Genomic DNA, 54,521 nt, shown 5'->3' on the forward strand with positions numbered 1-54,521 from the left:
ATATATTGTTGATTTTGGATTCAGTGAAATAACAACTAGGTAACAAATAAGGTCATAAATATCAGTAATTAAAAATATAACAACATCCAAAAAAATCTTTTCACCTAGACATAAAACGTAGCATTTAATAGTTAAAAAAAATAGTAAAAAATTAAAGTTAGAAGGTATAGAAAAAATCAATCCTGCATGTCTTATTGTTGATCAAGTTAGGAGTCAAAATGTTACCTGAACCTGAATTCAAGTGCCATTATTAGCCTCTAATATAAGACTAGGTGGAGGATAGATATTATTCAAGTTATTTATTACAGCTATTTATTTTAGTTTTTAAATATTCTCACACAGAAAATTTGAGTTAGCCTTGAGGGCATATAATCTGCTCTAAATAATATTCTGTACATTATTTAAATTCATAATGCCAGTCAAGCGCCAGCTTCAATACATTGTCACAGAGCCCATCAGTAAGAGAAAGAGTCATTTGGACTAGAAAAGTGATGGAAGGAGAAGAAAGCACAAACTGACAATCTTCCAGGAAAGAAAATCAGGATTCCCTAGAATAACTGTCAATATCAAGAGAAAATATTTTTATATAATTATTGGAAAGTTTAAAGGCAGAGATAACAAGAAATATTCACAAGACATCAAAGAAAGCAGAATGTAAGCTGAGTCCTATGTATTGGAAACAAAAAAAAATTACGGCACTCAAGCCACTTATGCTAGCTAACTGAATAGTTTTGAGTGGCTCTAAAACTATAAGATGCTTTTAAATATATCATTTGATTAGAAAAATTCTTAGCAAACTGATTAGAAAACCACCAACACATCTTTCTTATTTTAAAAATTCCATGGGGAGGGATAAGATGAAATATTAACCAATGGGTGGTTCAGACAAATGTTTATGAGATATGATAAAAATAGAAATAAAAGAAATAAAAAACAAACTTTGATGAATATAGTTAAATCAATCTCTGTTTTAATGCTATTAGGAGTCACAAGAAAACATTCCAGTCCAATGCAATTCTTGCCATCAGTTCAATGATAACCTGGTACAAGGAAAATTACATAGGATTCAGAATCTAAAAGTTTGTGCTCCTCACTCAGCTCCATGATTAAAAGTCTCATATGAGATTAGACTTTCCCTCCAAAGCTTACTCCTCTTTCAAATAGCAACAAATTTAAATTACAAAGCAGACACAATAAGGCACCGCCAGGCAGATTAATTAAATATGTGAAACAATGAATATTTAAAGCAGTTTCCTTTAAATATGTCAATTTTTGGTATAAATTTAAGATGCCCATATAATTGAACTTTCCTCATAGCATGTATTTATTTTTAAAAATTGTCAAGTATTGGACCACAACACTAACGTTGTAACTAAATCATTGAAAAACGTAGTTGACTAGAGCCTTGAGCTAGGTATCTCATTCTTTAGCTACATGTAATAAATATTTTGTCATTATTTATTTCACTTAAACATTTTTCTATCAGATTAAATCCAATGAGTTATACTGTGATTATGATTTTTCCTCTGTGAAGTATCTGGATTACAGAACAAAGGAGTTTTGGAAATTGTATAATCTGTTAATAAAAAACAAAACAAAAATAAACACAGAGATCACCACAATCCCATTTGCCACACTGCAGTGGGATTAATTTTGCTTTGGATAAACAAGATAATGAAAAATTACAATGTTACATACTTCAGTTAACTTCCTCTTAAACTGTCATTTCTGTTAGATGGGCATGACTAAATCCATATTAGTACATATTGAAGGGACTCAGAGTTATAAAGACAAAATTGATGTGGATTAAGGCTGCCCCAGCTAGAGAAGCCCAAGGTGACCTGGCCTACATGCCAAACTATATGACCCAGTGGACTTTTTTTATGGTATGAATTAGGACTGCCCCAGGGAGAGAATCCCAGGGCATCCTCACCTACATGCTGATCTATATGGCCAGATTCGTATCTAAAGTTATATGACCGCACAAAAACCAGACCCCATCTGCACTGAAATCATTTAATGACTTTTTACATCATCTTTTCTTTTCTCCAGTAAAAATAAGTCACGTACCCGTGCCTTATAAAATTAGCCCTAACCCTCAACTGGGGGCAGCAGCAGGAGCTCTGACCGCCCGTGGGTCCTGTCCCCACGCACCAGCTCTGCCTGCCCATGGGCCGTGTCCCCATGCTATTCCACACTATTCTCTAAATAAAAGAACACTACTGCCAGATCTTGAAAGTCTAAGAAATCTTTCTTTCGACTCCTTGGCTCACCGACCCCACATCAAAAATGACTATGATTCTTGAAGAATTTAATAATGACAAATAAAAATGGCAAGCAATAGGATATGTTGGAGTATGTGAGGAAGACATTTGGTGTAAACCTAATTTGGCCTCACCTTGTTTTTCCAAAAGGGCCTGACCTCCAAAATGGCCTGACCTTGGCCGTTGATCATGCGTTGTATATCTGCTTTAGATATTCCCTACGGCAAGAACAAAGGCCCTTGAGATAAAGGTGCAACTTCCCTCCCCCTCCCAACATTGGCATTTCCTTAAGGATTAAGCATCTTTTCTTAGGCTAGGAACACATTGCTGAGCTCACCTGTGACCACCCAGCTCAAGACAATAGACTTGCCTCCTGCTGTGCCCTCAAGATAGCAGACCCACTACCTGCTGTGTTGATCAAGCCCTGTGCCTACAGGGCAATCTTGTGACTATTGTGGGAGGGACATTTCAATCATAGGTGAAATATCCTGTTTGGGGGTATATAACCACACTGTATTCCTCACTTCTTTGGTGCCCTTTCTTCCTTCAGGAAGAAAGGCCCCAGGCCATGGTCCTCACATTTTAGCTCAGAATAAACACCCAAATTTTCATTTATAGATTGGTTATGGATTATTTTCATTGACAATAATATAGAATTATCTTTTATAATTAACTTAAAGCCACCTCCAAAATTATAACTTTAATTGTAGGGAGAATACTCCAAATATTTGGGGCTAAATATTGAAACAATAAGTTTGCAAAGGAGGAGAGAAATGACAGCCACTTATGGAGCTATAGGAATAGCTTTTGCATACATTTTCTTTTTCACCTTTTAGTGTCTATCACAGCTCGTAAGTGCCAGCGCCAGAATTCAGTCCTAGGTCTCCCTCACGGTGCATGCACTTTTCACCATTTTGTGCTGCCTCTTATTATACGAAGGCTCCACTCCACAACTGACTTTCCCCCTTACCTCCCCAATGAAATCAAACAAAACATGACCTTTGATGTATGTGGATATTTTTTAAGCCATTAAAATTAGAGAAGCATTGTGAAATAAGTAGTAATCTGACGTGACTTCCACATTGTATAGCTAGCAAAATAAACTTGAAAGCATTACTGATGATTTTTCTCACTGTATCAAAATATAAGCCCCCAGATAGTTGAACTGGTCAAATGTTTTCTGGCCCTCTATTGATAAATTTCCTGATTATTTTACTTTGAGCTGGTCTGTATTCTTTCATCAGGAAAAATGAAAACATGCACTCTATTTGGAGCATTCTTATTACTTCTACAAATATAAAATCAATATTTTCTATTTTTTTTGTTTTATTCCAGGAGGTATTGTTTTTCAGTTCTTAGAGGCTGCATAAATCAGGTTGTGATGAATACTTCTATTCACCTACACAATAAGCAACAACTAAAGGGGTGAGTACTGAAGATTTTATAACACATTTGACATTGATATTTAGATCTCGCCTCTTAAAATATTCTGCAAATGATCTGAAATTTTCTGTTACCTCGGAACCGCAAAAGCAGGTTTAGATATACTATGAATATGATTAATTTAAATTGTTTATATCCACTTACTCACCTATTGATAAAACCCACAGGAGGTGTCCCAAAGGGAATATGCCTTAATTATCTTCTGGTTCAAAACAGTAACATGACAATTTACTCAATAATAGAAAAGTAAATGGTACTGGAATAATGTACTACATGTTGATATTTATAAAATGAATAAAGTTTTTGGGTCTCTGGTTTAAAATTATGCCTTAAGAAAAAAAATATATGTTTTGAGAATAAATAAGGAATCTTTTTTTTTTGTTTTAGGAAGATTAGCCCTGAGCTAACATCTGCCACCAATCCTCCTCTTTTTTGCTGTGGAAGACTGGCCCTGGGCTAACATCTGTGCCCATCTTCCTCTAATTTATATGTGGGGTGCCTGTCACAGCATGGCTTGACAAGCAGTGCATAGGTCCACACCTGGGATCCAAACTGGTGAACCCTGGGCCACCGAAGTGGAATGTGCAAACTTAACCACTGTTCCACTGGGCTGGTCTCTAGATAAGAAATCTTAACAAATGAGACATACTTTTATAGCATAGCTCTGACTCTGGGTTAGCACTAACTTCTCTGAAAGCAAAAGTCCTCATCCTGACAATATAAACCATTTTATATTGCAACAAGTCAGTAAATATGAAAACTATAATATAAAAACAGAATAACTCTTTTGCAGAATCTAGCAGATGGATTTATAGTCAATCAAATTCATTACATTTTTACTCTGTTCAAATGATAAAGTGTGTGGTTTAAATGGATAAAGTATACATTTGGAGCTTATTGAGTTTATTATTCAAGGTAATGAGAAAAGTCCAAAAAAGTCATAGAAATGTGGTGTAGACATCATAAATTTAAAGTTCTGTAGGACTTTCTAAGTCATGTAATTTTGTGAATTCTGAATACAATTGAGGTGACTCAGATTAAATAAAAAATGTCTATCAATCATTTGATAGAGATACACAAAATAAACACATACATACTCCTAGGACCAAAAAAGAGAAATTTAACATTAGTAGAAAAGAGTGGCCCAGTAGAATTTTAACTTTTCTTCAATTTTCAGATGTTCCCACGCCCACCCAAACTCAATAAGAATGTCACAGGGACTATGAGAGACTGAAATGGTGCTATGTCCCTGAGGACCTCAGAAATATGCAGCACATAGTCCCTTTGAAAAACAGGGCTTCACTTGGGGGAAGAAAATGCAGAGAAGAATGTCAAATTTGTAGGCCAGATACACTAGAAAGGAAAGTTTCAACAGAGAGGGAGCTTCTGGAAGATGTAGATCTCAGAACTCCTGTTATAGAAACATATAGTATCTAAGTGCAGAGTACTCTTTTGGAAGGCAGGATCTGTTTAGACACTAGAAACAGCAGGTAGAAAGTACTCTTGAATCAAACTTAGCTCGTTAAAGAGTTAAAGTAGCTGTACAATCATATTTTAAGGCCATCATAAAAACATGAGAGTGGTTTCTTGAGCACGAACCTGGAAAAGTAACCTTGATGTATCTCCACCTTCATCTGTACTTCCTTCTGATAGTCAAAATGTCCATCATATTTGCACATGGAAGGGACAAAAGGATTACTATTGAACTCCATATAATGATATTTAAGTTGCAAAAGGATAAAAATAACCAACTAGTGTTCCAAATATTACTAAAATCAGAGCATAAAATCAGGCCATAAAGCACTCAAATGCATACTGTGTTAAATATATCTTAAAATAATATAAAACAAAAGGTTTAAAAATGACTAAAGCGTCAAGAAAACAAATATGTCAGAAATGAAATGACTAGAAGCAAGGAGAATGAGAAAAGATTCAGAGAGCTCAAAATAATAAAACAAAAAATAGAAATGACAAAATTCAGAAATTAAGAGTAATTTAGTAAAATACAAGAGTGAGTATTCACTATAGAAGGGATACTTAAGGAAAGAGAAGCTAGAGAGATATGGAAACAATCAATTTTAAGTAAAGAAAGAAAATTGAGATTTGATGGAAACTTTCACAATTAAATGTACTAAGTTACAATTTAAAAATGATAAAAACATGACCCTTACAAATATGAAATTAACACATAGCAATAATGTATAACCATCTCATTAATGGGCCTATCGGTATAATGATAAACTGATAAAAAGGACATTGAAGTAACAGAGATTTATAGAGTATATTAGAAAAGCTGCAACAAAATAAAATTTTGATTTCTTTTTAATTTCATTGAATAAAATATACATAGAGAAAAGTACGGACATTGCAAGTGTACATCTTGATGAATTTTTAAACTGAACAGAACCCTGTAAACAAGACCAAGATGAAGAGGTAGAACCTTGGCTTCACCCAGAGCCTCCCTTGTTCTATCTTCTCATCACTCTCTCTCCTGTAAAGATCACCCTATTCTGAAGCAAAGATTAATATAGGTAATAGTTTTCTTAAAGTCAGGGCTATTGAGTTTGAATATAAATACAGAAATTCTACCATTTATAGGTATCTGTTATATAAATTTTAATAGACACATACAACTGTGTAAGATCAAGCATGTTATAGAATATTTCCATCACCCTAAAAAATGTCCCCTCTCATCAGTTTTTAGTCAGTCAACTCCCTTTATGCCTCAGTTTTGACACTGGCACATGTGTCAGAGCGTTCTCCACTGTTACAACTTTGCCGTGTCAAGAATGTGACATAGGTGGAATCACATTGTATGCAAACTTTTGAGTTTGACTTTCTTCACTTAGCAGCATATATTTGAGATCCATCCTTGTGCTTGAATATATCAGTATTTGTTCCTTCTAATTTATGAGTAGTATTCCATTATAAAGATATATCATGGTTAATTTATCTACTGAGTTGATGGACATTTGGATTTTTCCAATTTTAGAACATAGTGAATAGAGCTGTTATAAATATTGGCATACAAGACTTGGCATAGATATATGCATTCTTTTACCTGGGTAAATAACAATGAGATTGTGAAGTCGGCTGCACCATTCTGCTTTCCTACCAGCAATGGATGAAAACTCCAGCTGTTCTGCATTGTTGTTAGCACTTTGTAGTGTACTTTTAGTACTTTTAAGATTCTAGTCATTCGGATAGGTGTATGGAATCGCGTTGTGGTTTTCAGTTGTATGTCCCTAACTGCAAATGGTGTTGAGCAGTGTTTTTATGTGCTTAGTTGCCATCTGTTTATCTTCTCTAGTGAAATATCTGTTCAAGTTTATGCACATTTTTTATTGTTTATCCTTTTTTTTATATTATTGAGTTTTTAGAGTTCTTTATATATTCTGGATTCATATACTTTATTGCAGAGCTGTTTAGCAAATATTATGTATAAGTCTGTGGGTTATATGGTCATTCTCTCAACAGTGTCTTTCACAAAGCAGATTTTAAATGTGATGAAGCACAATTTATCATTTTTTGCTTCTATGGCTCATGCACTTTGTGCTTTATACAGAAATTTGTGGAGAACCCACAGTTACACATAAATTGTCCTATTTTTTCCCCAGTAATTTTATAGCATTAGGTTTTATATTAATATCTAAGATTCATTTTGTGGTAACTCTTAAATATGATGTAAAGAATGAATCACTGTCTCTTTTTTTGTGACATAAAGCTAATTCTACACATTAAATGTCATTAAAAAAATAAAGTCTATCTTTCCTGCATAAATTTTCCTTAGCAACTTTGTCAAAATTCGATTAACTATGTCATTTGAATCTATTGCTTAAGACTCTGTTCTCTTTAATTGATCCAGATATGTATCTTTTCACCAATGGCAGACTCTCAATTATTTTAGCTTTGTGGTAAATATTGAGTTCAGATTATGTGAGACCTACTTTATACTTCATTTTCAAAATTGATTTGGCTACCTTAATTTCTTTGCCATTGTTATAAATTGTACAATTACCTTGTCAATTTCTGCAAAAATGCTGGTTTAATTTTAATTAGAATTGCCTCAAATATATAGATCATTAAAGATTGCATTTAATTAATAGATCCTTTATTCACAATTGTACTGCCTATGGGTATCATCTTTCTTACTTTCCTTCATTTCTTCTTTCTTTCTTTTAAAATTCAGATTCCATGATCAACTTTCCCTGGTTACTGCTTTAGAATCTCTGGCATTAGAGCTTAAACATCTATGTATTTTTCACAGCTTTTGAAGACTTTCTTTAAGTGCATAGCCTAGTACTAGTCTATAGTTTAGTATTTGGGTCCCTAAGACAGGACAAGACCCTGTACAACTCAAAGTTTGACTTTTATCTTTGCCAGATTTCTAATATCTAATGTTCCATTTACCTAGAATATTAGAGTTATCTGCATACTGTCTCATCTCTGCTGTCAATATTTCCTATTCATGTATTATCTTATTTCCTCTATTAAATAGTCAAAGAGCTTAAATATATCTCCCATATCACTTAGAAGTATAGCACATTAAAAGATAAATAAGTATAGCAAACTTTATTAAATGATTGTGAATTTTGTCATAGCTTATACTTTCATATTATTTCATCATGTACATGTTTACAGGATTTTGAGAAGAGTAAACAGGTTATTTTCCTACGGAGCGGTAACTGGATTTCAGAGAATTTAAGTCTTCAACCCAATGATACACAGCTATTTAACATCAGAGCTAATCCTATGTCCTGTATTATTAAATCTTTTTCCAATCCTCTGATATTCTTTTTCCACTGAGGGATAATTTTATACCAGAGGCCAAAGTGCATTCATAATAATCACTTCTTATCATGCAATTCATTGTTCCAGAACTATTCACTTGTTTACTATGGAAAAAGACAGAATCATTTTGTTACTTTTCTGTCCCAGAAGAGAATTATTGTGTTTTCTCCCTGCAGCATCCCTGTGGACTTGAAGAAGAGCTCAAGAACATGAGATAAGACTCCAAATACTTAGTATTCATAGTGCACCTTAACTGAGTGAGCAGTTCATTTCCAAGGGTAAGAGGAAAGGTTTTGCATTACTTACAAAATATTTCATAAGTTATCACCTTGAATCTCAAACTAAATTACACATTTTAACATTTAAATCTGAGATCGAAGTTTCTGGATAACTCACAATTGAATTAAAAATTGAGAGGATTCCAGAGAACATAACAGGAATAGTAAGAAAGACTTTTCACAGATTTAGGTCAATAGAATTGTAAGTCAAAAATTTGATTTAGTATCCTTGATGGAAGATAGAAGGAAGGTTGTAGAAATAAGTGGCTATATTCCAAATTTAGGAAAACTATTAAATGGAGAGAAAATTAACTATTAACCAACCACTGAGTATTTGCCATTTTGAGATCTTAATTTTTATCATTTTCTTAGAGGGATATAAATGAATTTTAGATTATTTTACTAGTTAGCTAGTTGATTTAGAAGCCATTTTAGTTTTATTTATTTATTTATTTTTAATATAATGGTCTGCTTAAGCATATGAGTTTATAAAATAATTCAAATACATGAGGATGTTATTTTGTGTTGTTTCTAGGGGATAACATTTCCAGAATTACCGCATCTCACCATGAGTCTGCAATATGGTCAAGTGGAAATTGCTTCAAGTTTGAAGAGAGAGAAGCCTACATTTGAATCCTGGCTCTACTAGTAACTAACCGTGTGATCTTGATCAAGTTATAGTTCAGGCTGGTTCTCAGTTTTATCATCTACCAATAGAAGCTGCATGATTCAGCTTTCAGCTTGCTGTGTAGATTACATAAAAGAACGTACACAACACTGATATCCTCTAGTAGTCCATCTGGATCATGTTTTGCTAAAAATTCAACATCTATATTCCTGTCTTTCTAACCTCTATCTCTTAAAGCGAAATCAGCTACACATAAATACAATCAGTTCTAATTTTCTTAATAATAGGTGACAGAAATGCCCACTTGAAGAACATCTTGGAAAAAGTAGATACACTTCATACTAGTTTGTCTATCCTTCCTCAATTTTCTACAGTGAATGGAATAATCACTCTAATAGGGCATGATTGGGAATAAAATATACCTTCATTCATAAACCACCTTCTTATATTACATATAAAATCAGAGAAATCAAGAGTTATGAGAAAATTATCAGGGACAAAATTATCAGGAGAATTTAAGCAAACATGCTTTTATTTTCCTGTCATCCTCAAAGTCAGAATGCAGTGACAGAGATGTATTTTTAAGATGCCTGATACCATAGAATATTGGGATTCACTGGGTTAATCTCATGAGAAAGGGATTTTAATGTCTTAAGTGTCATTTAAGAATCATATATATAACTAAAAGAAGAAATGCATAGGGGGCCAGCCCAGTGGCTCAGTGGTTAAGTTCCCACAATCCACTTCCCGGGGTTCACCGGTTGGGATCCCGGGTGCGGACATGGCACCGCTTGGCACGCCATGCTGTGGTAGGCATCCCACATATAAAGTAGAGGAAGATGGGCACGGATGTTAGCTCAGGGTCAGGCTTCCTCCGCAAAAATCAGGAGGACTGGCAGTAGTTAGCTCAGGGCCAATTTTCCTCAAAAGAAAAAAAGAAGAAGAAATACTTAGCTTCGGGTTTGGTGCTCATTCATTGCTGAGTGCTTTGAGGAAAGACTGATTTTAAAACTCCCTATTAATATTTTGTAGTTAAAATTTGGAAATCATATTTCTTATGTATGCATGCTTCACATACAATTAATGCATTTTAATTTTATAAAACATACTTTAATACATCTCATAAATAAGTATTCTACACACACCTTGTTCATGTAGTTGAACAAGATATGCCTGAAAATTTGGTCAGTCTTAGTTATTCTTTGGTTTGGAAGGATAAAGTTACTTTTCGAAAGTTACCCTGTCACTAGGTGCTATATCTGAGATTTTAATACAGTGGTTTAGATTCCAACGATAATGCTCTTAATCTTCCACAATTTCATTACCTCAGACACACCAGTTAAGTAAAGGTGAGAATTGTAATATCATTGGAATTTCTCCTGTATGACAGTCAACATGGATTTCATAATAGATTCTTTTAATAGACCGTGTATTGGTATATGTTTCATAATTTGCTTGCATATTCTGCTTTGTGTTGTTTTCATTGTATTTCTTCTTATCTGCCTAATCCTTATTTTGTCCCTCTCTTTCATTAATATTTTTGTATATAATCCATGGATTATAGAGAAAGAGAGAGAGAGAAATGGAGGGACAAAGAGAATGAGGAATTTTTTAAACAGAAATGAATTTTTTGTGATGCTCAAACAATACATTAATACCTATTTATATTATTAATTGATAATTTGGAGTTATTTTAGTAATGTGACCATTCAAACTAAATTAGAAATTATTAAAAGACATTTGTGTGTGTGTGTTCTCAAGCGTACTGTGTGAGTTGTCTGTATTTACATGGAAGTCAAAATTTAGATTAATTATTTTTTTTAGTCTAGAATTCTCTAAGGATAAAATGAACAATTTTTGGGGGGGTGTTGGTATCCCCACATTTAAAAAGCTATTTATTCTCTGTATTAAAAAAATCTTCCACATGGATCTGGGAAGACATTTCTGGGAAAATAAAAACCTGTAGCTTTCTTCTTCTTCTAAGAATAGTTTTAAGCTAACTTTCTCACTCCCTCTTGATATCTGGACAGCTCTATCTGACAAAAATGTGATGTGTTTCATATCATGAATATAAATCATTTGTATGTTCCTGGCCACGTACACTGCAGATTTTTTTCACTCCTTTAAATACAATTTAGTCTATGATACACTGAAGGAAAAACAAGAATCCCAGTGCTGAAGTCTTGCTCCTAAACATGGTAGATACAATATTTAGTTTTGTTTCAACCATGAAGCCTTCAGTCCACATGCATGTGACTCTTTAGCTTTTTTTTTTCTTTTATGAATTTTTTTTCCTGAGGAAGATTTGCCCTGAGCTAACATCCATGCCAATCTTCCTCTAGTTTTTAGTATGTGGGCCTCCAGGACAGCATGGCTGCTAACAGAGTGGTGTAGTTCTGCACCCTGGGACTGAAACAAGGCCACCAAATGGAACCCACTGAGTTTAACTACAGACCATTGGGGCTGGCCTGTACTTTTCTTTTTTCATATTCCACTGACTGAGAAATGGTCTAAAGGCAAAATATAGCGGAAATAAAACACTACTTTGTGGTTTATGTAGTGAATGCATTGTTTTAGCAATAATATCTATACAATTTATGATCTTGTATTGGGAGGTTTTTCTTTCATAATAATTTTAGAGACTCACTAAGAAGCTATAATATATTAAAAGAATGGCCATGATTTATATTTGACAGAAATTTATCTGAAAAATACACTAAAGGACTTTGCAAGGATAATGAATATGTGAATAGAAAAATATCTTATATTGATATTAAGTTAAATTTTGAAAAGACATTGAGAGTATCATAAACTGTGGAGGCCTAAATGGAGAGTTTAATGATATGTGTATTAAGAATGAAAACCAAAAACAAAACCAATGCTCTGTTACTGTTTGCTTGCAGGTGCCTCTTCCCCTAGAATAACACCTGCCATCTGTTCTAGTGTTCCAGAAGTGTTAATAGAATGGGATCACAGACAAAAAAGAAGATATACAATGTTTTGGTGAGAAAAGGGTACCCCATATGACAAATTAAAAGGTAAGTCTAACTTTTTCCATTTTCTTGTCATCTGGGAACATTTAAAATAATTTTTACGCTGTTCTTCTCATTTAAATACAATCAATTTTCTGATATAATTATGGTTCCTCTCATTTAAAAAATTTTGGACGTTAAAGAAAGGCATTTGATACACACTGTAGAAAGTCTAGGATTTGTACTCAGATGCATACTTTCTTATATAATATTTTTGCATTTAAAAATTCTTATATTCATTCACCTTTGCGAATTTTAATTCAAAAAGAATTCAGTATGAAACCAAATGATAGTAAATTTGAAAGAAAATAAACTGGAAATTAAACAACATAAATTAGCATGTTTTTAACATGGCAAATTTAGCCAATCACTTAGTAAAATAATCTGTTTAATTTAACGGGGTAATGCATTCACTTTACCTGACTGCAGTCACAAGACCCAACTGCTTCGTCATCACCTATTCCTTCACTGCCAAGGATTCTAATATGCCCTTCTAAGAAACAAACAAGACGATAAAACAGAGTGGGTTCTATTTTCAAAAATATTGCTCTAAAACCTATAAATAAAAGCTGAAATGTCGGAGTTGACACCAGATTTAGATTTATACAGGATTCAGATGAAAAATGTGACTGAAGTCACCATGTTTATATTGGTGGGCTTCACAGATGATTTTGAGGTACAAGTCTCCCTATTTTGGCTCTTTCTAGCAATCTATCTTTTCACTGTGGTAGGAAATTTGGGACTGGTTGCATTGGTAATTGGGGACTCCCAGCTCCACAACCCTATGTACTGTTTTCTGAGTATTTTATCATTCTTGGATGCCTGCTATTCTTCAGCTGTGACCCCCAAAATGTTGGTCAATTTCCTGTCAGATAATAGAGCCATTTCATTCCTTGGATGTGCAGCACAGATGTTTCTCTTTGTTACATTTGGGACCACAGAATGCTTTCTCCTGGCTTCAATGGCATATGATCGCTATGTAGCAATCTACAACCCTCTGCTGTATTCAGCTATCATGTCAACCAGGGTCTACTTGCCGCTTATCATTGCTTCTTATTTTGGTGGCATTTTACATGCTTCTTTACATACCGGAGCCACATTTAGTCTATCTTTCTGTGCATCCAATGAAATTAGACATGTCTTTTGTGATATTCCTCCTCTCCTTGCTATTTCTTGTTCTGACACTCACACAAACCAGCTTCTACTCTTCTACTTTGTGGGCTCTATTGAGATAGTCACTATCCTGATTGTCCTGGTCTCCTACGGTTTCATTCTTGTGGCAATTCTGAAGATTCATTCTGTTGAAGGGAGACAAAAAGCCTTTTCTACATGTGGCTCTCACCTCACTGGAGTGTCAATTTATCATGGAACAATCCTTTTCATGTATGTGAGACCAAGTTCCAGCTATACTTTCGACCATGACATGATAGTGTCAATATTTTACACCATTGTGATTCCCATGCTGAATCCCATCATCTACAGTTTAAGAAACAGAGATGTAAAAGATGCAATGAAGAGAGCGTTTGGTAAAAACGGATGTATCAATAAAGTATATTTTTCACACTAACCATTAAATTGAAACAAATTAAGAATAATGTTCATTGTCTCAATATCAAAATGATAAAAATGTTTTGTTTAGTGTATTAGCATCTTTCAATCTTTCTAGACATATTTACATAAAGATAATAGTCATACCTCAACCTGTGCAGTTTTCATACATGCAGGAAAACTGTCATCCATTTATTTCTTACTTAATTCACTCTCAGATATATACACACATACATACATATACAACCATATGTACATATGTACCTGTATGCGGATACTGATTGTGTTATTTTGTTAGGGCTGCCATATAACAAACTACCAGAGACTGGTGATTTAAACAACAGAAATGTGTTTCTCACTGTTCTGGAATCTAGAAGTCTGAGGTCAAGGTGAAGGCAAGGTTGGTTTCTTCTGAGGCCTTTCTCCTTCCCTTGTAGATGGCTGTCTTCACATCATCATTCTTCCATGTGTTTCTTGTCCTAATTCCTCTTCTTATATGGACTCCAGTCATATTGGATTAGGGTCCACTCTAAAAGGACTTCATTTTAAGTTAATTATCTCCAAAAAGTCCCTATTGCCAAATACATTCACCTTCTGAGGTAGAGATGAGGTTAATATGTCACCATATGATATTTGAATATATTAGATGGATATTTACACACACACACAGATCACATAGGCACACAGTATTTACTTTAAAATGTACAGTATTAACTTTCATCTTATATGACAAATTGAATAGGTTTCAATAGTTGAAAATATTAGTAACTTTGTAATTATACCTGACTAGTTTAAACAAATACCACCTAATTAATAGCAAAACCATGGCTCACATATTAGCATACCCCTTTCCATGGAATCATTGGTTTGGATTCCAGTTCACTGCACTCTGCTCCATCCTTAGGTCAATGCATTGGCGGCAATCTAATCATGTCTGCTGGTTCAGAGACTATAGAGAATGTGTTCAAATTCCTGGTGTCGTTACCATGCTGTTCCTGAGGGTGAATTTCTCCGTCACAGAATACAGAGAGTAGACATTAGAATTTATGAAGATGATACTTAAACTCAAAAATGACAAAAAACACAGGCACAATTAACTGACTGGCAGATTGGGCTCTTTCCAAACTAAACTCCAGCCGTCTTGGGGGATTTACCTACAGGTCTGGTCCTGACTCAGCTTGGGCTGTTTTCCTTTGACTCCTACCCCTCTGTGATTCCCTTGCAGAAGCCACCTTTCCTCTGCATCCAGGCCCAATTAACAAAGTACAGAGAAGACAGTCTGTACTATGCTTATGTTTAGCCCTGCTTCAAGGAGACCTCATTTTCAGTACAAACATTTGTCTCCTTCAAAGTTAACTATATGTGATTGTGTTTTTCCTTTCTTCCTTTTGTTATCCTTAATATTTTTTAATGTAAAATCCTTTGGGGCTGGCCCCATGGCCGAGTGGTTAAGTTCACACGCTCACTGCAGGTGGTCCAGTGTTTCATTGGTTCGAATCCTGGGCACAGACATGGCACTGCTCCTCAAACCATGTTGAGGCAGCGTCCCACGTGCCACGACTAGAAGGACCCACAACAAAGAATATACAACTATGTATTGGGGGGCTTTGGGGAGAAAAAGGAAAAAAATAAAATCTTTAAAAAAAAATCCTTTTAGTTACAATAAGACAATCTCTCAAAACATAACCTAAGGACTTTTCCCTAAAGTGGGGTTATTATATTTAAATAAGACCTCAACAAAACAAATAAAGAGTATCTCTTACACAATATATTACCTTCACAATTTTTCTGAAATTATTTTTCCTATTTGGAAGGCTGTCTACACTGCTATTCATGTCATTCCTTCCATTTAATGTCTCTTCCTAGTGATGATCTCTTTGACTGTATTGTGATAATTGCAATGCACCTACTTTGCATCTCTCCTATTTCTTTTTTCTTGAATGCATCCATTGCACGTATCATTATTTCAGGTAATATGCATTTCAATTTATATTTGATTTATTGTCTAACCTATTTTCCAAAGTGTAGTATAATATCTGACATATATTAGTTACTCAATAAATATTCTCTAAATTAATGAATGTTATAGGTAGGAAATCATCAAAAGCCATTTAATTCAATTAAGAGACACATGAAACAAATAGAACATTTTTTATTTAAATATTAGTTATTGTTTAGATTTTCTAGTTTAATTTTTTCCCTTTTAAATTTTTCCTCTTCTTTCTATTGGTCTATTTACTGTTCTTTTCTAGCTTTCTGAATTGGATATGGTTTTCCCAATGAACACTGCGTCAATGTCAACTCACAAATTTTATGTCATACTTCCATTATCAATATTTCTGATGTTTTTCCTTATTTCTCTTTGACCCAGTAGTAGTTTAATAAGTTATTTTTAAATGTCTAAATGGAATAGTTTGAGAGTTTTTAAAAATGTATTATTTGTTGCTAAACAAAATGCAATTTTTAAATTATCTTTATTCAGATATAGTTTTCACTAACAAGGAAGTTTTCATAAATGCTGCACATACACTTGAAAAGATAATTTTATTTGTGGTCAAATTTTAATACTTAGTTATAAAAATAATACTGAATGTACAGTTTAATATTTTTATGCTAATTAACGTTTTCTTGGCTGAAATTGTTTCATAGATGTGTGCTAGATTGTTCTGTTTGAATGCTTCTATTTCTATCTTTGCTTCTCTATGAAAAGCTTCCTGCTTTGAGATATTTGTTGATTGCTATCATTACTATTTGCATAAATAACAATCATTGCCAAGTATCCATTGTGAATTAAAATCTATTATTATAAAGTATCCTTTTATTTTGATGCTTTTCCTGCATTTTATATTTCCTAATATTAAAATTACAACTAATGGTCTTTTTTCATGTATATTGCCTAAATGTATATGTGCCGATTCTTTTATTTTCACCTGTCTGAAATACTTTGTACTATATTTGACTTTCGTGAAATAATGCTTAAAGTCTTTTCTCTTTAAAGCTATGTAGGTACGTTTAAAATTATTGCTCATCACATATTTAGTCTTGCCTTTGTCATGATGTTTGTGTTAGAAATATGTGTCACACACACAGATTTTACAGTCATACACACACACACACACAGACATATGTGGAGTCTTTCCCTTTGTGGTCTGTCTTCATTACCCTCTGTGCCATTATTATTTTAGAATATTTTTGGTTTTTAGGAATGTATTGAGTTTTATAAATTGCCCTTATATTATCCCTCTTGTCCCTTCCTTTTTAGATACAGTCTCTTGGTTTCCAAATATGAGAAATATTGATGTTAACAATGAACAGTTCAACTTCATTTGCCTACTTTTTTGTTTGTTTTTTGAGGAAGATTAGCCCTGAGCTAACATCTGCAACCAATCCTCTTTTTGCTGAGGAAGACTGGCCCTAAGCTAACATCTGTGCCCATCTTCCTTTACTTTATATGTGGGACGCCTGCCACAGCATGACTTGACAAGCAGTGTGCAGGTCTGCACCTGGAATCTGAACTGGCAAACCCCAGGCTGCCGAATTGGAACATGCGAACCCAAGCACTGTGCCACCAGGCTGGCCCCTTCATTTGCCTACTTTTAATTCTGTATTTATATTTGTCTTTGTTGAGTTCCCTCATTCCTATTTTATCTTGGCGGATATATTGCTATTGAAAAATGTGATGTTAACCTCTTTTGGTAGCCCTTAAAAGTAACAAGATCTTTTAGTCTGAATTCAGTATGGGAAACATTAACTTTAATATATGTATATATAATTTAGTGCTGATCATTTCTTGGTAACTTATCTGGAAAGCACTGTATCTTTTCAGTTGTAAGTTTCAAACCTTTCATTTAAGGAAAAATAATCCTGATTATAGCTTTTGGTGTTTGCTTCTGTATCTTTGACTTCATTTTCTTTTTTGGCTTCTCAAATTGTGTGCCTGTTCTATCTTCTTTGCCTATATATTTTTCCTATTTTTTATTCTCTCACTCTATTTTTATGGCATCTATTCACTTTTATTTTTTTGAACAAAAGATACAGTGTGATTAATGATCCCACTGGATGGGATCTTTGCTTGGGACACACTGCAAGCAGGAATTTGGTTCTCCAAGATCTGAATGCTGGTTGCTGTAAGCCCCACCTCTCTTCTCTATCTGATCCCCAGCGGTTGAGCTATGCGGGTTCACACAGTGATTCCCATGAGGTGAGACCTGAGTGGGTCTTCTGGGAAGTGTCCTGCAAAGCTGAAGAAACTGGATGTCCACCTTGGGTTCTCTTTTTCTTACTGGAGAAACTCTAGGCCCAAGGAGGCCCTCTCAGTGCAGCACTGTGTTGCTTAGGGGGAGGGAAGATGCACTCAGAGTTAACCTGCTCATCTCATGGTTCTGAAGAGGTCTTTCTTGGTCTCTGCTGTCCAGGGAGGGATGTTTCAGCCTCACCTTTGGGTTCTGAGATTTACACAATGGTGTCTTGTCTATGGATAATTTCTAGCTGGTCTTCTTGTGAGGGGGATTAAAGTTGGGAAGAACTTATGTCATCTATTGGGAATTTTGAAAGGCCATTTCATTTAAAATGTCCAAAACGGAATTCTGATTATTCCCTGCTATTTTTGTTCTCCCACAGTCATTCATACCTCAGTAAATAGTAACTTGGCCTGATTGTTCAAGTCTATTATATATATTTTTTTAACTGAGGTATAATTGACATAGCATTATGTTAGTTTAGTTTCGGGTGTACAATGTAATGATTTGATATTTGTATATTTTGCAAAATGATCACCACGATAAGTACAGTTATCATCTGTCACCATACATAATTGTAAAAATGTTTTTCTTGTGATGAGAACTTTCAAGATCCACTCTCATAATTGCTTTCAAATATACAACACAGTACTATTAACTGCAGTCACCATTCTGTACATTACATCTCCATGACTTATTTCATAACTGGAAATTTGTATCTTTTGACGCCCTTCATCCAACCCCAACCCCCACCTCAGGCAACCACTAATCTGTTTTCTATATATACATGAGCATGGTTGTTGTTTTATTTTGTTTTAGATTCCACATATACGTTTAATCACATATTACATATCTTTTTGTGTCTGACTTTTCACTTTGATTATTCAAGTCTAAAACCTTGGTTATATCCTTGATTCCTCTCTTTCTGTCTTCTCCATCAAAACATCAGCAAATCTTGTTAGTTGTACCTTCAAAATTCATCCAGAGTCTGACCACTTCCTAAAATCTTCACTACTGCCATCCTGGCTCAAATCACAATCATCTCTTGACTGGATGTTATGATGGTTTCTCAACTGATTTTCTTATATTCCTCTCTTCTTTTTTCGAGATAGCAGAGAAAGATCTTGACAAGAGATGGCCTTTCTTATCTACTCTTATAAATAATATGCAGCAGTGTTCACTATCACCCTTAATCTATTTTATGTTTCTTCATAGGACTTATTGCTGTCTGACCTACATATAAAGCTTTATTTGCTTATTGTTTGTCTCCACCTCCATTATGTCCTGGTGGCGATATGAAGGATGTAACCTCCATGAGTCTAGGGGGTTTGTATTTTCTCATCCAAATCTCCAGCACCTAAAACAGTACTTGGCACAAAAAGACCCAATACTATTGGTCAAATGAATATGTGAATGAATGAATGGATGAATGATATCTCTTTCTGAGGAAGTTCTCACTAGATTCCATTATTATCACTACTGTTAATATTGATGGAGAGGATAAGGCACTGGGAGACTAAGTGACTTATACATGAATCCATGAGCGTTAGATGGAAGGTACAATGGAGATAGTCAGGCCCAATTCTGTCATTTTATATAGAAGTGGAAACAGGAGAGGGTGAGAAGAGGAGAATTGAAATTACATAGCTAAAGTCAGATGGTCAATCAGTTACTGAACCAGAGCTAGTGGGCAGGTATCCTGACTCCCTGTCCAATCCTTGTCTTCTTCTCTATTTTTGCTCCTTTTCAGTCTTATTAGTCCAGTCTGGAAAAAGTTCCTTTTATGTCTTTCCCTCCAATTTCTTCCTTTACTATCTCATTATTGAATGCAAAAACTTTCTGGAAATCTCATCAAACTAATTGAAACATATTTTGGATCTTTCCTTAAGTCATAGCTTATCTGTCAAAGTTTCACCTTAGAGAAAGGAAATTCCATGGGGAAGTTGTTCCCTTGATTATAGTGTGTGGCTTAATTTATTTTAAATGGTTCAAGGAGCTAAGCAGTTAATCATAACCCTTGCACTTTCAGTGGATGGATAGCTTTTCTACATGAAAATCAGGATCTTAAAATCCCTTATTTTTCTGCTTTCTCTGGCATTTGTTTATTTCTTAGGTAATCTAAATCAAATATCAAGCCATATCCAGATGCCTTGAATTTTCTTTTATTTTTTATTTATCTTAGACATCATCTCCTTTGTTTTCTCTTTTCTTTTTGTGAGGAAGATTCACCTTGCATTAACACTCGTTGCCAATCCTCCTCTACGTTGTTTTTGGGGTTCCTCCACATCACGGCCAATGAATGGAGCAGGTCCACACCTGGGATCCGAACTCACAACCCTAGGCAGTCAAAGCAAAGCATGTGGAGCTTTAGCCACTTGGCCAAGGGGTCAGTCCTACTTTGTTTTCCTAAAGCTTCCAGGAATATTTGTGATTTGTTGTTGGGGATTCAAGGTCTGATCCTTGAATCCAGTAGCAACTGCCATCCAGTACCATCAGAAGGCAGCCTAGTGTTGTTGAAAGATGACTGATTTCTGAGTTATTAACATGGCAGATGACTAGCGTGAGGCTTTGGGAATCCAATTACCCTCTCAGCCTCTATCACTTTATCTATAAATAAAGGAGATTAGCGCACAAGGTCTCGAAATCTTTTCAGCACCACTCTTAGATGAGTGTGACCTGGGCTTTGCTCATTGGAGGCCTTCAGTGAAAAATCAGCCAGGTGGGTAATATTAGCCAAAGCATCTTGCTTGTCCAGGGACCAGGGTTCCTAGAAAGAAACCCAATGCTCCATCCCATCCCAGTTTTCCCAGACTGGATCATCTCCTTGAGTAATCATCTATTCCAGCAGAGTGGTTAACTTCATGCTGAATTGGAGGCACTTGAGTGCATTTTAGATTCTGATTCAATTCCTTATTCTAAGGCAGAATAAAACTACACCATATGTTCTCACCTAAAGATAGATGACATGGCTAGAAGTAAGGTGCAAAGTCTCTAAGCAGCAATAGGACATTGGGCAAGTCAGTTCCTGTCTTTGAACCACAAGGATTCATTTGCAAAATCAGCTGTATGGGTTTGAAGATTTTTTTTTTGGAGTATTGAATTTGATTTATATATTTTTTATTGTGATAACATTATGCCAAACACAAAATTTGATGAATTTAAATTCCTTTACAATTTTGGGATTTTATGAGATACCATTTGAGAATTACAAAGTGAGAGCACATGATTGGGAATGACATTCCATTACTTCACACTGAAATCAATCACTTTGGCATCTCAAGCTCTCACATATTATCTGATCATTGTCTGCAGTCTATCATTATGCTCTGGTCCAGGGTCCAGCAGGTTACCTGATGTAGAGTCCCTGTGCTCAAATGTTGATTTAGGGCTTTTACATACTAGTCAAATTTCCTTTCCATGATTCTCAATGAGGCTGCATTGTGGGAAGAGAGGAGGTATTTCTTACCAGCTCATTGGGAGAGATAGTGAGAATGGGTGAGGGGTGGGATAGCAAAGAGAGGAATAAATACAGAAAGGCAGAGATGACAGAAATGGAAAAGGTGGTCTTCAAAGAGGTAGGCTATCAGGTATTCTTTCTCTTAGGGATGAAGGCTAGAAAAACTGGACTGTACATGATTCCTCTCTTATCTCTGAGTGATCTCTCAGATTGATCCTAAGACATTTCCCTTAGTTTCTTTAATGGATAAAAAAAGAATGAGTTCATATTGATATAAAAACATTCATCTTTGTCAGTGAATAAATACACTTAGGACTTCTAACAAAAGGGCATATTTAATTGTAACCCTTCACTTTTTTGTTACATACCTAGAAATTGTATAGAATAATAGGTGAAGAGCATAGCATCTGTGGTTAGGCTGCTTTGATTGAAATCCTGGCTCCACTGCTGTGCAGCCTTAGGCTCAGTAATTCACTTATCTGTGCTTCTCCTTCTTCATATTTAAATAAAGGAATGATAATAATGGTGCCCATATCACGGATTTGTTCTGAGAATTGAGTAAATTAATGTACATAGAACACTTGTAAAGTCTATGGCACATGGTATTGTTGAAATACTAGCTGTTATTATCAACCAAAATGCAATTATTAATAAATATTTGAGAAAAATATTAAAGGAATAATTTTGGATGCTGGGATAGTATATTTTTTAGTAGAAGATATAGACAGTCTTACAATTATAAAGAATCTGTTAATTGCAGTAAAAGAAGTATGATAAAATACTACAGAAGCATAAAGGAGAGAATACATTATTCCTATACTAGTCAGGTTCTTCATGCAATCTAGAAGGAAAGAATACTAAACACAGAGAAGATAGAAAGGATGGCTTGGGTTAGGAAACAGCTGTATAATGTTCACTTGGGGAATGACAATAAGAGTGCAAAGATAGGCAAAGTCCAGTTCAAGAAGGATCTGGAATTCATGCCAAGAATATTGGAATTTATGCTGTAGGTGATGGAGAGATGTTGATAGGTTTTATACAGAGAAGGGACATGATCAGATTTACATTTAAGGATAATCACCAATGTATTTACAATGCTCAGAGAAGAGAGGATTCATATGTGTTGGAGTATTAAAGACAAGCTTCGTTGAACACACAATACTTAAATTGGGTTTGGAAGATGGGTAGAGTTGAAGGGGAGAGGACATTTCCAGTGAAGGGAGGCTCAATAGTGGGAATGAGCAGGGCAGGCTTGGGGGATGTGGAGATGACCCTGAGTTAAATAGAGGTGAGGCGAAGTTTAGTGGATAGAAGGGTGATTGTGGAGGAGGCTCTGTCTGGGAAGGTCTTTAAAAATGAGTCAAAGGAGTTCCTATTTGCCCTGGTTAGCCCAAGCAGAGGAGGGTCATAGGAAAGAAGGGCCAGGAAACAATTTTCTGGCTGCAGGTGCAGCATGAATGTGACAGGAACATCTGGAGACTAAGGTGCTTTTGTAATTTAGGCATCAGCTGACAGTATGTGAAGAAGCTGGTGGCAGCAAGAATGGTGAGAAAATGCCCACAGGAGAGAAGGTTTAAAGATAAAATTAATGGGATGGGGTGATGACTGGGTATGGGAAAAAGGGAATGTGGGTCATATATGACATCAAGGTTACAGCCTGGGCAGCTTGGACAGTGATTGTGGCATCGCAGGATCTTCCAGGTCACACTTGCCTGTAGGTCTCCTTCTACTCCATAGCTTTGTCTCATCAGCTGCCACCCTAATCTCTGTCTGAATCTTTTCCTTTGGCTCCTGAGTGAGGATGTGATTCTTGAGTCTCAGAACCTTTTTTAATCATTCAGCTACTTGATTTTCCAAGGTGCTGAGATTGTTCCAGATATTCCTAGTGATTCTGCTTTCCTGGCATCCACAACACTGATCCTATAAGAAAGGGAACCACACTGATGAATTTAGGAATTTTGCTTGTTTTAGGTCATAGGTATCAATAATTTCTCTCCTGCACCCACTTTCTTGGAAACTTTAACTCTTAGGTAGACAATTTCTTTCTGTTTCTATGAAAGGCTGATCCCTTTTTCTTCTGCAAATGGCCATCTCTCTTCTTTTTTGTCCCATAGCAGAGAATTTATGTCCCAATAAATTAAATTGCTATCCTATTTGGGTAGACAGTCCTACAACAGCTTTGATGGATATTCAGGTTGTTATAGTTTTTTTTTTTCCTCTTATAAACCCATTGCAGGATCCACCATTTTGGGGTTTGAGTAAACTTAATAGATATATCATTTCCCTATATGAATGCTTGACTAATTCAGAATCAAGGCATAAGAATAAAGCATTTAGATGGGGGAAAAATATTACCTTTGTAACTGGAAAAGATGATAATGTAGATTGAGGTCTATAATCTGGTGCAAGTGGCCTTCTTTAAACTGAACTCCAGAATTAGGCAAAGGTACCCACCCGGTCATGGCAGCATTGGACCTACCTCACAGATTACCCTGGTCCATATCTTATAGAGATGGAGGTAGCTCCTGGGAAAGTACAGAAATTGTGCTCCCTTCAGCATCTCACTCCAAAAAAATGAGGAGAGAAGAAACGTCCATTTTTGCATTCCTAATTTCTCCTTCCAAATTCACTTTACCTCCCTTGTGACAGGATGGGGCTAGGAGTGTTATGTTGCTGTAGCTTCCTCCACATGAGAGGAAACATCAGGAGTGGGGAAGTAATGCTCTCTTCTTAGCCTCTAAGTGGTAGTGTGCTGGTAAATGTTTAACAACTGGGTCTCCTGAAAAAAAAGCCCTGATTTGTAGTATTTTCTGATTTCCAACGTGCTTCCAGCAAAGCTGATTTCAAACTACCAATGTGACATAACTGAACATGGACATGAGAATAATGGGTTCAGCAGGTTCTCCTAAGCCAATCTGAGCTGGCTCCAACACGGCACTGCCTCCAAGTCTTATGTACTTAACCAGTGCCTCCTTGGAATATTTATCTGAGGCAGAACGCTGTATATATTTGATAGATTTTTTCAATATTCATCAGTCTGCTCTGCAGAATAGTTATGCTGATCTCCACTCCCATAACTGAATGTTAAGACTGTTTGTATTCTCACTTTTGCCAACTCTGCAAGTATCAATCTTTTACTTATAGTTAAAAGTAGTATTTTTTATGTTTTATGAGCACTTATTTAATTATTAGTGAGATAAAGTCCATTCATATGTATATTGATCTTTTTACTTATTCTTTTGTGAATTGCCTGTTTATATTCTTTGTCCACTTTCTATTTGGATACATATATATTTCTTAGAGATTTAGAAGAGTATTTTTATGTTGAGTTTAAGCCTTTTCATGTATATTTTAAGTATTTTTCCCACAGCTCCATTTGTGTAACAACTTTGTTTATGCCTTTTCGTTGTTCAAAAGTTTTAGATTCTTTGTGTAGTCAAATTCTAGCATTTATGAAGGACTTCTAATGGCCTATCTCCAAATTATGATCATTTTCACTAATTTTCTTTCTAGTTTTTTAATGGTTTTAATTTTTACTTCTAGATGCTTAAGAACTTATTTTGATGTAAGAAACAAGTTGGGCATCAAATTTAATTGGTTCCAAATGGTGAACCAATTGTCTTAACATCATCTTTTGAATAATCTACCTTATTTCTACTTTTATATGATAAATTGTCATGTATAATTATGTCAGTTTCTGAGATTTATATAATTATCTATTCCTGAACCAATATCAAAGTGCTTTAACTATAACCACCTAAACATCTGTGTCTGAAGGACAAATTTGCATCGCTAACCTTCCTTTAGTATGTTTACACGTGTTTTAGAAAATTTTCTTGAAGATGAACTTCAGAATAGCTATGTTAAATTATAAAGAAAAATTCCACTGGATTTTCATTGAGGATGCACTCAATTTGTAGATAAATTTAGGGATAGTTGAAATCTTTATTATGTAGCATAATGCTACTTAAAAACATTACTTTGTAACATATTTTGTGGTGACTATAAGAATGCATTTCCATTTATACATAGATTCCTTTATGTTCTCTGGTAGGGTTTTTATCTGTATATTTATTTGTATAAAATATTTATCTGTATAAATATTTCATCTTTGATTATTCTTTAAAATTTTTTTTTGAGGAATATTAACCCTGAGCTAGCATCTGCTGCCAATCTTCCTCTTTTTACTGAGGAAGACTGGCCCTGAGCTAACATCCTTGCCCATCTTCCTCTACTTTATGTGTGGGACGCCTACCACAGCATGGCTTTCCAAGTGGTGCCATGTCTGCACCCAGGATCTGTCCCGGCGAACCCCAGGCCGCTGAAGTGGAACGTGCACGCTTAACTGCTGCGCCACTGGGCCAGCCACGAATTGTAAATTTTTCTTTTTTTGTGACAAAGATTTGCCCTGAGTGAACATATGTTGTCAATCTTCCTCTTTTTGCTTGAGGAAGATTGTCACTGAGGTAACGTCTGTGGCATTCTTCCTCTATTTTATATGTGGGATGGTGTCACAGCATGGCTTGATGAGTGGTGTGTAGGGCTGTGCCCAGGATCTAAACCTGCAAATCCGAGGCCACTGAAGCAAACCATGTGAACTTAACCACTATGCCATCAGGCTGGCCCCAATATTTCACATGTTAAAGCTTTTAATTTAAAAAAGTCTTGGTTTTATAAATGCAATATTTTCTAACTAGTAGTTGTATTTTGAACTTCTTGTTGTTTTTAGTGATTTTCAGTTCCACTTTTGCTTTTCCTTAAGTTGACATCGTAAGGAATTTTGCTTACAAGAAACAGAAACCTATTCAAACTAACTTAGGGAAAAAGGAGCATTTATGTGAGGAATAAGAGACTTTCTCTGGTCTCCAATTACGCTGGCTAGGAATTAGAAAGTGAAGGATCAAGGATACTCTCTGTATCTGAGGGGCCATGACCTCTTTATCTACAATTTTCTTGCTCCAGAAGACCAGTTTCTTAATTTTTAAAGGTTCAATGACTATTTATTTCCCAAATTCTTCATATGTCCTTACCTGAGGAATTCTGATACACACTGGGTTTTTTTCCATCTATCCACACAACTGGCTGTTATTTTTTCTGTAAATTCTGGTCCTTGCAGTTCATGTGCATCTTTACTTTTTTAAAATTATTTTTCTTGAAAATTTCAGTATGATATTAAAGATAAACAGAAAAGCAATGAAGATAAAATTTATAGCAGACAATCAAAGTGTTCATACTTTTTCTTCATTATTTCTCATAGAATATGTATGATGAAAAAAAATTATTAATTGGCACCTTAACATAGAAAATATTGTTTTGAATCACATGACATTGTTAGCTTGAGTGTGTGTTGTGGTCTGTATTTCTTCTCTATAGCGGAGGGGGCATATAGATGTATAAGAGGTGCTCATTAAGTATCTGTTCCAGGGGAGTAACCTATAGAGAAATCCTCACTCTTGTTATCTTATACTTTGCTGCTGACTACCAACCTGGAACCCAAACAAGCAGGCTTACCAGCCACATCAATACTCTAGCGAACAAGCTCTGTGAGTTCAGCATTGCTCAGTAGTTCTATTTGTGGGGCAAGAGGTATATATGTAATAGTGAAATGATGGGGGCAAACTTTTAAATTGAATTCTCTCCAAAGTGTTTCAATATTTGTCATATAAACATAGTTATTGAAGCTGCAGGACTAGTGAAGGAAACTGACATAAGTTGAGAGCTGATATTACCAAGTGAAGAAAACAGTGCAGAAGACATTTTGGAAAGGGAAGAATTGTCAGTGGGAAGATGATCCCCTGAGGCAGAGATGAAGGAAAGAAGGAATTTTTTTGAGGAAGATTGGCCCTAAGCTAACATCCACTGCCAATCCTGCTCTTTTTTGCTGAGGAAGATTGTCCCTGAGCTAACATCTGTGCCAATCTTCTTCAATTTTATATGTGAGGAACCTGTGACAGCATGGTTTGATAAGCAGTGCATAGGTCTGCACCCAGGATCTGAACCAGTGAACCTTGGGCCATGGAAGTGGAGCACATGAACTTAACTGCTACACCACTGGGCTGGCCCCAGAAAGAAGAAATTTAGGAGCAGAAGCATGTCATGGGGATTCCCAAATAAGAGAGAGTATTACAAATGCCATGAAGATAATAAAAATGTGTGTCATGAACTTGATTGGCCTTCAAATTCAGAATATTTTGTGCTGAATTAGAAAGAACCCTGGAGTGAAGTGAGAAATTCTGGTTCTGAGTTCAAGAATCCACTACTTTCTGTGGGATCCTGGATAAATAATCATTCCTTGGAGTCTTCATTTTCTAATATGAGACTCTTGTTAGATTGCTAATATTTAATGCTGAGTGAGTACATATTGGCTAAATGAATGAGTTCATGATAAGTTTGTATGTAAATGGGTTTACACTGTCTAATGTGATATAAATGAAGCAAATTGCTTACAATTGGTGTTTTTCCTCTAAGATCAGGAACAAGACAAGGATGTCCACTCTTGCCATTTTTATTCAACATAGTATTGGAAGTCCTAGCCAGAGTAATTAGACAAGAAAAATAAATAAATGTCATCCAAATTGGAAAGGGAGAAGTAAAATTGTCCCTATGTACAGATAACATGATATTATATATAGAAAACTCTAAAGACTACATCAAAAGACTGTTGGAACTAATAAAAAATTCAGTACAGTTGCAGGATACAAAATTGATATAAAAATCTGTTGCATTTCTGTACACCAATAACAAACTGTCTGAAAGAGAAATTAAGAAAACAGTCTCATTTATAATTTCAGAAAAAGGACTGAAATACCTTGAAATAAATTTAACCAAGTAGGTGAAGAACTGTACATTGAGAACTATAGCCCATTGTTGAAAAAAGTTGAAGAAAACAGATAAATGGTAAGATAGTCCATGTTTATGAATTGGGACAATTAATATTGTTCAAATGTCTATACTACCAAAGCAATCTATAGATTCAATATAATCTCTATCAAAATTACAAGAGCATTCTTCAAAAATGTAGAGCAAACAATCCTAAAATTTTTGTGGAGCCACAAATGATTCAGAATAGCCAAAGCAATCTGGAGAAAGATAAGCAAAGCTGGAGGAATCTCCCTCCCTGATTTCAAACTATATTACCAGGCTGAAGTAATCAAAACAGCATGGTTTTGGCATAAAAACAGACACACATATCATGGAAGAGAATATAAAGCTCAGAAATAAACACAAGCATATAGGGTCAACTGATTTACAACAAAAGAGTCAAAAATATACAATGGAGAAAGGACAATCTCTTCAATAAATGGTTTGGGAAATCTGGACAGCAACAGGCAAAATAGTGAAACTAGACCACACTTTTACACCATACACAAAAGTTATCTCAAAATGGAGTAAACATTTGAATGTAAGATCTGAAACCATAAAACTCCTAGAAGATAAGATACGGAAAATTTCCTTGACATCAGTCTTGGTGAACATTTTTTGGATTTTACGTCAAAAGAAAGGTAACAAAAGCAAAAATAAACAAGTAGGTCTATCTCAAACTAAAAAGCTTCTGCACAGCAAAGAAACCATCAACAAAATAAATAGAAACCTACCAAATGGGATAAAATATTTGCAAATCATATATCTGATAAGGGATCAATATCCAAAATATATAAAGAACTCATGTAACTCAAAACCCTGCAAAAAAATCTGATTAAAAAAAGGACAGATGATCTGAACAGACATTTTTCCAAAGAAAGCATACAGATGGCCAACAGGTACTTGAAAAGGGGCTCAACATCACTAATCATCAGTGAAATACAAATCAAAACCACCATGAGATATCACTTTACAGCTGTTAACATGGCTATTATCAAAAAGACAAGAAATACAAATATTGGAGGATGTTGAGAAAAGGGAACCCTCATGCACTGTTGGTTACAATGTAAATTGGTACAGCCACTATAGAAAACAGTATGAAATTCCCTCAAAAAGTTAAAAATAGAACTACCATATGATCCAGAAATTACACTTCTAAGTATTTTTCTAAAGGAAACAAAAACTAACTTGAAAAGATATCTGTGCGCCCAAGTTCATTGCAGTATTATTTATAATAGCCAAGACAAGTAAGCAACCTAAGTGTCTATCAATGATAAATGGAAAAGAAAATATAGTGTGTGTGTATATATATATACATACATACATATACAGTGAGATATTATTCATCCATAGCAAAGAAGGAAATCTTGTCATTTGTGACAATAAAGATGGACCTAGAGGGCATTAGCGAAATGTCAGACAAAGACAAATACTGTATGATCTCACTTAAATGTGGATTTCTTTGTTTTTGGTGAGAAAGATTCACCCGGAGCTAACATCCTTTGCCAATCTTCCTCTTTCTTTCTTTCTTTGCCTGAGGAAGATTAGCCCTGAGCTAACATGTGTGCCAATCTTCCTCTGTTTTGTGTGTGATTTGCCACTTCAGCATGGCTGATGAGTGGTGTAGGTCCACATCCAGGATCTGAACCCATGACCCTGGGCCACTGAAGCAGAGAACCTTAGTCCCTAAGGAAATCTCATTGAGTATCATGTCTTTAAATAACATTCATGTGTTTACGACATCAAATTTATAGCTCCAGTCCCTGAACTTTGATTAATATATTCAACTTCATGTCAACATCTCTATTAGTATTTTGAAAAGCAACTGTATTTAAAGTGTCAAAAACTGTACTCCTAATCTTTCCTCCTTCCCTTCTTCTCCGATAGTAATTCCAATCTCATAATGACAACTCTATTTTCATTATTTAAGTATACCTTGGAGGTATCCTTGATTTCTCTGTTTCTCTCACTTCTCTCAATCAAAATACCAGCAAATCTTGTTAATTCTAACTTCAAATTTATCCATAATCTGACCACTTCTTAAAATCTTCACTGCTACCATCCTGGCTCAAATCACAAACATCTCTTGACTGGATTATGGTGATGGTCTCCTAAAAGTTCCCCCTCCCCTTCCTTATTCTCAAGAGACAGACAGAGATCCTGACAAGAGGTGACCTTTCCTTACTGCCCTAACAAAATAATATCCAGCAGCATTCACTATCATCCTTAGCCTGTTTTATTTTTCTTCGATAGACTTACTACTGTCTGACATACATACCAGGTTTATTTTCTTATTGTCTTCTTCTACCTCCATTATCTTGTTGGGAATATGAAGAATATCAATACCATCTTGACCCTAGGGACTTTGTGTTTTTCACTGCCAAATATCCAGCACCCAGAACAGAGCTTGAGACATAATAGAATTCAATCCTGTTTGTTGAATGAATATATCAATAAATGAATGGATGCATGACATTTTCTGAGGAAGTTCTCACTAGATTGCATGATTATTACCTCTATCATCATTGATGGAGAGTCTAGGCACTGGTAGACTAAATGACTTACACATGAATCCATGAGTGTTATTTGTTTGGTGCAATGGAGATAGTCCAGTCCAATTCTGTCATTTTATACAGAAGTAGAAACAGGGGAAGGTGAGAAGTGGAAGGGACAGAGAGCGCATTTCTAGTGAAGGGAGGCTGTTGGTAGGAATGAGGAGGGTGGGCTTTTGGGAGGTGGAGATGACCCTGAGTTGAACAGAGGTGAGGAAAACCTGAGGGGCCAGCCCGGGGGCACAGCTGTTAAGTTCCCACGATCTGCTTTGGTGGTCCGGGGTTCACCAGTTTGGATCCCGGGTGAGGACATGGCACCGCTTGTCAAGCCATGCTGTGGCAGGCATCCCACAATATAAAGTAGAGGAAGATAGGCACGGATGTTAGCTCAAGACTAATCTTCCTCAAAAAAAAAAAGAAAACCTGAAAAACATTAGCATGTACAGAGTGACCAAATATGCATTTTGATTTTAGTCAACTATGGGGAAGAGAGCAAATGTTAACCTCTTCATATTTATTATTGTATTTTATTTTTTATAAAACTGTCCTAGGATGATGAATTTTAGTTTTTCTACATCTTTAGATACCACCAGGAAATCCCAAACTTCTGTAGTTCTTTGGTGCTGCCATCCTTAAAACCTAATCCCCCACAGAATTCATAGTTAGAAATGAGTTTCTATCTCATTACTACATTTTGTGTCAACTCTCTCATTCTATTTTCACTATCATTAAACATAATAAAATATATGATTACTTAGGTTCTTTAGATATTTATGCTTCCTTAATTTCTGTAAAGTTCATTATATAAATAAGGATATGGGTACCAATTAGAGATTTACCGAATGGCTGAAGAAACTTCTTTGCAAAGTACTCCCTGACCTGTTCCTGGGAATCCAAGCAAGCTTGACTGACCACTGTCACAGAGAGAATAAAGGTCATCCCTTTATCAGCTTGGATGGCCTCCGACTTCTCATGAAATTCAATAGCACCTTGGCTCTTGCTGTGTTCTGAACTGTCACTATCTCAGTCTGTTCAAACCTAACCTCATTAAAAATTCAAGCTATCACCATTCTCTTCATAAAACCATAGCCAGTTTCCCTGGGTTGGAATGAGTTATTTCCTCTCAAAACTGACTGTCCCTTGCTCATATGGACTGTTTCTTAGTGTGTTTAAGATTTTCTATTTTCTATTACTGATATTTCTGGGTATGTGTACCTTGAAGCCTACTTGAGGGCAGCTTGTTTCCCTTTCTGTTCTACTTCATTGGCTAGTATAATTTTATGTACATACTATGTCCTCAGCAAATGGGAGTTGAATACATGAATGGGAAATTAAATAAATTAATGGATAACAGGATATACAAATGCATTATTATCTGTGATGTCCAGGTCCTTACGTGACGGTGTGAAGAATAAAGAAGATCCTATAATAAATATGCCATCCTCAGAGAGTGAAACTCATGAATAAGCCTGAGCAGTGATGACAGAAGAAACAATGCTTAAAGACGTAATTTGGATGAACAACACTTTGTTAAACATTCTGTATGGAGAATCTGAGATTGTATTCACACCCAATATATTTTTGGTTTCTCACATCCCACCTTGATCCATGTAAGATCTGAGGAGGTAATGCCATGTTGGATTTTAGATGAGCTTATCCTAGTAGTATCAATCATAGCTCGTTCATAGCTGTCTCTGCTTTGAACAATGTTGAAAATTGAGCTACATTCCATGTCTTCATTGATCCATACTGCAAAGTGCATAGACTTCAGTCAGGGATCACCTGGACTGGAATCCCCACTCTATCAACGTCTACCTGTGCAAGCTTGGGTTCATTCACTTTATCTCTCAGAGTTAGTATGTTGTGGTACGTGGAAAGATTGTGGTATTTGGAAAAATAAATTTATGTTTTTCTTTTGAACCTGGCAAAGAGTTAGCCATTGATGATTATGTAGCTAGGAACTAAAAGTTTTTTACTTTTTGCAATTACTGATTACAGCTTTTAGCTCTGTAATCCACCTATTGGTAACTGTGCTGCTTAGGCATTATGATATATGATTCCCACTAGGTTCCTATAGATAACATCTCCCTGGAGCCTGGGTCACCATGGGAATGGGTGTGTGAGCTGTTTTTCAGGAATTAGAACTCTTTGACCACTTCAGGCTGATTGAGACCACCAACTCATGGACTAGACTGGTGCAGATGTCCTACAGGTGAAACTTTGATGTCAAGAAGCTAAACACTCCACGGTCAGATCATGCTAACACCACGATTTTGTGAACCTGGGTCCTGAAAAGAGGCATAGAGTCTTATTACGCTTGCACAGATCATCAATTACCTCACCTCTCCTCAGCTCCAATCATCTCTCTCCACATTTCAGACCACCTTGCCCCCTATCCCATAAATATCCCTGAGTCCCTCTTTTCGGGGAAGTGAATTTGAGGCTTATGCTCTCACTTCGTCTCATCACTGCCTTGAGATTAAACGCTCTCTCTGCTGCAATCTCGTCGACCCAGTGTTTGGCTTTCTGGAAGGCAGGCAAAAATGAACCTAATTCGGTAACACGTTTTCCCTCCCTATCAATGTGATCTTCTGGGATTCCCAGGAATTCTTTCTCCTTCATTTGGTGCCCCCATCTCATTCATATGATTATAATATCTGAAATTCCACTGGAGGAGCTTTATTTCATGTGAGTAGGACATTGCTAGAATGAAAATGACTCTGGGAGTTGAAATACAACAAAGCTATTATTAACCATCAATATCTTAATCTGAACAATTTTACAAAACCCTTCTCCTTCTAGACAGTTGTTACCTGGGTACTGAGGTATGGCTTAAACCATTCCAGCCTGTTGCCTCTTTTTGTATGGCTGTAAGCTAAAAATGGTTTTTGCATTTTTAAATGATTGAAAAAATAAAAATACAATACCATCTTGTGAAACATAAAAGTTTAAGAAATTCAAATGGTAGTGTCCATAAATAAGGTTTTATTTGACTACATCATGCTGATTATTTTACTTTTTATCTCTGGCTGCTCTTGTGGTACAGGGGCATAACTGAATAGTTATGACAGAGACTGTATAGTCTGCCAAGCCCAGAATATTTACTATGTAACCCTTTACAGAAAAAATTTGCTAACCTCTGGCTTAAGCTGTAAGAATATTTATTGCTTTCTCAGGAAGAAGTTTGAAGGTAGGTGGTTCCAGTGTTGTTTTGTTAATTCTGTGATGCCAGAGCACCTGGTTGGTGCCTCTTCAATTCTCTTGGCTGGCCCCTCATGGCTGCAAGATGGCTACAGCACCTCCAAGTATTATGTGCTCACAGGAGGGGAAAAATGGGCTCTCATTTTATTTTCCCAGAAACTCACCAGAACAATTCTATTTCTATTCTTATTGACCATAACTAGGTTACATCTATGCCTATAAGCAAAGGAGACTGAGACAGTAAGTAGTGGCAAAGAGAATAGGATTATATTATCATCTTAGACCAGGCACTGTTTCTTCTTGGCTGGGCTCATTGGTGCTTGAACAAATGTGGGGTTCTGTCATGTCTGCCACAAGGAGTTTTGGTGGATGCAATACTTTGGAGGGTAGTGAACCTGGGCATAGTTAGGTGGTTAAAGGATTTTAATCTGATGCCAGAGTGACAGGCTGAAACCCAGTTCAACCACTTAGTGACTGTACAACCTCAGGTAAATGACTGAAACTCTGTGATTCAATTTCCTTGGCATTGAAGTTTTGACCAGTTGCTAGAACCATTTTCCTTAATGTCTTAGTTTTCCTGTGAGGGCACCCTGTTTTAATTTCCCACTGAATGATAAAGGGGCTCCTGGGATTTAAGTGATCTTATGGAATTTAAAAAATGTTTTATTGCAAAAAATTTAATATATATATACAGATGTGGTCAAAGCAGACTAATGAACTCATATGTACCCAACATCCAGTTTCAACAATTATCAATTCAGGACAAATTTTATTTCATCTTACCAGGGCACCTCAACAATAGCACTATTGACATTTTGGGTCAGATAATTCTTTGCTGTTGGGAGCATTCCTGTGCATCGTAGGATGTGTCCTACCATCCCTGGCCTCTCCCCACTACATGCCAGAAGCACATCATCCCCTCCCAGGTTGTGACGATGAAAAAATTTCTCCAGAAATTGCCAAATGTCCTCTATGGGGCAAAATCACCCCCATTTGAGAACCACTGATCTATAACCACTTTCATACCAAAGGCAAGGAGAGGTACTATTTCAATTTTCTGACACTTATGGCCCATATTCCTTAGACCCATACTTTGAATGGTATCGTTTCATATAAAGCCATATCTTTGAGTTCGTGATAAGCAGGAGCTATATCTAATTGACCTCCATAAAATATAGGGCCCCTACAGAGTAAGGGCCCTGTGAACATTGGGTGAATTTAAATTTTTCACATCTCCTATTGATTTCTGAAGTTATGTTACCTATAAGGAAGTTTGCGACTTTAGTATCTAGGTCCCGCATCCCAGGAGGTAGTCAGCCTGATTAGGAGGAAAGGTATGGCTGTCTGGGGACCAATCTTCTCTCAATTGATCATCATAGCTTCCCCAGTGGTATCTCTCAAGTGGGGAGAACTCAAGGCTGAGCTTTCAGAATTTTATTTCTTTGTGGAACATTTGGGAGGCAAGTCCACTTTTCTCATGTATTAAATCAGGTGGAATAGACCCAGTGGTTTAGTCTCAGGATTCCCAAGCTTGAGGCTGCAGAGGGTGCAGCTCCTCCATCTGGTGACTCCTGAGAAGTGTGAACTTTGACTGGTAGCTGGGCCTCAGTGCTAACTGGGAAATCGGCATAAGCTGAGGGATAGTCTTAGGGCATTATTTGCATCTCTGTGGTCAGAACAGAAAAAGGAACCGTGATAACAGCAGAGCCAATTAAAAATTGGGGTGAGTTTTGTTTTGCGAGTATGTGCTTATTTTGCATGATTACAATTCTATTTTGAAAGCAATGGGAATTTTCCCATGAAGCACATGGGATTTTTCAAAGTGCTTTCTCATATGTCTGATCTTTGCCTGGGACAAGCACAGTGCTAGCCATGGATTCAGGGCTGGAGAAGGTGTGGTCTTAGTCCTTGGGGACCTTTGTTCTTGCAATATTTACTGACATCTACAATGTACCAAATACTGTGCTAAGAAGTCTAGGGCAGATGTATATCCACTCTTCATTTGTTCTATTTAGAATCATTGAATGCTATTTTGTGGAGGCACTTCAGTAAGCTCTGGAGATGTAGGGGTAGCAAGATATAATCTCTGTCCTCAGGAAGTTCACTTTTTAGTGGTGCAGATGGTCACATAAAAGAATTACCATTCAGTGTGAAAAGTACTGTGATTCCAAAATGTCCAGAAGAAGAGGGCCATGGACTCTAAGGGTCTGTGGATTTTGGGGAGGGATTTCTTGTCTCTGAGATGACTCCAATGTTGCACAGAGGATGTAAACTTATGTTCTCCTGGGATGGGCTGGGATTGGGATACATGGCACTTAACCTGTGAGGTCAGTATTATCTCCATGCTACAGTTTGGACCTTGAGACTCTGAAAGGTTAAAGAACATTCTAGATATCACATAAATATTACCTGAAGAAACCTGGATATAAACCCAGGAGTCCAGACTCTTAGCAGTGCTTTCTTGCATTTATGGATTCTTGGTAAAATTCCCCAGTTAACTTGAGAGTTTAAGGCTTGTCTTTGCCCTCTATTGTCTCTGTAATTGTAAATTTCATCAGTGATTTCCTTCTGGCTCATAATGTCCTTAATCACCCGAGCCTGTCCCCAATCCCTGAGGAAAGAAGCTTTGTGGCATGAGGGGATGTCATGTGCCTCTTAGCCTCAGGTGTCCTGGAGTCTCCCTGTACAAGGGGCTCTGTTCATATACAGAAATCTCAGTCCAGTTGGGCAAAGTACAACATGGACAAGAAAGTCTGCAGATCAGTCAGTGCACATTCTTGGTGATGCCCTGAAGTGTCAGAAGGATGGACCGTGGAGAAGCTTGCGTTGGAGCATGAGTGGGCACTTGGTTGGAGGAGTGATTTGTATTTCTGTAGCTACTGTGGAGCATATGATTGGAGCAAATGGAGGTATCAGTATGGAGAAGAATTGTACATGAATTGAGCTGGATTCTTAGAAAGGGACAACATCATCAAGTAACCAGGTCGAGAAGGAGAAAATTAGGAGGAGAAAGCAGAAATAAGAGGGGATGCTAAGAGTCAGGGAACATCTCTTCTGAAGACTGTGAAGGGAAGTGGAGAGGTGAGAATGCTATTCTGCAAACCAAGGATGAAAAGAGAGCAAATGGAAGTAGGATGAAGGAAAGCTGCAGGCAAAAGGTAAAAGCATTCAAATGTAACAGAGAGACTTCTAACATGGAGACAGCAACACTGTTTTTTCTGCCCCACATTGTCCAATGAGGCATTCATTTCCTACATATATCTCCCCTCCTCTGGTCTGTTTTCACTAGCCCAATGTTTACAAGCAAATGATTTTCCTTGCATTTAACTAACATTCTTGATGATTCTCCATTGTTGGTAGGATAAACTCCAAAGTCCATAACAATCCTTCATGAACTGGTGTTAGACTCTATCTGCAGCTTTATTTTTGTGATTCTCTGCTTTACTCCAGCCACACATAGATGAATTTTTATAACCTTGTATACTCTTCTGCCTTTTTGGAATGTGCTTTCCTTCTTGTATATATAACTAACTCCTATTTATTTTTCAATTTCCAGGTCAGAAGCTTTTCAGATATGTAAGAGATTATTATGAATTTCACCCACTTAATGAAGGAGTCTTTTATTTTGCATCATTTCAGATCATCCCACCCAATTACTACCTCCTGATGATGACCTCATGGCTAACACACACAATGTGACTGAGTTCATTTTTCTGGGACTTTCTCCCAATCAGGATGTGCAGAAAGTTTGCTTTGTGCTGTTTCTGTTCTTGTACACAGCAATTGTGCTGGGGAATCTCCTCATTGTGCTCACTGTCATGACCAGCAGAAGTCTTGGTTCCCCCTTGTACTTCTTCCTCTGCTACCTGTCCTTTGTGGAGATCTGCTACTCATCTACCACAGCCCCCAAACTCATCACAGATTTGCTGGCTGAAAAAAAAGCCATATCTCTGTGGGGCTGCATGACACAGCTTTTCTTCATCCACTTCTTTGGTGGCACTGAGATGTTCCTGCTCACTGTGATGGCCTATGACCGCTATGTGGCCATCTGTAAGCCCCTAAACTACACCACCATGATGAACAGGCAGGTGTGTACTGTTCTGGTGGGAGCAGCATGGGTGGGGGGCTTTGTACATTCCTTTGCCCAAATTCTTCTCATCTTCCACTTGCCCTTCTGTGGCCCCAATGTGATAGACCACTATTTCTGTGACCTGCTTCCTCTGCTCAAACTTGCCTGCTCTGACACCTTCCTCATTGGTCTACTGATTGTTGCCAATGGGGGGACCTTGTCTGTGATCAGCTTTATGGTCCTCTTAACCTCCTATGTAATCATCTTGCTCCATCTGAGGACTCAAAGTTCTGAGGGGCAGCGCAAGGCCCTCTCCACCTGTGGGTCCCATATCACCGTGGTTTCCTTGTTCTTTGGGCCCTGCATCTTCATCTATCTGAGGCCTTTTACCACTCTGTCTGTGGACAAGATGGTCGCCGTGTTCTACACAGTGATCACTCCACTCCTCAACCCTGTCATCTACTCCTTGAGAAATACAGAAGTGAAGAAGGCCATGAAGAGGCTGTGGATCAAGACAATGAAACTAGATGAGAAGTGGAGGGTGGAGTCTTCGTATTGATCCTTGGGTTTAGAATGATGCTGAGTGCAAACTGATGGGGCAGAATGGGATGAAGAAAAGTTCACAGGGCTTGCTAGTTCTAAAGTTGTTGTACCTGGTTCCCATCTTCAAAAACTTCATTCTAATCACTTGGAAAATATTTCCTCTTATGGATATACTATAACTTAATTAACCATTTTCTGTTATATGTTTAGATCATTAACAATATTTTACTACCATAAATAATTCTGTGGTAAGTATTCTTGAATAGAAATCTTTATACTTCTTTCTTATGCTGATTTTCTTTCAGACTCACTTGCTATATTAAATTTACTATGTTAACAGCTATAATGACTTTACACATAGTGTTAAATTGTTTCTCTAGAAAGGTTGTAATAATTCACCTTCCTTGTGAAAGTGGACTTGACAGAATTGGACACTGTCATTAAACATTTTCTTGATGAGAAATAAGATTTTACATAGTCTTAACCTATCTCCCCACAAGACACATCAATTGCAAAAGAACAATGTAACTCTACAATGAAGAAATCTGGAAGACACTTGCTTAAAAAATTACTCAAAGTCAACATCATCAGTACTGAGACTGGAGAGACACACAATGTCATTATTGTGGTATTCTTATCAAAATAACCTGAGTCTAATGATGACAAAATATCAGGCAAACACCAATTGAAAGAACACTCTGCAAAATCACTAGCCTGCATTCTTTAAAAGTATCAAGATAAAGAAATTGAAGAATTTTTCCAGATTATCGATAGACAATACCAAAATGCAGCCTGAGATGAGATAAGATAAGCACTGAGATGAGATAAGAACATTGCATCAAAGTTAACTTCCTGATGTTAATTGTTGTAAGTTTATGTCAGAGAATGTCCTTGGATTGAGGAATTATTTACTAAGGTATTTAAAGGTAAATGGGCATTATGTTATCGAACTTCAAATATTTCAGACAAAAGTTCTATCTACCTGTCTATCCATTTATCAATTGAGAGGATAAATAATAAACAAAATGTGGTAAAATATTAATATTTGCAGAATTTGGATTAAGGGTATACAGGAATTCTTTGTATTTTTATTGCAACTTTTTTGTAAGTCAGAAATTATTTTGAAACATAAAGTTAAAATATTTTGCAAATTAAACACCTGGCTGTGTAATATGCATTTCATTGTGTTTCTTTGCTGAGTGAGAAGCGTTGTTGTAATATTTAGCTTTGAGTCTTCTATATAAAGTTTTCAATGTTTAAAGCTTTACTTTTCTACATAGTAATATGTCAGGTTTTTCTTTTTATTCTTCCATGTATCTGTGTTTAGTTTATTACACATGATTAGTTAAATTTATATTTTCTTTTAAAATTGCTCAATTTTTAACATAGTTTTGTGCATTGGTGATATATTCATAACATTTTTAAAAATCAACAAAATAAAAAGGTACACAAGTGCAAAGTGTATTCCATGTCTTTCCTCATTCCTCCTTTTCCCTCTCCTATGTCCCCACTAGATAGACAATTCTCTGTTTCTTGTATTTCTTTTGGAGTTTCTTTAATCAAATACAGGTATAATATGTATGTTCTCTTTTATCTCTGCCTTTTGCACCAACAATAACATAGTGTGTAAATTGATCTGAAATTTGTTTTATTTACTTAACAATGTATCTTGAAGATTTTTCTATATTAATGCAAGGAAAACTTCTCCTTCTTTTCTTACACTTTTGTGGCATGCATTGAATGGATGCACCATCATTTACTTAAGTAGTCTACTGATAGATATTCGGGTTGTTTCCAACTAGCCTTGCAGTAGATAACCTTGATTTAAATATATGCATCTAAACTAGGATACATCTCCAGAATTGAAACTTCTGGATCATATGTATGTGTTTGTAATTTGATAGATATTACCAAATTGTACTTCATAGTAGTTGTACCTATTTGTACTCTCACCTACAATTCTGTCTTTCCTGTAAAATATTTTATTAAATTTGAGAATTTGCTACTCTGATAATTGAAAACCTGAGTGGTCAAATAATTTTAATTTACATTTTTCTAATTTTGAGTGAAGTTGAACATATTTTCATATATTAAAGTCCATTTTTATTTTCTGTAAACGTTTCCTATCATTTTCCCATATTTATTTTATGGGTTTTTTTTTATTATGTTCCAAGAACTAGCTATATATAAATATTTCTATGTTCTGATATGAATTGCTCTTTTCCCCCTGGTTTGTCATTTTTTTTGACTTAGTTTATTGTAATTTTTTTTGATATACAGAAGTCTTTGTTTTTATGTAGTTAATTATCGTTATATTCCTTTATGGCTTCTAGAATAGCCGAGGCCACACTGTTTCTTGTTGTGGAAGCTTTATGAATGTTTTAATATCTAGAATACTAGCTTCTCCTTGTTGCTCTTCTTTTTCAAAGCTCTTCTGGGTATTGTTTCTTTATATGATCTTTAGATTTAATTTTATTTCTCTTCCTGTTCTATATCCCCCAAAGGATTTGTAATTATTTTGACTGATGTCACATTACATTCATAAATGTATTTAGAAAAGATCAACATCATAATGATGTGAGTCTTCCCATCCAACATTATGGTTTGTCTTTCCATTTGCTGATGTCTTCTTTTCTGTTCTTCAATAAAGTTTTAAAGTTTTTAATAAATCTTTTAAAGTTGTATTCTTTTATGTCTGATAACAAGACATAGTTATCTTTCAAAGTCTCTTCCTTGGCCCTGCCAATTGAAAAGTTGGAATTAAAGTTACCCCAAGATAAAATGTCATTGCCGCTGTCAATGGCTTATGGGTCTGATGACCTCTTATTGAAATTATCTTTCAAATGTTTCCCATTTCTATTCAGGGTTTTGATAAATGTTAACTTTCTTTTCTTTCTTCCATTCCAAATCTAATCAACTGCAAACTTTTTATTTGTTTATTCATTGAAATATAGATGACATACACTATTATGTTAGTTTCAGGTACAACATAGTGATTCAACATTTATATACATTATAAAACAAAATTTGATGATTACACTGAATATACATCTTGGGCCAATAACATTCAATAGCTTTGGAAAGAAAAACAGAGCTAAGTTTTTTTTATCTGAAAACTAAAATGATCCTTACAAATCTTCTGAGAGGAATTCTGCCACTGAGGACCAAATTTGAAGTAATTATAGAAACAGAGAGCATTTACTTTCAAATCTGAATTTCACAGAGATTATTCACTGTATAATAGACCCAGTTTTGCCACGAGGGTGAAATGTGCCCATCTAAGATTCCTGCCCTCTGCACAAACATCCTGTGTATGAAAATGGCACAAGGCATAAGAATCAACTGGGTACAGAGAGAAGCCTGATGAAAGATAAAGAAAGGACATAACAATGAGAGGATTGGATTATGCTTATTTTTTGGTTAAAGAAACAGAGGCTTAGAGAGGATTAGTCACTTGCCCAAGGCCACACAGTTCATATTTACACTGAGGTCTGTATTTTCCAAAAAGTAGATGATTCCACTATCTCTCTTACTCCTGAAGACTTCCTTAAATTTTTGCATGACAAAGGCGTCATATCCATCTTCCCTTACACCATAATGTGGAATGAATTTTGTACAGCAAGTGCCAGAGTTTCTCAAACTCAATTAATCTGCGTCATTTGAAACTAACCGAGCTGGCTGTTAGGCATAAGGGGGAAGCTAAAAGGAGGAGGGTTGGGGGAAGACCAAAGTTGACAAGCCTCAACCACTGTCCTTGGAGGTGGGTATGGAGAAAGGAAAGTGTGAGTATTTCAGTTTACTTATTTATATATTTATTTAATATTTGGTATTATGAATTTGATAAAATGCACCTAACATAAAATTTACCACCATAACCATTTTTACATGTACAGTTCAGTGGTATTAAAGTACTTTGACATTGTCGAGTAACAATTAGCACCACCTATCTTCAGGACTCCTTTCTTCATCCCAAACTGAAACTCTGTCCTCGTTAAACACTCGTTCTCCACCAAATCCCTGGAAACCACATTGTACTTTGTCTATGAATTTTGCTACTCTACGTACTGCATTACTTGGACACATACAGTATTTTTCTTTTTGTGGTTGGCTAAGCATGTCACTTAGTATATTCAGCGCTATTTTATAATGTGGCTAACTATTCCTTAGGCTTGTTGTGACATCCTTAAATCAGAGCCCAGGATGCTGCAAGTCTACACAGAGTCGGGTGTCAAGCCTGCCTTCTGAAGGAGGAGCACCTTAATGAGTCCCCATCACACTCTGTACTAACAGGCCGACAAGGGGGAGTAAGAGCATAATCAATTATACCCTGATGCTCTCATCAATTATATGCATGCTATTACAATTTGCTTTTAAGCTTTGTGAGCTCATTCAATTATCAAAACAGTACAGTGCAAGACGTATTTTTATTTCTGTTTTTCAGATGAAAATGATAGGCTTGGAGGGGTTTCTGTTCTTGTTTAGTGTCACACCTCTTTAAGCAACAGTACTAGGACTAAACCCAGGTGTTCTGATCCCAAACCCTGTGTTCCTGTCACCAGGTCACAGTTCTGTAGCTGTTCCCCCACCGGCAGAGGGGAGCCTGGATGCAAGCTGGCTGTGAAGTGTGTGAATATTGACTCTGGATACCTTCAGGTAAGCTGCCAGAGCTTGTCTCACCCTGAGGGAATGACCACTTCAGAGGCTGTGGTTAAGACTTTTCTGTGTCTGATCACTCTTTGACAATATTCATAGCCCTCTAGTGTATGTCTGGTCTCTTTTTCATGCCTTAGCTTCAGGAAGCAGTCCTGAAACCCACCTTAGAGTCTTTCTTTGTGCGGACTTGCTGTGCTCTGAGGCTCTGAGTTAAGCATGCTGTGACATCCCATGGTACAATAGGCTTCTATAAAGTGGACTTCAATGTCTTTGGAATTATTTCTTAGCCATTGGTCCCAAGACTATTGAGGCAGCCTGTTACATTTCCTCTTCTCCATGTCCACCTCCAAGGACCATAGTTGAAGCTTGATGACTGTTCTTACCCTTTCAGCTTCTGCCTCATGCCTTGTAGGGAGCCAGGTTAGTTTCACAGGTTGCAGAATAATTGAAGTTGAGAAACTCTAGCACTCACTGTAAAAACTTGATTCTACATATGATTTAAGGCAAGACTGAGTGAAAATTTTATCGTGCAACCAATATAAATCACACTTCAGAGCAGAAGATGTAGTGGAAGCACCTATGTTTTGAAAGATTCAGTACTCAGTTCAAATATGAGCTGTGTGGCCTTGAATTAGTGACTGAATCTCTCCCAGTCAACATTTTATGTATAAAATATTCTCACATTTTTGTTGTAGGATTCATTAGCTAGTGCATGTACCTGGATCAGAGAAAATGCTCCAAGACAGCATTATTACTAACTCAAATCCTATTTTGAGAATATTATTAAGCAGCTGATGATGCTTTGTTCACTTATATCAAGGAGATTATGTTTTGGATAAATCTAGGCAGAGGGGACTCTAGAGGGAGCAGAATGACAATCATCCTCAAGGCCTCAAAAGTATGCTTCTAATTTTTGAAGGATAGTTCTTTGATTTTCTAATTCCAGGCTGTCAGTTCCTGTGCTTTAAACCATGGTCACTTTGAGCAATGTGGCTGAAATCGTTTTCTTGGGATTTTCCCAGAACTGGCATGTGCAGAAGATTATTTCTGTGATTTTTCTCCTCACATGCACAGCCATCGTGCTGGGTAATTGCCTCATTATGGTGATCATCATGGCTAGCAAAGGGCTTACCTCCCCCATGTATTCCTTCCTCAGCTACTTGTCTTTCATGGAGATCTGTTACTTTTCTGTTGCAGCCCCTAAGCTCATCCTTGGCTCTTTTATTGAGAGGAAATTCATTTCCTTCAAGGGCTGCATCACATAGATATTTTTCTCCATTTCTTTGGTGGCACTGAGATCTTTCTCCTGACAGTCATGGCCTATGACTGCTATGTGTCTATCTGCAAGCCCTTGCACTACACTGTCATCATGAACCAGCATGTGTGGTTAAGCCATGCCTGTCATTTCTGCCCCTGCAGTCTCTGTTTGCAGGCATATGCTGCAATTCATCTGTCTTCTCCTGCAGCCTCTGTTCAATGGTGCACATGCCAGCTCTACTGGGTAGGGAGCAACGGCTAAGCTGCACCTTGTCTGCCCCTGCAGCCTTTGTTCACAGGTGTCCACACCAGTGTGAGGATCTGCACCTTTGATTGCTGCTGCTAGGTGACAAGAGGGGGAGGTTTTCCTAGTTCCACTGCTTCCCAGAAGTCCAGTCGACCTGATGCGGGGTCGGTGAGGACCCACGGGCAGTCAGAGATGCTGCTGTCAAATGTGGAAATGCAGCATGAGAAATCCCTTCACAGACTTCATCCTAGAGACCCTTTTGATCCTGTCCAATCCCAAAACAGTGAGGCAATTGAAACTGAAAGAATATAATTATCCCAAGGCCACCACATCAGTAAAGTTAGAGACAAAGAGAGATCATAGGTACCCCAATTTCACATCACTTTCTCCTCCTATTTGCCCTACCTAATCATCTGTTTGTCATCCCAAATTGTTTTCTCTCCATCAGTCTCCTCATTGCATTTTTCACTTCAGCATTCTTGAAGGAGTAATTGCTGGGGTTTAAGAGGTGTGACCACCAAGTAAAATACAGCAACTATGTTGTCTGCAGGGAGGGTGGCACAGGGCCTCATGTAGAGAAAGGAACAGGGAATGAAAGCCCACAACTGCAATGTGAGAAGTGCAGGTGAACAGGGCCTTGGGCTGGCCTTCGGAAATACGGCTCCTTGGACAATGCAGGATGACCACGTAGGAAGCAAGCAGCACTATGAAGCTGGTTACTGAAACGGGGCTGCTGTTGTCCATGATTAGCATGCCAATGAGGCAATTGTCAGAGCAGGCCAGCTTCAGCACAGGTTGGAAATCACAGAAGTAGTGCTTGAGGAGCTTTGGGCCACAGAAAGCCAACTGGACTATAATGAAGGATTGCCCAACAGAATGCAGCAGGACTCTACCCTATACCACTCCAACCAGGAGCTGTGTCTTCGTTCTAAACAGCTTAGTTAGGTCACCTGTGACACAGTTTCCCTCCGGTTGTTGATTTGCCCTGATGACAGGGAACACTCTTCTAGGTGAAGGAGATTCTCTCTACCAGTCCACAAGGGCTGTTTGTTAAAAGCATAAAGCTTCCCTCCGCCTAAGTATGGGGACGCACCAAGGTTCTGGCCTGGGCCCTGTTCCTTGAGGGGAAGATGTAAGCATTGTGTCTGAGCAGGTTTAGAAAGATTGAAATGTGCCAGAAGAATAAGTACGATAGGCATGAGTTACAAGCTGGAAACAAACTGCGTTTCTATAGCCTTTTGAATCAGAAGTTGCTGGTACGCTGTAAGAGCACTGTGGAAAGAGAGTTCTTTCTCAGCTATATATACCGCTGGAAGTGAGACAGTTTGTGGCTTGTCTTATCTTGAGGGATGAATGTAATGCTTTGTGGGTGGCAGCTCTAGAGCAACATATGGCAGGGCTGACAGATAATGTGCCTTTTGAGATAGGTGTTTTCAGACCGCCTTTGGAGAATTATGTTACTCTTCACCAGGGGGTTCTCCCTGAAGGAAACAAACTGTAATCCTGCAGGAGTTCTTCCAGACCTTGCCAAGAGTCAGAAGCAAGAGTGTTTCTCCTGCTTGGGATCTCATGGACAGCAAGCAAGACACATTGTGTCTTCACTCTTCACTGCTTTGTTAGGTCACCTGAGACACGATTTCCCTCTGGCTGCAGAATTGCCATGCTGGCAGGGAGCATTCTTCTAGGGGAAGGACATTGTCTTGGTCAATGCACAAGGGCTGTTTGTTAAAAGCATATTGCTTCGCTCCTCCTAAGCATGTGGAAGCACCAACGTTCTGGCATGGGGCCCTTTCCTTGAGGGGAAGATGTAGGCATTGTGTCTGAGCAGGTTTAGATAGGGTTAAATGTGCCAGAGCAGAAGTGCAACAGCTGCAAGTTAGAAGCTGGAAAGAAACCACTTTTCTGCTGCCTTTTGAATGAGATGTTGCTGGTACACTGTAAGAACACTGTGGAAGGGGAGTTCTTTCTCAGGTTCCTAAAGCACTGGAAGGAAGATGGTTTGTGGCTTGTCTTATCTTGAGGGATGCATTTAATGCTTTGTGCATGCCAGCTGTAGAGCAATGTATGGCAGGGCTGACAGCAAATGTGCCTTTTGAAATAGGTACATTCTGACTGCCTTTAGAGCATTTAGGTGAACATTACCAGGGAGCGCCTCCCTGAAGGCAACAAACTGCAATGCTGCAGGAGATCTTCCAGGTCTTGCCAAGAGCCAGACGCAAGAGTGTTTCTCCTGCTTGGGATCTCATGGAGAGCAAGCAAGACACATTGTGTCTTGGCTCTAAAATGCTTTGTTAGCTCACCTGTGACACGGTTTCCCTCCGGGTACTGTTTTGCCCTGCTGACAGGGAGCGTTCTTCTAGGTGAGGAAGATTCTCTATGCCAGTCCACAAGGGCTCTTTGTAAAAAGCATATTGTTTTGCTCCTCCTAAGCATGTGGAAGCACCAACGTTCTGGCCTTGGCCCTGTTGTTTAAGAGGAAGATGTAGGCATTTCGTCTGAGCAGGGTTAGCAAGATGAAAATGTGGCACAAGCAGCAGCACGATAGCGGTGATTCAGAAGATGGAAAGAAGCCGCATTTCTCCTACCATTTGAATCCGATGTTGCCAGTATGCTCTAAGAGCACTGTGGAAAGGAGTTCTTTCTCAGCTTCCTAAAGACCTGGAAGCAAGACGGTTTGTGGCTTGTCTTATTTTGAAGGATGGATAGAATGCTTTGTGCATCCCAGCACTAGAACAATGTTTGGCATGGCTGACAGCAAATGTGTCATTCGAGATAGGTGCTTTCTGCCTGCCTGTGGACAATTTGGTTGCTCTTTGCCGGGGATGCTTCCCTGAAGGAAACAAACTGCAATGGTCCAGGAGTTTGTCCAGGCCTTGCCAAGAGCCAGAAGCAAGAGTGTTTCTCCTGCTGGGGATATCATGGAGATCAAGCAGGACACATTATGTCTTGGCTCTACACTGCTTTGTTAGGTGGCCTGTGACACGGTTTCCCTCTGGCTGCTGATTTGCCCTGCTGGGAGGAAGTGTTCTTCTAGCTGAGGGAGATTCTCTCTGCCAGTGAAAACGGCTGTTTGTTAAAAGTGTATTGTTTCACTCCTCCTAAGCATGTGGAGGCAGCAACCTTCTGGGCTCAGACCTGTTGCTTAAGGGGAAGATGTAGGCATTTCATCTGAGCAGGGTTAGCAAGATGGAAATGTGCATGAAGCAGAAGCGCAACAGCACGAGTTAGAAGCTGGAAAGAAAATGCATTTCTGCTGCCTTCTGCATCTGATGTTACTGGTATGCTGTAAGAGTACTGTGGAAAACCAGTTCTTTCTCAGCTTCCTAGAGAGCTGGAAGTGACATGGGTTGTGGCTTGTCTCAGACTCAGGCATGGAGGCAATGCTTTGTGCCTTCCACCTCTGCAGCAATGTAAGGCATGGCTGGAGCAAGTGTGCCTTTCCACAGAGGTGCTTTTTGATTATGTCCCCGCCAGTCCAGAAGGGCTGTTTGTTAAAAGCCTATTGTCTGTCTCCTCCTAAGCATGTGCAAGTACCTACCTTATGGCCTTGGACCTGCTGCTTAAGGGGAAAATGTAGGCATTTGGTCTCAGCAGGGTTGGCAAGATGGAAACGTGGGCAGAAGAGGAGTGTGAAAAGCCACAAGTACAAGCTGGCAAGACACAGCATTTCAGCTGCCTTTTGAATGCGAAGTTGCTGAAGGGCTGAGGAAAGGGAGTTCTTTCTCACCTTCCTAAAGACCTGGAAGCGAGATAGTTTGTGGCTTGACTGACATTGAGGGATGGATGCAATGCTTTGTGCATTCCAGCTCTAGAGCAATGTAGGGCACAGCTGAAAGCAAATGTGCCTTTCTGACATATGTGCCTTCTGACTTGCTCTCCGCCAGTGCACAAGCGCTGTTTGTTAAATGCCTACTTTCTCTCTCCTCCTAACCTTGTGAAGGCACAGGAGTCCAAGCCTCGGCCCTGATACTTCAGGGGAAGATGTAGGCCTTTGTTCTGAGCAAGGTTGGCAAATGGAATTGAGGCAGAAGCAGAATTGCCAAAAGCCTGGTGTTCCAACCTGGGAAGAAATGGCCTGCCAGCTTCCTTTGTTGGAGAGTTTGCCGGTATGCTATAGGAGCACTATGGAAAGCTAGTTCTTTCTCAGCTTCCGAAAGAGCTGGAAGCGAGATGGTTTGTGGTTTGTCTCATCTCAAGGGATGGACGCAAAGCTTTGTGCCTTGCAGCTCTAGAGCAATATACGGCACAGCAGAGAGCAAATGTGCCTTTCCAACATAGGTACTTTCTGTCTTGCTCTCTACCAGTGCACAAGTGCTCTTTGTCAAATGCCCACTTTCTCTCTCCTGCTAAGCATGTGAAAGTACAAGAGTCCAGGCCTTGGCTTTGTTAATTACGGGGAAGACATAGGCCTTTGGTCGGAGCATGGTTGGCAAGATGGAAATGAGGCAGAAGCAGAAGTGCCAAAAGCCTGGTATTCCAACCTGGCAAGAAACGGCCTTCCAGCTCCCTTTGTTGGACAGTTCACTGGTACACTATAAGAGCACTATGGAAAGCTAGTTCTTTCTCAGCTTCCTAAAGAGCTGGAAGCAAGAGGGTTTGTGGTTTCTCTCACCATGAGGGATGGATGCAACGATTTGAGCCTTCTGGCTCCAGAGCAATGTAGGGCATGGGTGACAGCAAATGCAGCTTTCAGACATGGGTACTTTCTCTCTTGCTCTCCGCCAGTGCACAAGCACTGTTTGTTAAGTGCTACTTTCTCTCACCTCCTAAGCTTGTGAAATCACAAGAGTCCAGGCCTCGGCCCTCTTGGTCAATGGGGAGATGTAGGCCTTTAGTCCGAACAGGGTTGGCAAGATGGAAATGAGGCAGAAGCAGAAGCGCCAAAAGCCTGGTGTTCCACCCTGGGAAGGAACGGCCTTCCAGCTCCCTTTTGTTGCAGAGTTTGCCGGTATGCTCTAAGAGCATTATGGAAAGCTAGTGCTTTCTCAGCTTCCAAAAGAGCTGGAAGCGAGACGGTTTGTGGCCTGTCTAACATGGAGGGAAGGATGCAATGCTTTGTGCCTTCCAGCTCTAGAGCAATGTAGGGTATGGCTGAGAGCAAATGTGCCTTCCTGACATAGGTGCTTTCTGTCTTGCTCTCCACCAGTGCACAAGCGCTGTTTGTAAAATGCTTACTTTCCCTCTCCTGCTAAGCATGTGAAAGCACAGTAGTCCAAGACTCGGCCCTTGTACGTAAGGGGAAGATGTAGACCTTTGGTCGGAGCAGGATTGGCAAGATGGAAATGAGGCGGAAGCAGAAGTGCCAAAAGCCTGATGTTGCAACCTGGCAAGAAACGGCCTTCCAGCTCCCTTTAGTTGAACAGTTCGCTGGTACACTATAGGAGCACTATGGAAAGCTAGTTCTTTCTGAGCTTCCTAAAGCGCTGGAAGCAAGAGGGTTTGTGGCTTGTCTCACCTTGAGGGACGGATGCAACAATTTGAGCCTTCTGGCTCCAGAGCAATGTAGGGCATGGCTGACAGCAAATGTACGTTTGAGACATGGGTACTTTCTGTCTTGCTCTCCGCCAGTGCACAAGCGCTGTTTGTTAAATGCTTACTTTGTCTCTCCTGCTAAGCATGTGAAATCACAAGAGTCCAGGCCTCGGCCCTCTTTGTCAATGGGGAGATGTAAGCCTTTGCTCCAAGCAGGGTTGGCAAGATGGAAATGAGGCAGAAGCAGAAGTGCCAAAAGCCTGGTGCTCCAACCTGGGAAGAAAAGGCCTTCCAGCTCCCTTTTGCTGGAGAGTTTGCCCATAGGCTATAAGTGCACTATGGAAAGCTAGTTCTTTCTCACCTTCTGAAAGAACTGGAAGAGAGACGGTTTGTGGCTTGTCTCATCTTTAGTGATGCATGCAATGCTTTGTGGCTTGCAGCTCTACAGCAATGTAGGGCATGGCTGTCAGTAAATGTGCCTTTCTGAAATAGGTGATTTCTGACCTGCTCTCAGCCAGTGCTTAAGTGCTGTTTGTGAAAAGGCTATTGTCTCTCGGCTACTAAGCATGAGGTAGCACAAGAATCTAGGCCTCAGCCCTGTTGCTTAAAGGGAAGATATAGGCCATTTGTCTGAGCAGGGTTGGCAAGATGGACATGCGGCAGAAGCAGAAGTGCCAAAATTGGGAGTTCTAGCCTGGGAAGAAACGACCTTCCAGCATCACTTTGGAGGAGAGTTTGCTGGTACACTGTAAGAGCACTATGGAGAGCTAGTTCTTTCTCAGCTTCCAAAAGAGCTGGAAGAGAGATGGTTTGTGGCCTGTCTCACCTTGAGGGATGGATGCAATGCTTTGTGCTTTGCAGCTCTAGAGCAATGTAGGGCGTGGCTGACAGCAAAAGTGCCTTTCTGAAATAGGTGATTTCTGACTTGCTCTCAGCCAGGGCTCAAGTGCTCTTTGTGACAAGCCTATTGTCTCTCCCCTCTTAAGCATGACATAACACAAGAATCTAGGCCTCGGCCCTGGTGCTTAAAAAGAAGATGTACACCTTTGGTCCGAGCAGGGTTGACAAATGGAAACGAGGCAGAAGCAGAAGTGGCAAAAGCCTGGTGTTCCAACCTGGGAAGAAACGGCTTTCCAGCTGCCTTTTGTTGGAGAATTTGCTTATATGATATAGGATCACTATGGAAAGCTACTTCTTTCTCAGCTTCTGAAACAGCTGGAAACGAGACGGTTTGTGGCTTGTCCCATCATGAGGGATGGATGCAATGCTTTGTGCCATGCATCTCTAGAGCAATGTAGGGCACAGCTGAGATCAAATGTGCCTTTCCGACATAGGTGCTTTCTTTCTTGCTCTCCACCAGTGCACAAGCGCTGTTTGTTAAATGCCTACTTTCTCTCTCCTCCTAACCTTGTGAAAGCACAGGAGACCAGGCCTCAGGCCTGGTACTTAAGGGGAAGATGTAGGCCTTTGTTCTGAGCAGGGTTGGCAAATGGAAATGAGGCAGAATCAGAAGTGCCAAAAGCCTGGTGTTCCAACCTGGGAAGAAACGGCCTTCCAGCTCCCTTTTGTTGGAGAGTTTGCCAGTATGCTATAAGTGCACTAAGGAAAGCTAGTTCTTTCTCAGCTTCCGAAAGAGCTGGAGCAAGACAGTTTGTGGCCTGTCTCACCTCGAGGGACGGATGCAATGCTTTGTGCCTTGCATCTCTAGAGCAATGTAGGGCATGGCTGACAGCAAAAGTGCCTTTCTGAAATAGGTGGTTTCTGACTTGCTCTCAGCCAGGACTCAAGCGCTGTTTGTGAAAAGGCTATTGTCTCTCGGCTACTAAGCATGAGGTAGCACAAGAATCTAGGCCTCAGCCTTGTTGCTTAAAGGGAAGATGTAGGCCTTTGGTCCAAGCAGGGTTGGCAAGATGGAAATGTGGCAGAAGCAGAAGTGCCAAAAGCTGTGAGTTCCAACATGGGAAGAAACGGCCCTCCAGCTTCACTTGGAGGAGAGTTTGACGGATCGTTGTGTAGGGGAAGAAGACATTTCCCCCTCCCAAATGTGGGTTCATCTGGCTGCAGAACAAATTAAATTCACATGAGTCAGAATAGTAAGAGAAAATTAAACAAAGCTTTATTAGGAACCACGGCCCGGGGCCTTTCTTCCAGAAGGAAGAAAGGACACCGAAGAAGTGGGGTTCACATAGTGGTTATATACCCCCAAACAGGGTGTTTCACAAGTGATTGAAATGTTCCTCCCACAATAGTCACAAGATTGCCATGTGGCACAGCACTTGATGGACACAGCAGGTAGTGGTCTGCTATCTCAGAGGGCGTAGCAGGAGGATAGTCGATTGTCTGGAGCTGGGCGGTGACAGGTGAGCACAGCAATCAGTTCCTAGCCTAAGGAAAGATGCTTAATCCTTAAAGAAATGCCAAAGTTGGGAGGGGGAGGGAAGTCAGCTACAGGAGGTTACCAGAAACAGGCACAATAAAATGTAGATTTAAGTCCTTTCCTTTGGTATTGATTAAGAGTTTCTAGAGAGAAGGTCATAGGCTTTCTTCTTCCTGGTACAGAGAGGGAGGCACCTTTACAGATATTTACCTTACAAATGTAAATGTGTCCTAATGAAGGGCAAGTTCCATTCCTCCTTCCCTGTCCCAGTTTATCCAAAGCAATCAACCTCAAATAATCCTGATGCCAGAGAGACATATCTTAGGGTGGCCAGTTTCAGGTCCCCACAGCTCCAAGAGCACAATTGAAAGCTAATTCTTTCTCAGCTTCTGAAACAGCTGGAAATAAGACGGTTTGTGGCTTGTCCCATCATGAGGGATGGATGCAATGCTTTATGCCTTGCAGCTCTAGAGCAATGCAGGGCATGGCTGAGAGCAAATGTGCCTTTCCGACATAGGTGCTTTCTGTCTTGCTCTCTGCGAGTGCACCAGCGCTGTTTGGTAAAAGCCTACTGTCTCTCTCCTCCTAAGCTTGTGAAAGCTCAGGAGTCCAGGCCTCGGCCCTGGTACTTAAGGGGAAGATGTAGGCCAATGTGCCGAGCAGGGTTGGCAAGATGGAAATGTGGCAGAAGCAGAAGTTCTAAAGTGGCGAGATCAGGGCTGGAAAGAAACGACGTTCCATTCTCCTTTGTAGGACAGGTTCCCCGTATGCTGTAAGAGCACTGTGGAAAGCGAGCTCTTTCTCAGCTTCCTAAAGAGCTTGAAGCAAGACCTTAACCCTGAACATAACGCTAATGATAAACACAACCACAACCGCAACTTTAGCGCCTAACCGCAACTCTCAGGCCTAACCCTGACCACAACCCCAAAACGAGCCCCAAAGATAATCCAAACACAAAGCCCTAAACCTAAGTCTAACCTGGACCATAAAGTCTAACAGTAACCCTAAACCCTAATGCTGAATCGAAAAAGAACTGGAACATGAATCCGAACCCGAACCCAGAGCATAACCATAACGCTAAGGCTAACCCTAACCCTGACCATAACCCTAACAATAAACTCTAACCCAAACACTAGCCCTAACCCTAACACTAAGCATAACAGTACAAGCTAACCCTAAACCTAAACACCAACCCTACCGCTAGCCCTAACCCTAGCCCTACCCATAGCCCTAGCCCTAGCACTAACTCCTAGCCCTATCCCTAACCCTAGCCCGAACAATAACCCTAGCACTAGCCCCAACACCTACCTCTAACCCTAACCCTAGTGCTAGCCCTAACTCTAGCCCTAGCCCTAGCCCCAACCCCAACCCTAACCCCTAACCCTAACCCTAACACCGACCCTGACACCGACCCCGACCCCAGCCCCAACCCCAGCCCCGACCCCAGCCCCAGCCCCAGCCCCAGCCCTAGGCCTGACCCTGACCCTGACCCTGACCCTTGCCCTAGCCCTAGCCCGAACCCAAACCCAAACCCTAGCCCAAACCCGAACCCAAACCCGTACCCCAATAAATCCACATTTATCTATTCAGTATCTACTCAACACATACCT

General features: G+C 38.4%; 2 protein-coding genes across 2 annotated transcripts; both read left to right on the top strand.

The window, feature by feature from the left end:
• The first annotated feature begins 13,010 nt into the window (after positions 1 to 13,010).
• On the top strand, positions 13,011 to 14,003 carry LOC103541590 (olfactory receptor 5T1-like). The gene has a single exon (XM_008508431.1). The coding sequence runs from the start codon at positions 13,011 to 13,013 to the stop codon at positions 14,001 to 14,003; it is 993 nt and encodes a 330-aa protein (XP_008506653.1).
• A 23,967-nt stretch (positions 14,004 to 37,970) lies between these two features.
• LOC103541589 (olfactory receptor 4X2-like) lies at positions 37,971 to 38,921 on the top strand. The gene has a single exon (XM_070566037.1). It carries the CDS (start codon positions 37,971 to 37,973, stop codon positions 38,919 to 38,921), a length of 951 nt encoding a protein of 316 aa, XP_070422138.1.
• Positions 38,922 to 54,521: the final 15,600 nt, after the last annotated feature.

The sequence above is a fragment of the Equus przewalskii genome, chromosome 11 (genome assembly GCF_037783145.1).
Source record: "Equus przewalskii isolate Varuska chromosome 11, EquPr2, whole genome shotgun sequence".
Classification (NCBI taxonomy): Eukaryota; Metazoa; Chordata; class Mammalia; order Perissodactyla; family Equidae; genus Equus; species Equus przewalskii.

What these genes read in the sequence shown, in the direction of transcription:
- LOC103541589 (XM_070566037.1), top strand. Translation starts at nt 37,971, where the DNA reads ATGGCTAACACACACAATGTGACTGAGTTCATTTTTCTGGGACTTTCT.
- LOC103541590 (XM_008508431.1), top strand. Translation starts at nt 13,011, where the DNA reads ATGTCGGAGTTGACACCAGATTTAGATTTATACAGGATTCAGATGAAA.